Raw genomic sequence first — 72,089 nt, forward strand, 5'->3', positions numbered from 1 at the left:
CCTGACTGACGCACGCACACACACCCTGACTGACGCACGCACACACACCCTGACTGACGCACGCACACACACCCTGACTGACGCACGCACACAAACCCTGACAGGCGCAGGCACACAAACCCTGACAGGCGCACGCACACAAACCCTGACAGGCGCGTGCACACACACCCTGACTGACGCGCGCACACAACCCCTGACAGCCGCACGCACACAACCCCTGACAGCCGCATGCACACACACCCTGACTGACGCACACACACACACACACTGACTGACACGCACACACACACACACACAGACTAACTGACGCGCGCACACACACACACACTGACTGGCGCACACACACACACACTGGCTGGCACACACACACACACACACACTGACACACACACTGACACACACTGACACACACACTGACACACACTGACTGACACACACACACACACTGACTGACGCGCGCACACACCCACCCACACACACACACACACACACACACACACAGACTCACTGCCGCACACAAACACTGACTGACGCACACACGCACGCACACACTGACTGAGGCCCACACACACACTGACTGCCTGACACACACTGAATGGCGCCCGCGCACACACACTGACTGACGCGCATACACACACCCTGACTAACGCACACACCTGAGACACACATACTGACTGACGTGCACACACACACACACACACACACACACCGACTGCCTGCCACGCGCACGCACACACCCCATGACTGACGCACGCACACACCCCATGACTGACGCACGCACACACCCCATGACTGACGCACGCACACACCCCTGACTAACGCACGCACACACACCCTGACTGACGCACGCACACACACCCTGACTGATGCACGCACACACACCCTGACTGAAGCACGCACACACACCCTGACTGACGCACGCACACACACCCTGACTGACGCACGCACACACACCCTGACAGACGCACGCACACACACCCTGACTGACGCACGCACACACACCCTGACTGACGCACGCACACAAACCCTGACTGACGCACGCACACAAACCCCTTACTGACTCACACACACAAACCCTGACAGGCGCACGCACACAAACCCTGACAGGCGCACGCACACAAAACCTGACAGGCGCACGCACACAAACCCTGACTGACGCACACACACACACACCCTGACTGACGCACGCACACACACCCTGACTAACGCACGCACACACACCCTGACTGACGCACGCACACACACCCTGACTGACGCACGCACACACACTTTGACTGACGCACGCACACACACCCTGACTGACGCACGCACACACACACACACACACACACACTGACTGACACAAACACACTGACTGACCCACGCACACACACACACACACAGACTAACTGACGCGCACACACACACACCCTGACTGACGCACGCACACACACCCTGACTGATGCACACACACACACCCTGACTGAAGCACGCACACACACCCTGACTGACGCACGCACACACACCCTGACTGACGCACGCACACACACCCTGACTGACGCACGCACACACACCCTGACTGACGCACGCACACAAACCCTGACTGACGCACGCACACAAACCCCTTACTGACGCACGCACACAAACCCTGACAGGCGCACGCACACAAACCCTGACAGGCGCACGCACACAAACCCTGACTTACGCACGCACACACACCCTGACTGACGCACACACACCCTGACTAACGCACGCACACACACCCTGACTGACGCACGCACACACACCCTGACTGACGCACGCACACACACTTTGACTGACGCACGCACACACACCCTGACTGACGCACGCACACACACACACACACTGACTGACACAAACACACTGACTGACGCACGCACACACACACACACACACAGACTAACTGACGCGCACACACACACACTGACTGCCGCACACACACACACTGACTGCCGCACCCACACACACTGACTGGCGCACACACACACACACACACACTGACACACACACACTGACACACACACTGACACACACACTGACTGACGCGCACACGCACGCACACACTGACAGACTGCCGCACGCACGCACACACTGACTGACGCGCACGCACACACTGACTGAGGCGCACACGCACGCACACACTGACTGAGGCACACACGCACGCACACACTGACTGAGGCACACACAATGACTGACGCAGTCACACTGCATGAAGCTGTAAAGGGGGACAAACAGAGCTGTAAAGGAGGGAGGGGGGGACTGGATTGATGTGAATGGCGGACAAACAGATAGAGGGGGGAGGAGAGAGGAGACAGAGAGGAGCGGGAACATTACATCCCGGGCAACGCCGGGTCACTCAGCTAGTACTATCTATTTCATACTGTAGATTCATATCCATGTGCTAATATGGTATACTATAGCAGCCATCATGGGGATTTTAATGCACTGCAAATATTTTTCACTTACGTCGCTAATATATCAATAAAATATTTAACTATTTGTTCTAGTGGGAGACAACAAATACCATATATAATATAGAGGTGTGAGGCAGTCAGTGAGACATGTTTATGGCGGGAGAGGGCTTTAGATACTAAGGGGGTAGAGAGAAGACATACTTGAGAAGAACGCAAGAGTCGGGATGGTGCATAGCGAGAAATTAGGGCTGAGGTGTAAGGAGGGGCAGAAGAGTGTAAAGCTTTAAACGTGAGGAGGAGAATGGAGTGTGAGATGCGGGATTTGATAGGAAGCTAGGAGAGTGATTTCAGGAGGGGAGTCACTGAGACAGATATAGGAAAAAGTAGAGTGATTCTGGCAGCAGTGTTTAGGATAGATTGTAGGGGAGACAGGTGAGAGGCAGGAAGGCTGGACAGCAGGAGTTACAGTAATCAAGACGGGAGAGAATGAGGGCCCGAGTCAGAGGGCCACCACAAATCCCCGACCACGCCCCCTCCCGTCGCAAGCTCCCTCTTCTCCTGGAGACCGCAGATCGCGGTTAGCTCTGTGCACGCGCCGCCCCCCGCCATATATATATATATATATATATATATATATATATATATAGCTTGGTATTTATGTATGTATTCTTTATACACTTCGGAATGCCTCCTTAAAGTTGTGGGAATATTCATATTCTTGTGACTATGGCGTCAGGAAAACAGTTGGTTTAATATGAGGGTTCTTGTGTAGGATATCTTTCTTACACTAAATGTTGTTGGTTTTTGAACTTTAATTCTGTAAGGAACTATTTTCATATTTCGGGTTATGGTGGCATATTAGCCAACATGTGAAATCTCTGGAAGATGCAAATGAAATTAGGAGGGAATCCCTTCATCTTCCATTGACTTGCATTGATGCGCGGTCATTTTTATCAGTGGGGTAGTGAACATACTCTAAAGGAGTCTCCCTGATAAATAGGTAGCGATGGCAAGAAGGGTGGGCAGACGCTACACACAAGACCTTGCAAGGTGATGTGAACTGGGGAGCAATGCTATAGGTGACGGTCCCCTGTCCACCATGAAGATCCACAGTAATGATAATCACCCACCTTCCACACCCCTCTGCTTTTGTGCTCCTCCACTCAATTTATACTGTGTAAATTCTCAAGAGTTTACTTAAAAACATGACAAGACAAGTATTGATCCATTTCAAGTGAGTAAAAACGACAGTGGTAAATTCCAGGACCAATATACCTTGTAGGGCTTTTACCATTTTCTTTCAATTGAAAACTGTTATTCATAATCTGCAATAGAAAAAGACCAAGAGTTTAACCCTAACCCAAATGGATTTTTAAATTTTTTTTATTACATTTTGTTTGCTGAAGTTCTGTCTCATGCATCTGACTTGGTGGCTCCAGATATATGATCCACTCTCACCCCCCCCCCCCCAACCCCCATAATCCTTTGCTTCTTGCTGGAATGGAAACATGGCATATTGTTTTTCAATATATTTTGGGTGACCTTAAAAGTGAAGGGTTAAGAAATGCTGTGCAAAGTCGTGTTTAACCAGTTGAGCTGATAATCTTAAGAAAATATTGTACAATTGATCTCAGGGGAGCTATGTTCAGGTGTTGAATATATGATAAACTTACACAAGGACTTTTTCAGTGAGATATGGCCCTCTCGAGACAGCTAGGCATTTAAGTTTTTTCAAAAGTTTGCCATGGCCTGACCCTATTTTAAAAGCAGATTTCAAATTCCCTTCACGGTTCACTTAAAATACTATATTTTCTCATTCTTTCTTGTTCATCAGGTGTGTAATCCTCACCCGGTTGTTTTACCCACTGAGGATTTGTAGCTTTTACTTATTTTACCAATCATATCCTTATAAACCCCTACTATTTATAGACATGGGAGTTCTCATTAATTTTCACTGAGTCTGACTTATTTGGAGTCAGTCTCACTGATATTTAGCACACACAGTCTCATAGACTTCAATGCAATGTCACTTAAAAAAAACACGACTTTACCATTAAAATGAAAAAATTTTTTTGTCCAGATCCAAATCCAACTCATTTTATGTTCATGGAGGTTGACACCGTGTATAGTACTAAAATAGGGAATGAAATATAAGTCAAAATGTAATCTTGCCTGCCTTAAACATCTGTGACTTCTGAGTTGCAGGTTCAATAAAAAGTCTGAATATTCCACTGTCGGACAACGGAAAAAAAACACCTGAAATTATAATAATCTCTGGAACAAACAAAATAAACACGTTATTGTATAAATCGAATACACACATTTTAATCTGGTCTGTAACTGTTTCATACGCCTATAACATATTTGACCTTTAACTGTTCATGCAATGTCTTTATACAGAATGTATAACCCTGTTCACTTAATGTAACCATGTATTTCTAAGCATGTATTTGTCATAACTCTGTGCCCAGGGCATATGTGAAAACGAGAGGTAGCTCTCAATATATTACTTCCTGGTAAAACATTTAATAAATAAATAAAATGACGAGCCATTGTATAAACAGTTATAAACCACAGACAGGTCACCTCATACTGATTTTCTGTCCGTCTCACTGACTTGCGGTCATTATCTCTGATTTATGGCATCACGGGCCTCAAAGACAACAACAGAGTCTCACTGATATAAAAATGAGTAGTGTTCCGTGAAAATACAACTTTTTGTTCAGAACCCCCAAATCTCACTTATTTTGGTCCTTGGAAGTTGGCGTCTCTGAAGGCATGAAATGTGTGCTTGAACCATTTGAGTCTGACAAATCATTTGTCTATTTGCATTGCTTCACCACTCATGACTGATCTGAAATCAATAGGCATTTGTGAAGCTAAATAATTATGCACTACCATTACATATGGATGTGTTTTAGGTGTGTGTGCTGCGTGGCCTTTATGACAATTTTCTCTTTTAGCACACACATTTCCATTAAACGTTTGATTATTTTTTTTTTTTTCAACAGAAAAACCCTTGTTGAGATACTGTAAAAGCCTTTCAGGACTGTCAGCGATGCATTTACAACTCTGTTCTGTAAATGTTCTCCTAACTGGCTCATTTGAGGACTGCTGAATAACTTTAGCCGATTGCATTCAATGAAATCACCAGTGGTTTTCTAAGCAATGTTTCTCCCAACTACAAATGCTTTTTTGTTTAGCGCTGAGAGTGAAGGTTTGTCTGCCTTCAGTATGCTGGCAGCAGGGATGGGAATGCAGGCATTAGGCAGAGCACTCCTTCTCATGCAGGATACAAACAACAATTCATTCAGTAGTAGCAGCATCAGGCCAACGGACAGCTTTTGAAGGAATGTTGAGGGTGGGCAGGGGTGGTGGTGCTGAAGGAATGTTGAGTGGAGGGGTGTTGAAGGATTGTTGAGAAGGGTGTGGGGGGGGGGTGTGGGCTCTCAGTACCAGACAGAATGGGCCCGATTGTGGAGGAGAGCATGGCACCAGCGGTGGAGGAGGCCCCAGCTGGGCAGCTGATCACAGAATATGGGGCCAGTACATATATATATATATATATATATATGCAGGGTTTGACAAATTATAAAAAATGCTACTCGCCAGACAAAGCTAATTTATTTGTGCCACACAACGTTTTGACCTAGATATGTCTTTCTCAAGTGACTAGGCACTAGGCACTTGCATTGGGTGGTCCGAGGCTCCGCCGGATCGGGACAGTGGGGTAAATTGCGGTGGCTAGCTTGAGGCTGGCGCCGCAGGTACTAATGCAGGACTACAACTCCCAGAAGCCATGGGGTGGGGATAGGTCACATGGGCCATCCCAGCCAATGAGGAGCGCGCAGCCATTTCGAGGGTCGGTGAGGCCATTTTGAGGAACGGGATCTCCTTCGCAGGGCAGGGGGAATAAGTGAGTCCTGAGGGAGCCAGTAAGGAGGATGGACATGTCCAGGGAGCAAGAAAGCCCCTGGATTAGGCCAGAACTTTGCCCTAAGGCCCCAGTTAGGCCCTGATTCCTAATAAGAGTAGTATTGTAGGGAAAGCCCTAGATAGGGACACTCCCTCCTAGAGATCCACAACCCACACCACCGCGCCGTCGAACGGACGTCCACGCGGAGACCTGCGGCCTTCGGACCAGACCACACGGTACCACCACCTGTAAGGCGTGAGGGGAATTTTGCAGACCCCGCATCATGGTACCACAGATGCGGCTCTGCTAAAAGAGGATCCCCCTAATTCCCTGGTCTAGTCCATTAAGGTACCCACGTGCACCACCACACCTCAGGGACGGTAGCGCTAGCTTCATACACTTTGGGGTGGAAATTGTTCAGAAAACCTCACAAGAGGTCTAAGAACAGATCACACCCCTGAAGCATACAGTAGTTGAACAGGCATTTTTATTACTTCCATTAAATAAGGTAAATACAAATACCACTTGTGAGCACATTCACATGTCTCAAACAGGTCTGCAATGCTGTCTTTCCCCATTATCTCTTAGTATACAATGCTTCCGCTGCAGCCTTGGATTCTGGGTAATGACATGCAATTGACCACTCAAAGTGTGTAACTTTTTGCTTCTAATCCATTTGAACATGGATACTGTAACAGGGTCGTAACCCCTTTCTAAAAGGGCTTCAATAGAAAGGCTGTATTGGGCTAAGGAATCCATCAGGGAGCTGGTTAATTGCAGCTAGAGACAATTAACCAGTCTCCACCTGGCTCATCAGACAGGTAGAAAAGCCTCCTGCTTGATCTCTTGAGCACAGGGGGACTGTGTTGCCAGAGAGAGAGAGAGCGAGACATTGTCTTCAGCACAGAAGGACAGCGCTGTCCGCAAGACTTCAGGAACCAGACCTCAATTCCAGGGCACAGCGGAGCATGGGGCCCACCAACCTAGAGACTGCATTTAGGGGCCCCTGCTTAAAGGTACCTCTTTGGACTTTGGGGTTATAGGTTGGAAAGAGGCTTATCCTCCCAGCCCTACATATAGGGACTGGGAAAGGGAGTTAGTCCTTACACAGGGATTGGATGTTTATTTATTTTTGTGTTTCCTTAAACTGCATTATTTAAACTGATGGGCTGAATAAAAGCCATGGTTTAATTTCCCCAAATCTGTCTCCCTCGTTGTACCTCTGCACATGTCTAGTACAGATACCTATAAGTTTATGCCTGCCGCTTTACACAGCTTTTTCAGCACAGCCTGGGTTAAAGAAGTGCATTGCCAGTGACCCTACTCACAGACAGCTATTCTTTTCCTTGGAGAGCTGAGTGCAGTGGAGTGCTTTTCTTGTGCTTGTACCATGAAGTGCTCTTGGTTCGGGTGCTTGTACTTTGTAGGACCATTTTTTCGGAGTCAGGCTGGTCTTTTTCAGAAATCTTGGGCCCCAGGACAAATGCAAGGAGCAACTTTTACTTAAATGGCTGTATTGCGAGCCCCCCCCCATTTTACATCTTGCGAGCCCCCTCTATTTCCCTCCCTTTTCCAATGTATTTTTCTCCCCTCCGTATCACCTCTCACTCTCCCCCCTCCATCAATTACCCCCACTCTCCCTCAACCCTTGCCCCCCCACCTCACATGTATTTCTCTCCCCTACTCGCTCTTTTCCTCACTCCCTCTCCCCCCTCTCTCCTCTCCCCTTCAGTCAATTTCACCACTCTCACTCAATTCCCGACTGTAAGTGTATCTAAACAGTAAAATCAACTTGTTTTCAAGATTTAGATACTGTATACTGTATGTTAATGATATATATATATATATATATATTATATATATATATATATATATATATATATATATATATATATGACATTTGTACTTTATGTATAGTATAGTACAACTGTAAGTGTATCTAAACAGTAAAATCAACTTGTTTTCAAGATTTATATACTATATACTGTGTGCTAATGAGATATTTATATATACTGTATTTTAATTACATTTGTTCTTGATCTATAGTACGACCTGTAAGTGTATCTAAACAGTAAAAACATGAACACACCAAAAAGTATTTTTAAAGAATGACAAGTTTTATTTGTACTGGGTAATAAGGTAATATTGAATAATACAAAAATACAACATCGCCTCTTCTTCAAAATTTACAATCTTCTTGTCTTTTTCTTCTTTGCACTGGCCGGCTCTTCTTGGACATCTTGGTCTGTAAAGAAAGAGACAATATTAAATATTAGCAATCGCATCATACATTATGCACTCCTGAGTTTTTGGGGGTTTGGGGAAAAAGGACATGGCATGGGGTACAGTACTTTACTATACATTCTGACTACACGTGAAACAATTATTAAACCATGACTACAGTACATTACTGTACATTTTTAAATCCTCTGATTTTTGGGGTTGTGCTAGAAAAAACAAAAAGCAGAAAAAGCACTTTACATTAGGACTAGGGGCTTACATTAGGTTTTTAGAATAAAATAATACAGATCAGAGTTGAGTTATATGGAGGTGTGGAGGAATGTAGAGCCTTAAAGGAAAGGAGGATAATTTTGCAGTGTATACAGAGATAAATAGGAAGCCAGCAGGAACATTTGAGGAGGTCAGGAAGGCCAGATAAAAGAATGTTGCAATAATCAATATGGGAGAGAGCAAGAGCATGCATTAATGTTTTAATAGTCAATAAACAGAGGAAAGGACATATCTGTGTGTGACTGTTGGGCTCCCACAGGCCTTCTTTCTGTGTGAGAAGGCTTCCAGCCATCAGTGTAAAGTGTTTATTTACACCAGCATGTGTTTATATCAGGATGTACGGAACCCTCAGAGGCAGCATGGAAACCCACAAAAGACAGGAGTCAGAAATATATATAAAAACGGATGGAGTTTAATATAACCCAAAAATAACAAGACAGTGAAAACAATATGGAGTCTGCAATAACATGCAGAGCCGCACCAACCAGCTGTGGTACAGTATTTAAATAATAAACAGGAGACAATAGTACTAAGGGAAAACAAAACAAAAAAAGAAGAAAGTACCTGAATGTCAATAGAACTGGGAGCCAGAATGAAGCGGAACAGGGAAAGGCGCAGCGCTTGGAAAAAAAGAATAAAGTGACTCCTTACCTACAGTATAAAACAGAATGTTTGACAAGCAAAGACCAAACAGGATGGGTGGGGTTTTATAGCCAGCCTAGGATAGCAGCTGGACTCATTAACTATTCTAGTTATAACAGGCCAGTCAGAACCTTACTCCTCGGTGTGCCCCTACAGGTCGGCGAGGGCTACTCATGACAGTTTGACAGTTCTGCCCCTTGTATTTCCAGGCTTCCTCGAACTGTATCCGGTGGCCTATGTTGACTATCATATTTAGACAAATAGTGCAGGGAGGGGGGACAAATCTTGTCTAGAGAGGGTTAAAAGATGATTAAAATGAATTAAATGAGGTTCTTTACAAAATACAACGATAACTACATGTATTAACACACACACAATCAATATACACTAACAATCACACTACCAAACATTATCTCTCTCTCTGAATGCTTCACATGGTCACATGAATACTGATATACTTCTTTTTTTGCAACATTTCGCGTACTTCAGGCAGCGCCAACAGATTTTATTTGGGGCCTGGAAAAATATAAAGAAAGGGTCCCTGTAAGAGATGTGTGCAGAGGTACATTTAGTGGAGACCGATTAGGGTGAAATTATATCCCGGCTTTATTGCGCCTGTTCCTTTAACAAGGCAAAATATACAAGAAGAAACAAAATAAACAAACCCCTATCCCTTTGTAAGGGCTAACTTACTATCCCAGACCCTATCTGCAGTACTGGAGGGAAAATCCCATTACCAGCCTATCATCCCAAAGTCTCAGGTGGTACCTTAAGCAGGTGGCCCCCCATGACAGTCCCTGACAGGTTCCGGGGTCCTCTGTGTCCAGGAAATATTGGTCTCTGGTGTCTGGATGTCTTGATCTCAGCACAGCCTTTGTGCTCAAGACAGTCTGTGTGCAGGCTTCTCTGCTCTCTTTCTGTCAGCCCAAATGTGAGCTAACGAATCTCTCTCCTGTGTCTCACATGAGGCTTTTTACAGCGCTCTCTTTAGTCCAGATGGAGACTAGTTAATTGAGTGGCTGCAATTAACTATCTCTCTGCTGGATTCTCAGAGCTCTGTGGCTGCTTTATTTAAACAGGGATAAGTCCCTGTTACATTTTATTATTCTTTCACACTGTTCTCCCCTCATGTATTTCTCTGATTTCATGTCTCCCTTTTCCTCCCTCATCTCTCTTTTCTCTCATACACTTTCATTCTATTTTTAATAACCCCCATTCATTCCATTCTCTTCATTTTATCCCTCCATGTTCTCTCTCGCTCACCCCCGTGTCTTTTTCTTATTTTCTTATTTTTCTTATTTTCCCTTTCATGTTATCCTCTCTTTAACAATCATTATGCATCTTCTTCTCCTTTCTTACTTGTTCCCCCTCATGTCTCTCTTTTCTCCATCCTCATGCCTTTCTTTTCCCTCTTTTGTATCTCTTTTCTCCTTTAATTTCTCTTCTTGCTTTGTCTTTCTTCTCTTCTCCTTTCTATATGTCTTCTTCCCTTTCTTCCCTTTCATAAAGCATTTCTTCAAAGTGCAGGTCTCCTCTAAGACTGAGATACGAAGTAGAGGTCTACTCACAAGTTCATAATGACGTTCTCCATTTAATGTGAAAGCCAAGAACAGTGGAAAAACAATGTTTCCGGTCCCAAGTGATCCCATAAGGACCTAATGAAAGGTCCATATGGGAGATGAAACATTGTTTTTCCACTGTTCGTGGCTGTCACATTAAATGGAGAACTTCATTATGAACTTGTGAGTAGAGATGTACTTTGTACCTCTGTTCTAGAGGAGACCTGTACTTTGAAGAATGTGTTTGTCTGTGTTGTGGCTGCACAAGCCGGATTCTCCTCGCCTGCAACTGTTTCTCCGTACTTTGGAATTGTTCTTCCCTTTCACGTCTGTTTTACTCCCCCTGATTTAGCCCCTTCCCTCTCCCATTTTCAGCTTGTCTCTGCCGCAAGCTGCAGCTTCAGCACCATCCTGCTCTCCTTGAGGCTCCACCCGTTGACGGAGGCTCTGCAGAGAGGAAGGGATGTCCCCTATGTGTGTTGCCTGCATCTCAAAGGACCCACTGTGGATAACTGATGTGCAGACAGGGCCCCTAACCCCATCTAGCCAGGGACAGCAGTTTTGGCTCTCCCCACGCTGTCGGCGGCCCTGACTTCATCTTACGCGACATTCTGGTTCTGCAAAAGGTACATGCTTCTCATTGGCTGGCGATTATTTTGCGGGAAGCTTACTCGTTTTGCAAGGTAGCAAAACTGAAAGTGGAAACAAATGCTGAAAATCGAGCCTCTGCATGTTGGATACTTTCTCACATCTCTCTCCTAACTACAAATACTGTTACAATAAATATCACATAACGTACAATAAATATGTCTTTCATTGGGACCTTATCTAAACGTAACTAGCATAATAAAACACTTGTGTGGGTGTGTGTGTGTGTGTGTGTTTTATGTGAGTTTCAAGGCTAAATAGCAGTATTTGTTTCAAATAAAAATAATTTATATCTTAACTGCAATACATAATTCAGCCTTAAATAAAGAAATGTGGTTGAAAAACCATTAATCCCACTGCCAGTTTGTATTCCAGTCCCATTCCTAATAATTTTATATTCAGTATAAGGAGTTTTTTTTGATGATTCCTAAAAAAAAAGGTGCCAAGACTCATTTATGTATAACCGTGAAATATATATATAAAAAAAGATGACTGCTGCGCTAGCTAGGAAGACTGGATAAAAAAGCATGTACACATTATAAAATAAAATACCAAATGAAAAGCAGTGGACTCAATGTGGGGTATCAATATGCCACAACAGGACAATCAGAGACAAACAAAGACAACAAAAAACACAACGAAGAGAGAAAGGGAAAAAGGGGGAGGGAAAACATGGAAAAAAGCCCCAAAAAGAAAAAAAGATGAGTCTCTGTATCAGCTGCTGGGTGTCGCTGCCAGTCTTCAGGACCAACCACTTTCCTCTTTAATCTATAAAACAAAAAGAAGACAGCGCGGCTCCCATAGCATAATACTGTATAGGTGGTTTAATGATAATTGCTGCTAGATTACGGACACTTACAAATAATAAAAAGGTAATGAGCAGTTGTTAGAAAGATCTTTGCGCTTCACCCGTTAATCCATCCGTTTGCCGATCCACGTGCAGCTGGTCTGATAGACTCCCGTTGCGGACGCCAGGAACGTGCGCGCACTCAGTCTCTTCCTGGTAAGTCTCGCGATAGCTGGTGACCGGGTAGTATCACAGGATCCAGGCACAGTTCAATAGGCACACCGTGAGCTACTCAAATAAAGGAATGGAACGGAATGGCGCCAGAATGATAGCAAATGTACTTCTAATATTTATGATGTTTAAAGTCCAATATTGACTCTTTCCCTACGCGTTTCGTCGCTGCATGCGACTTCCTCAGGGGATAGCACTAAACTGCTAGAGAACCACATATATAGCCAAATACTTAATGAGATGTTTAAGGCACATGGATGTTAATTGAATAATTAGCTTCTTGGGGCTGGGTGAGTGGAAAAACACGGAAAAAACATGAGGTTAAGAATAAAGATACAAATACATGGAAAGACATTAAAAAAAAACATATATGAAAAATACATGAAATAAATGAAACAATATATAAAAATGTATATATAGATGAATGAAACAAACAAAATGTAAAAAATGTGAAACATACTGTGTAAATATACATATAAAAAAAATATTTAAAATTTACTTTAAAAATAATACAATATGCATGTATTCAAAAAATGATACATGCATGTTGTAGTATGACAAAAATATTGCTACAAAAATTACTCGAAGAATGAACAATGACATTTAAAAAAAAAATATATATATATTCCCCTTGATAAAGATCTCTCTCCGGGATCAAAACGTTGGACTTTTTGTGCAAGTATTTGTGTACTTTAATACATATTTTCATTACTGAACTGCTGAGTGCGTTTGTCTCTTTACCTTTCAGGTATTATATGATATATATATATATCAGTAAGGGGGCTTGCAGGGAAGGAGCAGAGGGGCCGCAAGATGGAGGATTGGAGAGTACTTACTCTCCAACAGCTGTCAGGTAAGGGGAGTTTTTTTTTGGTTTTTTTCAGCGCGAGCAGGGGAAATTTAAAAAAACAAACACGTGTGCTGATTGGGCCAATATTTACTCGCCCGGGGGTTAATCCACCCGCCCCGGGCGTGTAAATGTATAGGATTGTCGAACACTGTATATATATATATATATTGGCCCAATCAGCACACGTGTTTGTTTTTTTAAATTTCCCCTGCTCGCGCTGAAAAAAAACAAAAAAAAACTCCCCTTACCTGACAGCTGTTGGAGAGTAAGTACTCTCCAATCCTCCATCTTGCGGCCCCTCTGCTCCTTCCCTGCAAGCCCCCTTACTCCCCGCTTCCCGCGCAGGGCAGGAGATGGTAGTGGGGGTGTTCCCCCCTTCTCTCCCTGTCCCGGCTTCCCGCGCGGGGCAGGTGTTCCTCCTTTCTCTCCCTGGTCCCAGCTTGTAGTGGGGGTGTTCCCCCCTTCTCTCCCTGTCCCCGCTTACCCCGGCTTCCCACCGATCCCCGCGCGGGACTGGAGATGGTCACGCGGCCTTTCCTCTTCTTCCCCCTGTCATGTGTGCGTGTGTGTGTGTATGCATGGGTGTGTATGTGTGTGTGTATGCATGGGTGTGTGTGTGTGTGCATGGGTGTGTGTGCGTGTGTGCATGGGTGTGTGTGTGTGTGTGTGTATGCATGTGTGTGTATGCATGTGTGTGTGTGTGTGTGTGTGTGTGTGTGTGTGTGTGTGTGTGTGTGTGTGTGTGTGTGTGTATGCATGTGTACGCATGTGTGTGTGTATGCATGTGTATGCATGTGTGTGTGTGTATGCATGTGTGTGTGTATGCATGTGTGTGTGTGTATGCATGGGTGTGTGTGTGTATGCATGGGTGTGTGTGTGTATGCATGGGTGTGTGTGTATGCATTGGTGTGTGTGTGTATGCATGGGTGTGTATGCGTGTGTGTGTGTGCATGCATGTGTGTGTGTGTATGCATGGGTGTGTGGGTGTGTGTGTATGCATGGGTGTGTGGGTGTGTGTGCGCATGGGTGTGTATGCATGGGAGAGTGTGTTTGGTTGATAGTAACAATTTTTTATGCTTTCTACAGTTATTCCTAATGTATTTGTCCCATTCTACACCCAGTCAGTCACCCACCCCAGTCAGTCACCCACCCCAGTGAGTCACCCACCCCAGTCAGTCACACACCCCAGTCAGTCACCCACCCCAGTCAGTCACCCACCCCAGTCAGTCACCCACCCCAGTCAGTCACCCACCCCAGTCAGTCACCCCCCCCCCCAGTCAGTCACCCCCCCCCCCAGTCAAGTCAGCCACCCACCCGCCCAGTCAGCCACCCACCCGACCAGTCAGCCACCCACCCGCCCAGTCAGCCACCCACCCGCCCAGTCAAAAGTCAGCCACCCACCCGCCCAGTCAGCCAACCACCCAGTCAGCCACCCACCCAGTCAGCCACCCACCCAGTCAGCCACCCAGTCAGTCAGCCACCCAGTCAGTCAGCCACCCACCCAGTCAGGCACCCACCCAGTCAGCCACCCAGTCAGTCAGCCACCCAGTCAGTCACCCACCCCAGTCAGTCACCCACCCACCCCAGTCAGTCACCCACCCCAATCAGTCACCTGCCCAGTCAAGTCAGCCACCCACCCGCCCAGTCAGCCACCCACCCGCCCAGTCAGCCACCCACCCGCCCAGTCAGCCACCCAGTCAGTCAGTCACCCACCCACCCAGTCAGTCAGTCAGTCAGTCAGTTAGTCACCCAGTCAGTCACCCACCCAGTCAGTCAGTCACCCACCCAGTCAGTCAGTCAGTCAGTCAGTCACCCACCCAGTCAGTCAGTCACACACCCAGTCAGTCAGTCAGTCAGTCACCCACCCAGTCAGTCAGTCAGTCACCCACCCAGTCAGTCAGTCACCCACCCAGTCAGTCAGTCAGTCACCCACCCAGTCAGTCAGTCAGGCAGTCAGTCAGTCACCCAGTCAGTCAGTCACCCAGTCAGTCAGTCAGTCACCCACCCAGTCAGTCAGTCACCCACCCAGTCAGTCACCCACCCAGTCAGTCAGTCACTCACCCAGTCAGTCACCCACCCAGTAAGTCACCCAGTCAGTCAGTCAGTCACCCAGTCAGTCAGTCACCCAGTCAGTCAGTCACCCAGTCAGTCAGTCACCCAGTCAGTCAGTCAGTCACCCAGTCAGTCACCCACCCAGTCAGTCACCCAGTCAGTCACCCACCCAGTCAGTCACCCACCCAGTCAGTCACCCACCCAGTCAGTCAGTCAGTCAGTCACCCACCCAGTCAGTCAGTCACCCACCCACCCAGTCACCCAGTCAGCCACCCACGCAGTCAGCCACCCACCCAGTCAGCCACCCACCCAGTCAGCCACCCACCCACCCAGTCAGCCACCCACCCACCCAGTCAGTCAGCCACCCACCCAGTCAGCCACCCACCCACCCCAGTCAGTCACCCACCCACCCCAGTCAGTCACCCACCCAGTCAGTCAGTCAGTCACCCACCCAGTCAGTCAGTCACCCACCCAGTCAGTCACCCACCCAGTCAGTCAGTCAGTCACCCACCCAGTCAGTCAGTCAGTCACCCACCCAGTCAGTCAGTCAGTCACCCACCCAGTCAGTCAGTCAGTCACCCACCCAGTCAGTCAGGTAGTCACCCACCCAGTCAGTCAGTCAGTCACCCACCCAGTCAGTCAGTCATCCAGTCAGTCACCCACCCAGTCAGTCACCCACCCAGTCAGTCACCCACCCTCTCTGTGTATCACCCTCCGTCTCTCCCCTCTGCGTCTCTCCCCTCTGCGCCTCTCCCCTCTGCCTCTCTCCCACACACTCTCTCTCTCCCACACACTCTCTCTCTCCCACACACTCTCTCTCTCTCCCACACACTCTCTCTCTCCCACACACTCTCTCTCTCCCACACTCTCTCTCTCCCACACTCTCTCTCTCTCTCTCCCACACTCTCTCTCTCTCCCACACTCTCTCTCTCTCTCCCACACTCTCTCTCTCTCCCACACTCTCTCTCTCTCCCACTCTCTCTCTCTCTCCCAAACTCTCTCTCTCTCTCCCACACTCTCTCTCCCACACACTCTCTCTCTCTCCCACACTCTCTCTCCCACACTCTCTCTCTCTCTCTCTCTCTCTCCCACACTCTCTCTCTCCCACACTCACTCTCTCTCCCACACTCTCTCCCACACTTTCTCTCTCTCTCCCACACTTTCTCTCTCTCCCACACTCTCTCTCTCCCTCCCACACCCTCTCTCTCTCTCCCACCCTCTCTCCCACACTTTCTCTCTCTCTCTCTCCCACACTCTTTCCCATATACTCTCTCTCTCTCTCCCACACTCTTTCCCACACTCTCTCTCTCTCTCTCCCACACTCTCTCTCTCTCTCCCACACTCTTTCCCACACTCTCTCCCACACTCTCTCTCTCTCTCTCCCACACTCTTTCCCACACTTTCTCTCTCTCCCACACTCTCTCTCTCTCTCTCTCTCTCTCTCCCACACTCTTTCCCACACTCTCTCTCTCTCTCCCACACTCTTTCCCACTCTCTCTCTCTCTCTCCCACACTTTCTCTCTCTCTCCCACACTCTTTCCCACACTCTCTATCTCTCTCCCACACTCTTTCCCACACTCTCTCTCTCTCTCCCTCTCTCTCTCTCTCTCCCACACTCTTTCCCACACTCTCTCTCTCTCCCACACTCTTTCCCACACTCTCTCTCTTCCACACTCTTTCCCACACTCTCTCTCTCTCCCACACTTTCTCTCTCTCTCTCCCACACTCTTTCCCACACTCTCTCTCTCCCACACTCTTTCCCACACTCTTTCCCACACTCTCTCTCTCCCACACTCTTCCCACACTCTCTCTCTCTCTCCCACACTCTTTCCCACACTCTCTCTCTCCCACACTCTTTCCCATCCTCTCTCTCTCTCTCTCACACTCTTTCCCACACTCTCTCTCTCTCACACTCTTTCCCACACTCTCTCTCTCTCTCTCACACTCTTTCCCACACTCTCTCTCTCTCTCCCACACTCTTTCCCACACTCTCTCTCACACTCTTTCCCACACTCTCTCTCTCTCACACTCTTTCCCACACTCTCTCTCTCTCTCTCTCTCTCTCTCTCACACTCTTTCCCACACTCTCTCTCTCTCTCTCCCACACACACTCTCTCTCTCTCTCTCTCTCTCTCTCTCTCTCTCTCTCTCTCTCTCTCACACATACTCTTTCCCACACACTCACTCTCTCTCTCTCTCTCTCTCTCTCCCCCACACTCTCGATCTGGATATCTTATTTACCCTATATATCTTAACTGCCCTATACTACACCGGAATAACCTATACTACTTTCTTCCAGATCTGACTCAAGCTTCACACGGAAGACATCGGAATCCCCCCTAACCCAGAAGACAGGTAGGGAACACATCCCCTCCAATGTATAACATTGCGGGAATGAGGGTACCTGGACATTGAGGGACTGCGGATCAGGTAAGATCCCAGGCGGGATTGCTGCTTTAGATATTGTGAAGCGGGGACGTCCAGACACTGGTTAAGGGGTTCAGGAAACTAGTCATTCACACCTGGCTTTTATTTCTAGGTCCGACATTTACACACACACACGTAACAAGGACTAATTGTAGTATAATGTAATACAATAAATACATTTATGTCAAAAACGAATGTTCTGACTAGGAATTTATTAAATGTATTTTATTAATATATTTTATTTTAAAGCGGGGTTGGGGGCAGGACTAGGGTTGGGGGCGGGACTAGGGGCGGGACTAGGTGGCGAATAGATGTTTTGGTTGGGCGAGTAGATTTTTGGGTGATTTGTCGAACACTGTATATATATATAACCTTAATAATAGTGGTGATTACCTAGTCTAGTCTCAAACCTGCTTAGCCATTAAGACCAACCAATTAAGACCAACCTCACACTGATGATACTCATCAAGGTTGAAACATGTCTGTGAGTGGGTTTAATGGCTTTGCATCTCATCTCATCCCAGCCTCTGTCTAAAAGCTGTGTTTAAAACAGCATGCATTGGCTTGAGGATTTGCTTGTGTAATACGAGCTTGAGACAAAAGGTGGCACTGAGTGCTCATTAGCATGTCATTTCCCAGAATCCCTTGCTGCAGTGGAAGCGCTGTATGCTGGGCGATAATGGGGAAAGACAGGGTTGCAGACCTGTCTAAGACATGCAAATGAACATACAGTAATATTTACAGTTACTTTATGCTTTACTGTGGAGGGTTTTTGTCACTTTTTTTACCCACCATAACCCTTAATAATAATAATATATATATATATACGTTTTATGTTATGGTGGGTGAAAAAGGCAACAAGAAACCTCCACCGTATTTCCTTAAAAGATATTTTTATTTGCTATATGCAATATGGTGGAGGTTTCTTGTTGCCTTTTTCACCCACCATAACTTAAAGCGTGATGGTAAACCCTACAGTCTTGAAAATTGCAAAGCCAGCAGTACAACCAACTTCACACTGATGATACCCATTAAGGTTGAAACATGTCTGTGAATGGTTTCTCTGGCTTTGCATCCGATTCCCATGCTATGCTTTAAAGCTGTGTTAACAGCGAACATTAGCTTATATGGGCTCCATGTAACAATGGTTTTTCAGACAAAAGGTGACACATTGTGTGCTCATTTGCATGTCATTTCCCAGAATCCCTTGCTGCAGTTGAAGCACTGTATGCTAGGTGATAATGGCGAAAGGCAGGGTGGCAGACCTGTCTAAGACATGTGAATGTGCTCACAAGTGATGTTTTTATTTGATATATATATATATATATATATATATATATATATATATATATATATATATATATATATATATATATACAGTGGTTGACAAATCACCAAAAAATCTACTCGCCACACAAAAAAATCTACTCGCCACCTAGTACCAAACGTGTGCTGCTTGGGCCAATATTTACTCGCCCGGGGGTTAAATCCACTCGCCCGGGGCGAGCAAATGTATAGGTTTGTCGAACACTGTATATATATATATATATAACGGAAATAGTCGTGCTAGTCCAGTTGCGATAGTGCAGAAGAAATGAGTACTTCAGTATTAGGGGACACCTTTTTTTTATTTAGACTAACAATTGTTATCATAGAACAAGCTCTCTCGAAAGCTTGTCCTATGATAACAATTGTTAGTCCAAATAAAAAAAGGTATCCCCTAATACTGAAGTACTCATTTATTCTGCTCCTTCTATCCAGCTATTGTAATGGGAAGATATATACTGAAAAACTACTGTATATGACGAAGCCCACCGAGCCTCTAGTTACAAGGTTATGTGAATGTTACCTTTTGGAATATTTTTTTTACTAGGACTAATTTAAGGTTCATTGCGAGTTATTGTAAAACACAGTCCAGAGGAGATTTAAAAATAGCCCTTTTACATGATATACAGTCACACTTCATAACTAATAACATACAGTTTGGGCTGTTACTGTAACGCTATCAAAACATCATTAGTTAATGAACCGCAAACCAGACCCTTCTTGGGGCTTTTACTGAAGCCAGATGTTAAGGGGGAAAGCATTGATGTCCTAACCTATTCCTGTTTAGAGAGAGCAGAGATGTGGCAAATGTCTTCAAAAGTGCTTTGCACAATTTTTCATGCCTTTTTCTTAACCCTTTTAATTCTGGAAGACGTACAGGCAGACCCCCCCCACCCCCGTCCCCCCCATGAAATGTATGGAAGTAGTGGAGGTCGCTCAATGCGATCTCATCCATGAAAATTACCCTTTATAGCATAACATACCCCGTATTCCAATGGTTCCCAAGTCCAGTCCTCGACTACCCCCAACAGGTCAGGTTTTAAGGATCTCTCTGCTTCAGCGCAGGTGGCTTAATCTGTGGCTCAGTCATTTTGAGTGAGCCACCTGTGCTGATGCAGGGATAGCATTAAAACCTGATCTCTTGGGGGTAGTTGAGGACTTCAGTTGGAATCTCTGCTGTATAATCATAGGGTCCCTATAGCACATGTCCTCAAGACATTCAGGGTACGCCCTGAAGCACCCAAAGGGTTAAACTTCACGTTTTCGCAAAAATGAAATTGCATTTATTTTCGACACTTTTCACAAGAGTTTTGCAAAAATAAACAATATATAAACTTGCAAAGGTTCATGAGACCTGAGTTTAGGATCATGTGACTTTTACTGCTATTTTCATTGGCAAACTGGACCGTTTTGCAAATTTTTTTGTGTGCAAAAACAAACAGCAAATTTTGCCTGGTACGCGAACGCTGGCAAACATTCAGCAGATCTTTACCAGGGAGGGACCTCGCAGCACTGCAGTACTGAAGGGCAGGATTACAAGGGCAGTCTCACATTGGATAGGATTACATTGAACTAATGGTAGTGATAGGATTAATATGCTCACAATACGGCAGGTGATTGAAGTTTAGGGTGGAATTATCTCTGTCTTCTATCTCCCCTATTCTACTTTATCAATTGGTATCCCAAACAGCGAGGTAGTCTTCATAAATCAGATTACCTTATTACAGTGGTGGAGGAAACTAGATGGATAATGCCGTGCAAGGTCTCTCAAATATATGTTTCTCAAGGACAACTCTGATGTCAATAATAATGTGAAGGACACCGTGTTTACCTAAAGGACCATTTCCTTTTAAAAATATTTTTATATCCCCCCTAGATTGGAAGCAGGGGGTCTCCGGCACTGAGCCGTGTGGATTTCATCTCTGGTGACCCCCTGCTCCCTGAGATACTTACATCTGAAGGGGATGCTGGTATCTCACCGCTGTTTAAAACTCCTGCGTCACATGGGCCAATAGGAAACCATAAGGCAGGGGTGCGCAAAGTGGGGGCACTAGATTGTCGGGGGGGCGCGTCAGTTATAGAGGTCTTGCGCTCTCCCCCCAGGCATTTCAATTAAATGCCGGGGGACCACGCAAGCCATCTATAACACACTTACCTTCCCTCGATGCGTCGTCACGGTGACAAGGCATCAAATGATGCCGCGGGGTCACGTGACGCCACGATTCCATGGCAACGTGGTGTCACATGACCCCGCGCGTCACTTGAGGCCGAGAAGAGGGGGTGGGTCTGCTTGGTGCAGAGGAGAACAGGCAGGGGTACACACGGAGAAAAGTTTGCGCACCCCTGCCATAAGGTATGACGTTGCAGCTTCCTGTTGGCCCACATGACCTGTAAATAGACATTTCTGTGCCCAGCCACGGCTGCTTCTGGCTGCCCCTTCTGTAAGGTGCCCATACATACCGGTTTCACTGGGACAGTTCCGGTTTTTGGGGGCCTTGTCCTGGTGTCCCGAAGGGGTGAGTAAAACATCTAATTTGGACCGCTTCTGAAATTGCTGCTCCAAACCTCTTGGAGCGGTAATTTCAAAACCTGAACATATGAGACGTCTTACTCACCTGCTGCTGCAGTCTGGCTTCCACTACTACCTCCTCTGCTGTGAGCGTCGGACGTTGTGCCCACCCCTGGAAGGCGGCCCAACGTCGCCGTCTGCCCTGTCTTTTTGTGGGGGTGAGAGCTGTATCTCCCTGTGTGTGTGTGGGGGGGGGGAAGGGGGGGAAGAGCTGTCTGTGTCTCTCTATGGGCGGGTAGAGCTGTGTGTGTGGCATGTGTCTGGGTGGAGCTGTGTGTGTGTCTGGGGGGTAGCTGGGTGTATTGTATGTCTTTATTTATATAGCAAAAAGCAATGGTAATGCTGCACACCATAAACTGAATAAAGATACTTGCTGTTACCGGTGCTCCTGGATCAGGGCTTTCCCCGAAGATGACGTCACCTAGAAGCGACAGGATCCTGGATGTGCGCGCGCATGCGCAGGACAGCAAGCCATGAGTGGGAGAGACCGGATGTTTTTAAATGACTACACCTGGGGTATGGACTATAAGTAGTGGACTATTTTTGTTTAGTATCATATCTTCACTTGAGAAAGACCACGCTTGGTGGTTGAAACGTTGTGCCTGTTCAATAAATTCTTTTTGAAATCCGTAGTGCCCTGGAACCTTTTTTTTAATTTTTTTTATTTATATAGCGCCATAAATGTACATAGCGCTTCACAGTAGTAATACATATCATGTAAATAACAAATAATATAAATAACAGGTCATGGGAATAAGTGCTTCAGACATAAAAGTAACATTAAGGAAGAGGAGTCCCTGCTCCGAGGAGCTTACAATCTAATTGGTAGGTAGGGAGAATGTACAGAGACAGTAGGAGGGAATTCTAGTAAGTGCGTCTGCAGGGGGCCAAGCTTTATGTATCATGTGTCCAGGATTATCCAGTGCTATTCCTATGCTTCTTTAAGCAGATGTGTCTTAAGGTGGGTCTTAAAGGTGGATAGAAAGGGTGCTAGTCGGGTATTGAGGGGAAGGGCATTCCAGAGGTGCGGGGCAGAAAGTGAGAAAGGTTTAAGGCGGGAGAGAGCTTTACAGTAGATACAAAGGGGGTAGAAAGAAGACATCCTTGAGAAGAACGCAAGAGTCGGGATGGTGCATAGCGAGAAATTAGGGCTGAGATGTAAGGAGGGGCAGAAGAATGTAAAGCTTTAAAAGTGAGGAGGAGAATTGAGTGTGAGATACGGGATTTGATCGGAAGCCAGGAGAGGGATTTCAGGAGGGGAGATGCGGAGACAGATTTAGGAAAGAGTAGAGTGATTCTGGCAGCAGCGTTTAGGATAGATTGTAGGGTAGACAGGTGAGAGGCAGGAAGGCCGGGCAGCAGGAGGTTGCAGTAATCGAGACGTGAGAGAATGAGGGCCTGATTCAGAGTTTTAGCAGTCGAGTAACAGAGGAAAGGGCGTATCTTTGTGATATTGCGGAGGAAAAAGCGACAAGTTTTAAGAAACGTTTTGAATATGAGAGGAGAATTAGAGAGAGGAAGTGTCTCTTGAGGTTTAGCTGTGTGTGTGTGTGTGTGTTCAGAGGAGCTGTGTGTGCTTCTTGGGGAGGAGTTGTGTGTATGTGTGTGTGAGTGAGTGATTCATGAAGGAGTGGTGTGTGTAAGGAGGGAGGCATTGAGTGAGTGAAGTGGAGAAGTTAGAGGGGAATGTGAGAGTGGGAGAGTAGGGTAAGGGGGGAAGAGTTGGGGGTAAGTGATAGGGAGGGGGAAGAGAGAGAAGGGTGTAGTGAGTAAGAGATGATTAATAAATCATTTTGTATTTTGTCCCAATTTGTCACTTTAAAAATATAGTCACCTTACCCTTCAGATATAAGTATCTTGGAAAGCAGGGAGTCCCCAGAGGTAAAATCACATGGTTCAGATAAGAAAATCCACGTGGTTCAGCTTAAGGGTTTCCCACCTAAGCAAAATAAAAACAAACCAAGAGTTATAGCCACTTTAATTCTGATAATTAGTATATGAATATATACAATATGTATATCAAATTATATGGGCGCCTAAAAAGCAGCCTTTTCAGAAATCTCCTCTTGATGATGTGTTTTTACTCGAAATGTTGAGGGGGTCTCAGGGTGGGTCGGCCCTTTAAGAATTGTGTTACTTTCTGGGATATTTGCCTTACTTTTGTTTATTTTTTAATTTTCTATGGAAAATGCTTTTTTGTTTGAATATTGAATATGAGTGTGCAGACTCTTAGTGTAAGAGTTATGTTCCCAATGGCAACTTGGGAATCAGCCGGAGTTACATTCCAGGTTGCCAGGGAAGGCCGTGGGAATACAACCGTGGCATCCCCTGTCAGTTGAATGAAATGGTCTTCTTCTCCGATGGAGAAGAATGGACCCCTTCCTCCGTGGCTGCCAGTGGGTTAACTTTCATGTAGCCGTGGCATTTTGCTTTTTTTCTCTGCAGCTGTTGGGAAGGTAAGTCACATGTCTGTAAGAAGGGGAACCCCTTGCCACACCTCTTGGATATTGGTGACCACTGGTGCTCCATGAACCATAGTGAGAGAACCACTGATCTAGTGCATTCAGTATGACACGGAGAATAAGGTAGTATTCAGCAGTATTCATATGAAAAAGAGACAGTTTAAGAACTCAAACATTATCTAAAAGCATTTTTATCATACCATTTCTTAGAAATCATATAGTTAGAGGAGGGAGATGGAGTAGGTGGTATGATAACTTTTATTGGACCAACATGTTTGAACCTTTCAGGTTCCTTCATCAGGTATCCATACTCGGTGAAGGACTCTGAGAGGTTTTAAAGCTTGTAACATATCAACTACTTGTTGGTCCAATAAAAGGCTTCATACAACCTATGTCGTCTCCCTCCTTTTGTTACTATGCAGAAGAAATGACCAACACAGCGACCCAGCCTTCTTTGCTTAGAAATCATATAAAATGCAGATAAGCAAAACAGTGAAACATTTAGGCCCATATTTACTTAGCGGTGCTGTTCTATATTCCTATTCAAGTAGATGGGCTCTGAGGTGTTTTATGAAATCGCTACAGTATGCTTAGTAAAAATGGGCCTATTTCCGCTAAAGGTAAACATCAGCAATTTTATGACCCTACACATCCTAATCTATATGAGTACTACGAGAAAAAATGAAGAGAATCCCAGTTAAAGGCATAAAAGGGATTGTTGTAAAAATACCATAATAAAGCAAATGGGGATTAAAATAATAGTAAAGGCTGTCCCTAGTCCTACTCTTAACTTACGATATAAACGGATGAAGAGGGAACGTGTATTATTTTGGATTCATTAAAAAGAATACAGTACATGCATAATTGCATCCATGGCCTCTGAAGGTCCTTAAACTCTGAGTATCCCTGCTATGATCACTTGAAGTTTATTCTAGTAACAGGTCAATCGTAGCTTTGTCACCAACTGTAGTAAAGTATGTGTGGATACCGTAAATTCTATTGCTCTGTTGTATGTCAAATCTTATTTGTATTGAAAATGATGGGATACATCCTTTATTGTATTATACAGGGAGTACTGTACAGTATGTGGATATTTTCATGATATAAAAATCGAATTGGAGAGAATATATATATATTCCACTTCCTTAAAATGAGGTGTAAATAAAAAAGGTTGAAATTCTAAGTAGCATTTAAAAATAAAGTTTTTGAAAATTTTGTATGACTATTGAGATCAACCTTCTATTTAATAGTATACTTAGTATACTGTGTACCGTAAGAGACTTATACAATATTTGTTTAACAGCATCATTCTTAATGGATATGTACAGAAAATAAGAGGCACCTCTCCTCATAGACGGGCAGAGTATAGAATACCCAGAAAATTACACTCGCTTGACTGGTATGACAATGTTGCTTTATTAATAGAGATGTACACAGCTCTAGCAATTCACTTTGCGAAACATTTAGCAACAATGTCAAGATGTTCACGAAACGTTCCACTTGTGTGGAGTTTTCCTGCTTGGTAACACAGTAAGTGTATATAGTAACATTCGATTAGGTTGAAAAAACATTTGTCTATCGAGTTCACCTTTGTGAAATTCTAATTAGGCAAGATACTCATCCTGTATTTGTAGTTTAGTATTTTAGTATGTTTGTGTCTTTCTGTGAGAGAGAGAGAAGTGAGAGACCATGAAATACACTGGAATTTTTTTGGCGAGCAGTGACAGCCCAATACTTACCAGTTTGGCACCAGTTCCCACATCTCTACCTTCAACCACTAAGAGAAGAAGTTCTTGCTCTATTTTCCAATAAATACTTGGCTTTCCAAAAAGATTGTGCCTCTTGAGTTCTCGAGAGGCTTTTCCCTCTTGTAAAGTAGCATCCAGAAATAGAGTGGCCTTTTTTTGAATCAAGTGGAACCCATTCAGGCCGCATATACTTTTACCCTTGCTAAGCAGTAAATGCCTGTCTGTGTTTTACCAGCAGTTCCCACCAGCACCTGCTCACTGAGGACTCACACACTTCAGAATATTCTCAGCCAATGCCAGAAGCTTCTCACTCTCTGGTGTAAAGTGACACAGGGCTTGAACTGTTTAAACTCTGCAGCTTGACCCTCTGTGGATCATGGTGCAATTTTCCTCTAGAGCAGAGGTACAGAAATGGAGTTCATGGGAGCTCACCTTGCCTTTAGGTCTCGCTGGCACAAGACGGATGAAGAGTTATGCAGACACAGTATGTCTTTCATTCTTCACAAGGCCATACGCACTGATTTCTTTGAGAGCTACCTCTACCTGCTTGAAAGACAGCCTCTTGGTGAGTACAAAGCCTTGCTACATACTAAGATCTGGGAACTCTTCCAGCTTCCCCATGCATGAGGGAAGGTCTGTTTTGGGAGACAAGGTGGCATTTTCGAAGTATGAAGGTAACTGGGAAGACAAGATAGATCCTGCAGAGGTCAGATGGGACAGGTAGAGAGGTGCTGAAACAAAAAAATGAAGGGGATGTTTAAAAATATGAGATAATATTGCGAGAAGGGGATGAGGTAATGTACACATTAAAAAATCTTTGGGAGCTCAAGTTGCAGAGGTCTCCAGATATATATATACACTATACTTAGCGTGTACGTTCTGTGTGTTTACATATACTGTATGTCAATGACAGATTCTCCTGCATTACATTGTAATCCAACTCAAATAATAAACAATGACAAAAATGGCAACCTTAATAGTAAAGTTATAAATATAACAGCTCCCATACATGGGATAGTGGTTGATAACACCATAAACTTTAAAGGGGAATAAGTGGGTTCAAAACCTGCACTTGTGAACTTTGAGCAAGTAGCTTTATGTCTCATTTCTCCGGGGATTCGAGCGCACTTTAAAAAAGTTTCCAAAACCCGCAAATATTTTCCTAGAACTTTAGCAGCCAAAGTTCTAGTGACACGGCCCAAAGTGTTCAAAGTGTTCAAACGTGCTATGTTGCTTGTTTAAAGTGGTGAAATGGCTGCCCAGTGACTTTTGTAAAGGTTTTTTTTAATTTAAGTTTGAGCAAATTTCGAAAGCGAAATAAATGCAGTGCCCGTTGATTTTTTTTAGCATTAAGCAAATTTTTTGCAAACTAAGATGGAATATATATTGCCATGCTCAGTAGCACTCCTCTGTGACACTCATATGCTTATATATATGTTGTGGTTAATTTGGGGGTTCAATAGGAGCTTGTTAGGTGTCCAGTATATTAAACTAAGAAGGAAGCAAACGTTTTGGGGAACTAAAAAGGGTGACATGTGCCAAGTTGTCTCAGGCCTGCAAATAATTCGATCATCTCGACTCAGGAACTAAAAAGTTCAGATGGGAATTTAATTGACTTTTAAAAGCTGAATATCTCCTCAACTATACAGTGTATAAAATAAATGACTATTGCAATTTCTAGTGTTTCCAACACCCCCTAAGATCATCAGAAAATTACTTATTGGAATGAGATCATAAGCACAAATTAATTGTTAATGATAAAAAAATGTAACATTGTAAACTGTAACAGTGATTTCATTATAGCTCATGGTAATATTTACAAACAATGGAAATGCCGGGTGATCTGCTCACTCACAGGATGACTCTCCTTTTACACGGTAATGTGAGGGCACTCTTTTCTGGAGTTTACCTCCGTGCTGGTCTGTGCGAGGGTTCCTGCATTCGCTCACACATCATCATGAAAAGTGTGTGTGTGTTTTTGCCACATAGTTTGCTCAGCCCGGACATAATATGCAAATGAGAAAGGTAATTTGTGACATCATGCACACATTGACTATATAGGTGTGTCAAAGAGGATACACTAAAGAATCCCTTTTGGTAGGCGCACCGCAGACCTTTATGTAATAAACGGTCAGGGGTGAAATAAGTAAAAGTGTTCTTTAACAAATGGTGTAATGCTTTATTTAATTAGATTCAGTGAAAGTGTAGTTAAAACAATGTACGCTCTCGTAGTCAGTTGAGTGTACTTTATTAAAAAATAGACACTAACGGCTCTATGTGATCTACCTAACGCCCACTATAGCTTATGAATAGAGAGTAGTTTTACTGCTTTGATAGCCTATATGCTATTGCTGCATCCGCGCCTGTAGTTGCGTCTTATATTGGGGCAGATACTAATGTAGATTGTCCTTAGCTCAGTGGCTTATGGTGTGATTACCTGGCTTGCTGTGGTATTTTACAAACAATAGCCGAGTGATAACAGGGTATAGCTGAATATACAGATGTTTATTTATTTATTTATTTATCCCCCATTTGGACAAGGAAGCCTGGTGGAGTTGCTGTATGGGGGCTTCACGTTCCGTTCATATGTAATCTGTTGATGTCCTTATACTCATTGTGTATATACAATGTTGAGGCTAATCATCATGCCCCTCGTGCAAGTATGTATGGCTATTCCCTGTTATGCGGGATATTGTCATAGGATATCCCTGTGTGGACGGGATAAGTTAGATGTGGAAACTCTGAATTCCAAAAGAGTTTATGGCAGTGTGTATGCCAGGTACGTTTTGTGCTCAAATGCAGTCTCTGCCTGCGCATGCGTGAGAACGAGATGATGTCACTGCTTATCCCGTGCTGTCCGTATATACAGGGTTGTATACTTTGCCCTACATACAAATGAGTGTGGCTAAGCGCTGTAATGTCAGGGATAGTCACAGGATCGCCTGTGTGGGTGAGCTGGATTCGATAATATGGATACTATGCGCCCCTGAGAGCAATAACCCAAAGTAGTATCCAAGGTATATACAGTGTAAGGCTACGCTTATAGTGACAGCGACGTCAGGCTACAGTCGCTGGAAAAATCAAATTGAGATGACTTCCAGCGATCGCGCCCAAGCCATCGCTCCGTCGCGCCGCGCTTGCAATAAGCGCACGCGATGACGGCAATGCATTTGTTCTGACGCGACGTCGCATCGCCGGCACTATAACCGCTGCCTAAGTGAAGCCACAGGTGCAAAATTATATACAAGCAATGGAAATATCCACATATTGTTATGTACACATTCTTGCAATATATCAAAGTTTCATCAATAAGACTTCTTTAGCAAATAAATAGCATATAAACAATTGTAATCCTAGAGGCTGGCGTTCCTCACTATGGCAACAATACAAACATCAAAGTATCTATAGCTGCTCTACATGTCGGCTGCAAGCTTCAACGGGCGACACTACAAATATAAGAAGAGAATGGGACATGTAGCCTACTTACCTGAGGGAAACAGCTATAATTTCCTTCCTCATTGATCCCTTTTGGCTACAATGTATTCAATTGTACTACCCAGAATAATTAATTCAATGTTTTCCCTCCTCTCTCTGGTAAATTAATCTGTTCAACAATGTGCCACTGTAATTGGGAAATATGGCCACTATTCAATTTGACCATGCTTAGTTGACACTTAAAAGATACTGTTTGTGTGGGTTTGTTGGGCTTATCCCTATAGGCAGCAGTGGTTGCACATAATGTTTTTTAATTTTAGGAGGCGTTCAGGGTGAGGGAAGTACCAGTGACCCCCCAGATAATTGGGAACGGGCTTGAAGAAGGGATTCAGCCCCGAACATTGCCCCCCTCTCTTCTCTTGATTTCATTGCCTTTGTTCTCTTCCCCCGCCCCCTCCCCTTCCCCCATGTCCTACGATCTTATGTTTTAGGTGTCACTTATCACCTGTGGATATTGCTTAGTGTTTGCGAGTATTCCACATCAGTGGCTGTGTGCGCATGTCTATTATGTGTTTCCAAATTCAATTCATTTTTGCTTATCTCTAGACCATAGTGTTCTTCTTGAGTGCTGGGAACTCTTCCGTTTGTTATAGTCATTGTAGAGCATTTAGGGCCCCTCTCTGTTCCCGCTACACCTACATTTGACTTTATTAGAAGCTCATTATCCTTAGTGAGTGCTGTCTAAAATGATATATCGGTTGAGAAATATGATGTTTTGCAAAATTCAAAAAGTTTCCCCCACTGGCGTTTCTTTCTTTTTATTGCTCGGGTCATAGGTTCTAATATTGCTCTTGTGCTCATTGATACCAAATTTCATTGGTTGGGATGTGTGCCCCACATAACATAATCCGCATGGGCATTTAAAGAGGCAATCCAAACATCTATCTATCTATCTATCTATCTATCTATCTATCTATCTATCTATCTATCTATCTATCTATCTATCTATCTATCTATCCTTTGATTACCATTAGTGTAAAACTAATTACCTAACCTGCAGATTGATTCGTTTTCTCGTGATCGTCCAGCAGCGATCCTGCTTCCAGGGTTCACTAAATGGCTGCCTTTCAGTTTCAAATCAATCTTTCAGTCAGTGCAACTCAGCATCTATACTGTATCCTGATATTACATCATCTATTGTTACAGTTTACAGCTCAAACCTATGGGAATATTGGCAACAAATGATCATAAACAGAAAAGTGTTACAAAGAACTTGCACTGCTGGGAAAGTGAGCTAAAACCTGCTATAGAAATCAAAGGATTGTCAGTATATAAAACTTATAAGAAATGGCATTAAGAGTTGAATAAAAAAAATGTACTAAGTATTATCGAATACTGCAGAACTAATTTATTTAAAAAAAAACCCATACATGTAGAATATTGCTTGGATTGCACCTTTAAGCAAATACACCACTATCAAAAAACCCTTTAATTGGGAATCTATTCCCTTTCAGTGGATGGATTGCTGAGTGTCTGTGGTTATTTCTTTTGCAGTTATTACAATGTGAGAAGGGGAAGTTCCCCCGTCTTTTAGTAAAAAGTGACCCCATCACAGGTTTCGTGGTTTCACAACCTGCCTTTACTACTGTAGGTGACTACCTATATTCTTCCCCCACGTATGTGAGAGCAACGAGAATGATTCTCCAGAAGGTTTAGAAAGGGCAGCAGGGCGGTTATCTTAAAAAAAATAAGTGAGTTAGGCGGCACTCCACCACAATATGTGTAAATAAATGGAACAACTTATGATGTGGTGATCGGGAACAGAGAGGGACCCCAAGCCCCCTCAAAACAATAACCAATATATATAGCGGTTCCCAGCACTCAGTGAGAAAAACAGACAAAAGCATCAATTTTGAAACAGCAACGATATATTAAAAAATATGATACAGATCCAGAGCCAACCCTAATAGGGACTTGAAGGGTACTTTACTTTCCTTATTAGGAAACCTAATAAGTAAACAATAAGTGAACAATAGAGAGGGAGAGGGGGGGGGGGGCGGGAATACAAATGGAACAATACAGGGTGTAAAAACGAGGAGGGGAGAGGGAATAAGGACAACGTATAGCACACGCTTAGGTCAAGGTAATAAAATATAGGGGGGCAACGTTTCGGGGACTATAGTGCCCCTTCTTCAGGCCCATTCCCATGGACAGGGATAGTCTGTGGTACTTCTCTAAATAATATACCTCCACCCAAAAGCACATCTCAAAGTACAAGTAAATGACAAAGACTATTAAACAAGCCTATACCAGCTACACCCTTGTCTCTGGTTCAACTTCTCTCCTCCTGCATCAGTGCTGGGTCTGGGGAGTGGTTATAGGAGAAGCCGTTCTGGGGAATTACTTAATGCTATATTGGGATCTATCAATGTTTGTGTCTGTGTCTGTCTCTGTGACATCAGTGTCAGGTATAATAAATGCATATACAGGCATACCCCGCATTAACATACGCAATGGGACCGGAGCATATATGTAAAGCGAAAATGTACTTAAAGTGAAGCACTACCTTTTTCCCACTTATCGATGCATGTACTGTACGGCAATCGTCATATACGTGCATAACTGTTGTAAAGAACGCATGTGTAACAGGCTCTATAGTCTCCCGCTTGCGCACAGCTTCGGTACAGGCAGGGAGCCGGTAATGCTGTTCAGGACGTGCCGACAGGCGCATGCGTGAGATGCCGTTATTTGAGCGTTGAGCGAGATGTACTTACTCGCGAGTGTACTTAAAGTGAGTGTCCTTAAACCGGGGTATGCCTGTAATACACTTCCTATGGTCGAGGACAACACACATTAGAACTATTTTGTTTCAGCTGAATCTAAGACTAAATTGTGTTATGTTCATAAACATTTTTTCCCAGTCTCTAATGCATATTTATGTGGCTCATAGAAATCTTTAACCAGGGCAAGAATTAATTGCATCTCTGCAAACTTAACCTCCCAAATAGAGTTTTCTCCCATTGCCTTTAGCAGTGGCACTAATGTTAATAAAGCACTTCTGCACTTCATTAATTTTTCTTAAAGAAGGCATTTCGAATTGCAAAATGAAAATACAGTGCTCTTCCAGTCAAACTCATTCATCAGAAATCAGTCAGCAAGTACTGAGAAATTACTTTTATAAGGTGGTTCAGAGCAGATGCTAGAGAAAATATCTTCATCCACACGATGGAAATAAGATCATCATAAAAGCTTCAGAACACATGTACGTTTGGGGTTTTCAATGGGATGTGTTGACCTTATTTAGTAAAGTTAAAATATGGCAGGTGATGTTTATCCTAGACTTAAAATGATGTTCTCCCTTTAAGAAGCAACATCAATGGCCCTTATTCATTAGGCGGTGACAGGGGTGGAACTACTGTTGGTGAACCTGGTGGAAGGTACCGGAGCCCCACGTGCTACAGAGGATAAGTGGAAATATTTTTCAGTGCTGCAGAGGATGAGAGAGCAGCATTTTTCCATGCTGCAGAGGATGAGAGAGCAGCATTTTTCCATGCTGCAGAGGATGAGAGAGCAGCATTTTTCCATGCTGCAGAGGATGAGAGAGCAGCATTTTCCCGTGCTGCAGAGGATGAGAGAGCAGCATTTTTCCATGCTGCAGAGGATGAGAGAGCAGCATTTTTCCATGCTGCAGAGGATGAGAGAGCAGCATTTTTCCATGCTGCAGAGGATGAGAGAGCAGCATTTTTCCATGCTGCAGAGGATGAGAGAGCAGCATTTTTCAGTGCTGCCTTTCTTCCTGGTGATCCGTGTGTCTTGCCGCACTAAGAATTCTGGGGCGTGATTTCTCCATGTGCCGCGGCTCTCAGCACTAAAAAGTTGCGCCTCAGAATTCTTACTGCACATCCAATGACAAATGATTTAGTTAATTTCTATATGTTTTTTCTTCTCATAAGTATGCGTCAAGTTCCATCTTTAGGCAAAAACATATCAAGCCTGCAACCACATCAAGGTAGACCCTTTCAGCAGGTCGTACACTACCAATTTTATACTGTGTCATTTTGTATTTTTTTCACTGTATAGAGAAAAGAGAGCCAATAGCATGGCCTGCGTGGCATGTACGCGGTGCCTAAGGGGTTAAAAGTTTAGGAGCACTATATGTGCGCTACAATTTACTGTTGCGTATTTAAGGTCATTTTCCCAGTAGCATTCTAATTGGCACAATTAAACATATAAATATAGAATACTATGAGTTTGGTTTCTAAGCTTGCGTTGTGTATGTTTAATTGCCTCAGAATTCTTAGAGCGTCCCGATGTTTGGTGAATGGTGGTCACATGTGGAGGAGCGCAAGATTATTTTTGCACTGGGGCTCATCCCCCCATACACTAGTTCCGCCACAGAGATGTCATACTGCCGGTTGCAGCACGGTCACTGGTACGCTGGAATTGCGTTGATCGGCAGTATCTCAGTTGAATTAATATGGTCCACTCCATTGAGCTGCCGTCAAACCGGAATCAAGATATAACTTATCGTTCTGCTTAAAAAAAAAAAAATGTTTCTATCAAAAATCAAAGGATGTCACAATAAAACAGTTATTGTATCAGTAGATGACAAAGGATACAAGAAAGACCAAATAAAGAGAAAACGTCCCCAAAAAATGACAAAGAAAGAAAAGGGAAATAGTGTAGCAAAAGTGCTTAAAAATATATAAACAGTACAATATTATAGTAAACGGAGGCCAATGAGAACAGACTAACTAATTTTTTCCGATATGTAGAGAAGGGAAGTTAGACTGTCCAAAATGGATCAAACCAAAATTAAAAGCAATCCAGGAGGTATCCAGACAAGGCGGTGTTGAAATGAATGTGTTCATCTGTACATAACAATATGAAGGTCTATGTATCAGTGTAAAGATTAGTATGGTTTGTAGCACTGAATTCTTTATTGTTTTGCTTGTAGTTGCATTACAAAATGTGCTGTATAGGAAGATAACTCTTGAAGGCATCATTACTTAGAAGAGACTCTTTTTTCCCCTTGATCACATGGCTCCTCAAACCTAATTCTGATATTTACATATTATTTTATTGGGGATAAAGTATGATTTAGCCCCTAAAGTGAAGGATACGAGAAGATTGTTTAACTTGATTATATTCTTCATGTACTGTACTGTTGGTCAATACTTATTATAGTAGTTGCCAAACTAAAAACTGACAAACTAAAACCTCAGATCTAATTTTCAGGAATAAAAGCGTCTAAATTTAAATATTTCTTTAATCAAAGTATATCAGTTTATTGCTTCTTGAATCAAAAGGGTGCTGATATTTTATTATGACACTAAGGATACTAATACAAAATAAGCTGCTGACTAGATAACATTGTAGCAGGAGGTTCTTGCTGGCACGTTATCACAGGATTGGACGTTCAAACATGGCACCAGTTTTGCTGAGGATTAACTCGTAATAAGATAACACATTGGACTTCCATTTTTAGCAGCTAACCCCTGTGTCCTTAATCTGAAACGTACAAACGCCAGACCACTTCACATTACATGTCACTACATTTTCAGCCTTTAACGAACATACAGCCATGTGAGTAAAGGACATGTATCCTTTATTTTAAGAAATACCACACAGAAAAATGGCTAAGAATTTTTAAAGGAAGTAGAAGGGTAGTGGTACTGTAGAAACTAGAAAGGGTTTGTAGAATAAAGTACAGATGCAGCCACCAGTATTAGAACACTTGTACCTAGAAAATTCTGGGATATTCTGGGGCAGTCTCACAGTAAATGCCTCAACATTTCTGTGAGATTCTTAATGGCTCATCGGATTAACACAGCAGGGGTCCCTGCAGTCCCCATTAAAACTGAATGGGACTGCAGGGACCCCCTGCTGTGTTAATCTGATGGGCCATTAAGAATCTCACAGAAATGTCCAGGCATTTACTGTGAGACTGCCCCAGAATTTCTCAGGCAAGACTTCTAATACTGGTGGCTGCATCTGTATTTCATGCAAACGTTCTGTTTTGACACAAGTTCTGTACAGTATTTGAATTATATCTGCATTCCGGTGTTTTGATGCAACTTTCCAAAAAGTTTGAAAAAAACCTGAAAAACTTTCTATCGTACATTTTAGCGCCAAATGTTCTAACAAAATGGGCCAAAATATTAAAAATGAACTATTTTGCTTTTTGAAAGTGACAAAATAGAGGCCTCACATTCCCCCCCCCCCCCAAAAAAAAATTAAATGAAGAAAGTGAAAGTCATTGATTTGTAATGGAAACATGCAATGCCTACTGACTTTTAGCATTCAGCAAATTTGTTGCAAACTTCTGGATCAAAGCAAATGTTTTAGACGAACCAAAAAGGATTAGATTTGCAAAGTTCGGACATTTATAGCATCGATTGTTTGGGAAGAACGGTTAACTCTCCCTGTCATATACAGCAGGAAACATGTAACATGTTGCAGTATATGCTGAAGCCGAGTACCTTACAGTACATACTTCCATACTCCCAAAGCTACTTTTCCTAAAAGGTACTGTCTAGTACCCAATTGGTTAAATGTTGCCGTGTGTAAAATGCTGCTTTTGATGCTACAGTACCTTTCCCTCTCTGATTTCTTAGCCACAGCAATAGTAAGCAGGAAAATCCCTAGTAGGAATTCCTGAGTTTGTGTTTAGGGGAGGAGAGTCAAAGGCTTTTGGGTTAAACAGATTGGGTCAACAGCCATCATTTTCTCAATATTTTCTGGGTCACTATTGTTTAAAGCCCCCTTTTTTACATGTATCAGAAGCAGGGGGTCTCTGGAACTGAATCAATTGACTTTAGCTCTGGGTGCCTCCTGCTTCCTGAGATACTTACTGGAATAAGAACCGCCGGTACTTCATGGAGGTTTAAACCCGAGTCACGTGGGCCAATAGGAAGCTGCGATGGGTGACATAGCGGCCTCGTTATGGATGCGGGACATTTAAACCTCAATTTTGGTTCCCCTGGAGGGGACCAGTGGCACATTCCCCGCTAAACATATCGGGACACAGGTTGTCCCTAGCACTGAGATTAATGTGGTTCAGCTCCAAAGACCCCCTGATACCTCTACATGTAAAAAAAAGAAGGAGGTGACGAGGATTAAACAAACACCCACATTAGGGGAATGGCACCATTAAGTTGAACAATTTTAAATCAAACAAACATATCCCTGAGATATAACAACATGTTAAACTCTATTAGTAGAGTTGTAGAATAATTTGTGCAAAATGTCACATTGCTCGGGAATGCATGAAAATAGCAGTATAGGTCAGGTCATGTTCCCCCAATTGTGCAAATGTTTTGAAATGTGCTTTGTGACATTTTTTTTGCCAAAAAAATATGGCAAATTTTCACTGATTCGAGATCTTTAGCACCAAAAGATGCCCACACTGTATGTATATCAATATTAGTGAACCAATGTTTAATGTTCTGTGCTGTAGAACAGCATGAGCAGCCTATTTTGTTAAATACATTGGCTATTATTTCTTTCTTGTGCCACTAGCAAAGAATTACATAGAATGAAGTGTGAGTTGCTTTCAACAACTACAATTTCAGGATCTTCAGGGCAAGCTAGGGTCAGGTAGGAGACATTCACACTGGCTAGATCAGGAGGCCCGATACAGTATAAAAATTAAACTCAACCATTTTTAGAAATAAACTATGACAACTGGCTTAGTAGTTAATATAATTAGGTCCATTAAAAAAACTTGCGTACCAAAATTGCCCTTGCCAGGGTATGCCTAAACACTTGTGCTAAGTATGTGGTATGCATAACAAGAATACGCGTTGGATTAAACATTTAATAGTATCCTCTGAGGAACTGACTTCTAAACAGGTGATGACAAGAATAGCTGGTAAAGTGGTCTTTACTGGATTTGGTATAATCCCACCAATTTTCATAACTTAGCTATATTACTCTGTTCATTGCCAACTAGGTTTGGCTGCATGTATTATTATTGTGGATTTTGCCCAGTTGTGTTTTAGGATTTATGCATCATTCCTTACTGGTCATGATTTTTTATGGACTTGTTTTATCTTGTTCATTCTCATGAATGTAATACCCACAAGGTTAACTTATTTCAATGTTTTTATAATTTTCTTATGTTTATATACCGTAGTGGTGAACAAAACACATCAATTAATTTCTGATCTTAAAGTCATGTCCCAACTCAGCTTCTGGTTTTCCCTGGCTGCCCATGTTGCTCGGGAGTAATGCCTCTGACCCATTCCGGTTTTCCAGGCTTTGCATATGTTGCTCTGCAAAACCATTTTCTGGTTTGGGACTATAAAGGCCCAGGAAGTACTACCCTGCTTGCTGTTGCAACAGGTTATGTTGTTTTCTGTTGTTGCCTGCTTGCCTGGCTCTGTTGTTCTCTGCAGGACTTGTTCCCATGCTATTTGGACAAAGAGATCTGTTCCGCAATGGTAGACCTTGTGTGCCAGATCGACTTACAACTACATGAAAGCCACGTCAAAGAAGTATTGAGCTGCCTACAACGTTTTCAATTGTGTGCCAAGCTTGGAAAATACTTCTTTGATCAACCACAAATTGAATTTCTGGTGTATGTGATCTTGACCTCCAGAATTGCTACAGTATGGATGAAAGAAATATCCAGGATATATGGGAGTGGCCATCCCCCACAGATGTGAAATCTTTAGGATTTGATAACTTTTATCGCTGCTTTAGTCAGGACTTTTCACTTATGGTACTTCCACTGACAACTCTTCTTGGGAAACATGTCCCATTTTCTTGAGGAACTCTATCTGAAAATGCTTCTCTAGAATTAAAGAGGAAATTCTCCACGGTACCCATATTAATGCACCTTGATCCTCGCCTTTCTGTCATGAAAGTTGTTGAATGCTGAAATTAACTAAACAATCATGGAGAGAGAACTGTTGGCTATCCCAGAAGTATTCCTTGAATGGAGACATCTTTTGGACAGGGCAGAACATGAGGTTGAAGTATCACCAGCATTTAGCAATTCAATTGCGTCAAGCAAAGATCAGATACAAGAAGTTTGCGATTGTCTTTGGACGCATGCTCCTGTGTTTCAAGTTTAAATAAAACTACAAAGAAGTTCTCTTAAGTTTATAAGGCTTTTCTCAGTCATTCAGAAGAGCAAGCAACATCCCTCTAGTAGTTTTCTAGGGGTCCTCACTCTACGGTGTTGGCGTCCTTCCGCGCTGTTCTAGATCAGATCGGAAACTGCGCCTCGTGACGTCACTACAGATGTCCGTTGCTTGGGACTCAATTTCTCCTGAACACATTCAATTTCTGTAGTTCTCACTCTAACAGCGTCTCAGCATGTCTTACGTTGCTCTGCTTAGTTTCTTCTATGCGTTTTGCAGACTCGGTCTGCTTCGTCGGGTGTTTAGTCCATGATAGTTGGTGATAGTTGGAGCTCAATGAATTGGATGGAAAATTAAATTGGGAAGAAAAAGGAATCAAATTCAGCGTGTAACACTTGAGTCACTTACGATTTGCACGTGACATTGTTATTTTTGACACAAGTAGAGACCTCCAGCAGCAAATCTGAGAACTCGCCAAAGTAAGTAAGAAGGTGGGTTTCCATATGAATCTCAGTAAGACCAAAGTGATATTCAACAAATGCGTCAACTCTGGAAAGAGCTAAATAAATGGAATGGAACTAGAAGACGTCAAAAACAATGTCTTACTTGGCCATCAAGTATTAATGGATGGGAACCTTTCCAATGAAATACACAGGAGAATGAAAATTGGATGTACAGTAGTGCATTTGGAATCAATAAGACAATCTTTCAAGAGAATCTTCCATTGTTCCTCAATATGAAAGTGTTTGACCATTTTATTTTGCCTGCACTAACATATGGATGTGGAACTTGGACCCTAAATGCAAAGATCATTCAGAAGCATTAAACAACTCAAAGAAGGTGGATAGATTTATGCTTGATATTACCAGAAGAGACAGGCAAAATAATGATTTGGGTTTAAAGTAAACAAAAGTGTGTCCCATTATCACAAGGCTGAATAAATTAAAATGGCAAATTACAGAACATATTTTAAGAAGAAATTACCATTGTTAGACTAAGATGGTTTTTCGACTTTGATTCCAAGTGATATCAAAAGACCAAGACTACGACCAAAAGTAAAATGACATGCTGAACTCAGAAAATGTGTTGGAGCAACAAGAAGAATAGATGCTTTGAACCACAGTACTGGTAAATCCTTGGAGGGACCTTCACTCATTAGTGAATAACAAGAAGATGATGAAGAGATGTTATATATGATTTAGATACTGTATAAGCATAGATGATGTTTACTCAATAAGAGTTAGTGTTATGATAAGTTATGTTCTGTTAATATGGTGGTATGAAAAGAAATACAGTTGGGAAACACAGTTATAAGAGTAAGAATAACCATACGGAATAGGAAAGCAGAGCCACAGTTTAAAAAACAGAAACACTTACCAGGTTTTCTAATGGGTGTTAAGCAATAAGGCACCTTACAGTCCATCCAATGGGCTTAGGACCGGTTTGTAAATATGTACTATATGCTTGACCTTACTGTTTAAATTGATCAACCCCATAATTTTTGGAATATTCTAAAAGCTAGTTTTGTAATAGCCTAAGTAAATTAGCATGCTCTGTTTATCAAATTCTATGCATAAGATAGCTGTGGTAACATGATAACAGGGATTGCAACTGTTGTATTTATAATTTCTTATATTACCAGGAGGTAATTAGTTCATTATAATGCATGAATTATAACACCAAAAAGATACTGAACTAGATAAGGGAAATTAGGCTTGATAACCTAATTGGGTATATATATGAGTTTGCAAGATGACTTCATGTACTTACAGTATGAAAAAGAATACTTGTGCCACATAATTCCCAGTGGAACTGAAATTTGCTGGACTTGATACATTAATCCAGACAGTATTATTTTCCAGATCAAGAGCCAAGACACTGCCAAAAGAAGTCAACTATGTTAGCAGATAGTGTAGCCCCATAAAACCTGGTATCTGAAGTCTGCTGTGCACACCATTCATAAATGGGCAAGGATAGGGACCTTGTCCTGATGTAGGGTCTGGGCCAAGTTTAAGATGATGACATTAATTTAAAGCAGCAGTTCATGTTTAATAGGAATATCCCACTCACCAAAACAAGCATCATTTAGTGTAATGCTGGGCTACATGTACACACATAGCAGCAAATGTGTTGCAACTTTGGGACAGAGATTCTGTACTATATATATAAATATATATCAAAAACCCTCCTATATTGTTTCACCTGTGCTCTGTCCCAGGCTAAACAAAGCTACTCTACTTTACAAATCAATACTCACAAGTCTAACCCATATCACCTCTTGTCTTTGACTCTGTAACGTTGACTTGACAGGATACGAACCCGCAGGGCAGAGGTAGGGAGTAGTACACCGACCGTAGCCTGGGACCAGAGGCCTGGGATGCAGGGTAGTCAAGTCCAATTCCAGGGTCGAGGCAGGCAGCAGGAAGGTAATCACAGAGGCAAAGACAGAGCTCAAGCAGAACATGATACATAGTACTTTGCCCAAGCACTGACAGGGAGCAACTGCCTGCTATTTAAAGGCCAGAAGCAGCTGCTGGCAATGAGGGCCAGAGAGAGGTTGACTTCCTGTCAGGAAGTGAGGAGCAGGAATTACCAGGAAGCAGGAAGGCCATGGTAACTTCAGTGAAGGTGAGAGGTCACTTCCTGTCGGCAGCCATCTTAAGGTATCCAGACAGATCCCTTATAGACTCTCTCCGCAGACCTCCATCTGTAAGGCGTTTTTCTTCCGCTATTTCACCTCAAGTCTTTGCTAACTATTTCAAGGCTAAGGTGGATTCCATTGATCAAGACTACAGATGTGCAAACTATTTCTCGACATTCAGTTTTGATGCCAATATGGCATTTATGCACATGCACAAATATTCGTCACTTGGTTTAAAAAAAGGGATGTTCAAATGTATGCACTGCCGCTGGCAACCAATATTCACACATTCAGTCTAACATTCGATTTGTTCTGACATTTGATTTGTCCAGAAGATCCAGGCTCTGAAATATGGAGGAAGAGGAGAGAAAGAGAGAGAGAGAGAGAGAGTTAGGGGCCCAAGTGCTATATATAAAATCCAAATCTCAAACAACACATGGAGACACCTGTGCATAAAAAAGAACACGCCTGAGATACCTGGGATATATGCTAAATATACTTTGCATATCCCTCACTTTCCCTTCTACTCTCCTTTCCCCTGAAACCCCTATTTTAGGGTCTGTAACTTGTGGATGAATCGAATTTCAGATCTAATTAAATTGCATGACTCAAATGTCATTGAATGTGCAGATGGGGGGCGCCAACAGAATGACATACTGTACACTCACTAGAATGTTTGTTACACCATCTTTTGTCTAAAACTCCACAAATCTTGACACATTCGTCCTTCTAGAGTTAAGACATAACCTCTGTATCCTCCTCATACCCTAAACCTCCAGGAGGTACTGCCCCCCCCTTTTTTTAATCTCATCCTCTCCCTCTAGCACTTGATTGCATTCCCTACCATCTCCTCAAAACTCTTGCTTCCACTCTAACACCTACACTCATCCACATTTTCAATCCTCCCCCTGCTCTGCTACCTTTCCCACTTACTTCAAGCATGCAATAGTTACACCTATTCTCAAAAATAACACCCTGGTCCCTACCTGTCTCTCTAACTATTGCCCTATCTCTCTACTGCCTTTTGCTTGCAAACTACTTCAATGCCATGTATTCTCTTGCTCCATTTTGTTTAGCTCCTAGACCCTCTACAGTCTGTTTTCTGCATTTCTCATTCCACTGAAACCACCCTAACCAAAATAACTAATGGCCTTCATATACTGCCAAAATCCAAGGTCATTACACACTGCTTATTTGACTCAACCTCTCTGCTTCTTGATACTGTGGACCACCCTCTTCTGCTTCACATTACATACTCTTGGTATCCATAAAGCTCTATCCTGGATTTCCTCTTACCTTTTTCATTGTACTTCCAGTGTCTCTTTTGCTAACACCCCCTTTTAGTTTAGATCTCTCTGTGGATGTACCATGGGGGTCTGTCCTAGGGCCTCTTCTCTTTTCTCTCTACACATTCTCTCTAGGTGAGTTTATCACTTCTTTTGGGTTCAAATATCAACTCTATGCTGAGGACACTCAGATTTACATTTCAACCCCAAACCTTCCACCTGCTGTTCAGACTTAAGCCACAGCATCTCTTCTCAATATACTCCTTGATGGCTCACAACTCCAACTCCAACTCAAAAATAACATGGCAAAGACTGAACTCTTCATACTTCCTCCCAAGTCTGGCCCTATTGTTCAGAATGGGACATCTTGCTGCCAGCATCTCGCCACTGCCATTTAGCTTCCACTGGACATCTCGCCGCTGTCATCTCGCTGCAGCCAATTGGGTTCCGCCACCACCGCTAAGGTAAGTGCATTAGCGTTTATTAGTATTAGGGGTTAACTTTAGGAGTTTTAGGAGTTCACATAGTTACACAGTAGATGAGATTGAAAAAGACATGCATCCATCAAGTTCACCCTATGCTAAATTTAGACAACCGATACTTTATCATGTATCCATACTTACAGTACATTGATCCAGAGGAAGATAAACAAAAACCCCAGTGTAATATCATCCAATGATATCTCATTATGGGGAAAAATAAATTCCTTCCTGACTCAGGCTGTGGCCATGGTCGGGGAGACGGCGCAGAGGCGTGCGTGCGCGGTACGATCACAATGCCTTAAGGCAATGATCACAGCCATGGACCGTGTGCGCGACAGCGCGAGGAGGAGCGAGAAATCAGAAATTTTATTCCACGGCGTGAGACCAGGTCACGTGAGCTGTTAGCCCAATGAGGGCGAACCAGACCCGTAATGTCATGCCCATGCCCCCTGAAACACCTCCCCATCGCATCTACCCTGGCCTCAAATAGCTGGCAGAAAAAAGTGGGTGACGTCCCTCACACACGCACAGATGTGAGCTCACGGTCACCATGGCCGTAGCCTTAGTATTGGCAATCAGATCACAAAATTAATTCCTTCCTAACTCCAAGAATTGGCAATCGGATTAATCCCTGGAACAACATCCTTCCCATGTATACTTATTTGGTATATCCCTGTATACCTTTCCTTTCTAAAAAGATGTCCAACCTTTTTTTTGAACATATATGTTGTATCTGCCATCACAGTCTCCATGGGTAATGAATTCCACATTGTAACTGCCCTTACTGTAAAGAACCCTTTCCTTTGTTGTTGGTGAAATCTCCTTTCCTCCAACCTTAAGGGATGACTCTGAGTCCTTTGTACTGTCCTTCGGATGAATAATTATTTTAAAAGCCTTCTGTACTGTCCCTGAATATATTTGTATATAGTTATAATATCCCCTCTTAGACACCTCTTTTCTAATGTAAACAAATCTAATGTAGCTAGCCTCTCCTCATAAATCAGATTATCCAGTTAAGGTTAGCATTTTTATGGTAAGGAGTCTGATTAGGGGTTTTAGGGTAATGGGTAAGGTTATGGGGCTTACCTTCACAGCGAAATAGCTGACTGCTAAATATCCCTCCTGCTGATCGGCGGCAGCAGAATGGCTACAGCAAGATGCCGGCGGCTAAACGGCTATTGCCCCCTTCTCCATTAGAGTCGGCAGCACTATCATTCATACAGTAACACAAGCACTCTGCATAGGTGTCACATTTGTCTCCTCCTTCAAATTATCCTCTCACATTCTGTGACTAAAACCTGTCAATGATTCCTCTGTTGCTCTACTGTTATTGTACATCTTGAACGCATGCCCTCATTCTCGCTCGCCTTGTCTATTGTAACCTTCTATAGTCTGGCCTTTCTGCCTCTCACCTTTATCCCGTACAATCTATCCTAAATGCTGCTGCTAGAATCCCTTCATTCTATCCTATATCTGTTTCTGCTTCTTTCCTGGCTTCCCAGTAAGTCCCTATTACTTATTCAATTCTTCTTTTCTCTTGTAAGGCTACTGTATATAGTCCTCTGACCCTCATTATATCTCAGCTCTAATTTCTCGCTGTGTCCATGTTCACCTCTTGTATTCTGCTAATACTGTATGTCTTTTATCTACCCCTTATGTATCTAAAGCCCTGTCCTGCCGAAAAACCATTTCACTTACTGACCTCACCTCTGGAATGCCCTTTCCCTCAATATTAGCCAAGTACATTCTCTATCCAGCTTCAAGGCCACCTCTAAACTCACCTCTTTAGCAAACCAATGCATACACACTTATATAGCACGTCCTACAGTCTCTAAGTTATCCCTATGTAGCCCTGGTAAGAAAATAGGGCTATATGCGTATCCTCCTACTGGTATAAGTCCTTCTAAGGGCAGGCTGCCAGTAGTTATCATGGGTTTCCCCCACATCAAGCCCTGCTTTGAGTGGTGAAGGTAGACCACCTGACCCTGTGTGGAAGGCAAGAGACACAGGGGAGGGGTCTGCTGACATTATGATGAGCAGGGCTGTCTCTATTTAGTTGCCAGTTCCAGTTAGTGTGCAGTTCAGTGTCAGATCTGAGTGAGAGAGTGCCTGTTAGTGTGACACAGTTGGAGGAGATCAGGTAGGCCCTGACTAGAGCTGCGGTGGACCAATGCCTCTCAGCCTGCCTAGGGGGTGAGGGAAGAGCTACCCCCACCATGAGCGCCCACGGCTTGGGGTGGTGGCAGGGACACAGAGATCCAGAGCCCATCCTGAAGGGGTGCAGTCTGGAGGAGGAGAAGACCCTGTACCTGCTATAAAGCGTGCTGCTGCTGCTGCTGCGCTGTGTGTACAATAAAGAGAGCTGCTGCTTTTAACCAAGAGACTGACTGAGACTGGAATCTCTCATCCCTGCGTGGGAATTCTCTGTAAGGGTTCCACACCATATCCCTGGGGCTTCACAGAGATGGAGGCGTTGCACCACTGAGATCAGATGAAGGCATGTACCCCAGAAACCTGGTCCTGTCCTCCCCCACACCATCGCGGGAGACTCAAGCCCTCCTGTTGCCAGCAGGTATGCACCACCTAGACACATGTAGCCAGACCTTAGTACACCCTAGGGTGTTCGATCTGCGACCGGGGGGGGGGGGGAAGGGGTCTGAGGGCTACACCTACATAACCACTTAAATTGTAAGATCTTTGGCTCAGGACATCCTTTTCCTAATGTTGACTTGTATGTGTAGCCAGGTACCCCCTGGGCTACTAATTTCCCTGCCTAATACATAAGTTCTGGTACTAGCGCAGGCAGTGTTAGAGTTAATCTATGCCCTTGCTGCAGTAAAGCGCTCCCTAGAGTGACAGGGGGTGGGTGGGGGCAAGATCTATGTACTGCCCACTGCCAGGGCTAAGACCTGGGACCGTCCCCTGGTAACAAAAAGGGTCTGCAGCCTCAAATGTAGTGGTTGTGTGTCTCTCACTCAGGGGAGTGGAAGCAACTACCCCATACTCCAGCAGGGAGTGTGGGAGACAAGGAGAGACTCTTAGGGCCTCACGCTCCTGGGGTTGGCTCCAGGGACCACAGAAGAAGAGATTGTGTTGTATTAGGTCAGTGTGCTGTGATGTATGCTGTGCGACAAGAATAAAGACCCCAAGTTATTTGTTTTACTCCTGCCTGAGGCTGCAGTCTTTCAGGGGGAGAGAAAGAGGTTTTCCCGCAGGGACTGCACCTATCTCTGATAGGCCCTGTTGGAATGGAGATGCTGCACCGAAGAAGTAAGAGCTACAGATCCGAGAACATGTCCAGTTATCCCCCACTAACACCGGCAGACACCCAAAATCCTGTAAGCCTAGCAGATGAGCAGCACTACACCCAGTAACCAGAACCATATCTCCCTTAGGGGGGACAGGGGTTACATATGATTGAAGCATTTAATGCCATAATGTCTCATAATATTTAGTTTCTCATACAATCCAGGAGGAGCATATATGGGAAACACAAAGAAAATAGTGCAAAATATAAGTGTAGATGTATTGACAATAGGATGAAAAAATGCGTTGAAATCTTGGCTCTTTAGGTGTGCCTACTCACAAGATGTACGAGATAAAAAGGCGTTTGGCAGATAGGGCTGCTACCCATATAGTACTCGTGGTGTGTGGATCTCCCTCCAGGCTCATCTCATCAATGGGATGGTGTATATAAGAAAGGGAAAAGCACTACATAGCTCAATCAAGGGGAATAACAACTTTATAAAAAACGGATATAAAATGTGCACTTACAATGTGCTAGATAAAATCAAGCGTTTTACACAATATATGTGTGTAGTGGGTTCGTCGCAGCTCTCATCGCCTTCCCCTGGATATTCCAAGTGTCCTTCGCCTGCAGTTTGAAATCGCAGCTTCACTCTCAGCTTTGCGTCCTTGTGTGCGTCTGACGTCACGGCTCTGAGGTGCGGCAAAGAACTACGGGTCGCCCACTAGTCCAAGATACTCCACTCTACGCGTTTCGCCCAGTCCAAAAGTGACTGCTTCCGGCTTCGTCAGGAGTGCTACACCAATAAACATACATATACATCAAAGACAAATCCTTCTAGTAAAAATCTAAAGGATTTTTTCTTTCATACATGGGACAGTTTGTTTTGCCCCTGAATTGTAGCTCCCACAGTATATACACAAGAGGCAAACACAGGCAAGAGGTATACACACATGGCAAACTAGCCAAGTCTATATTTCAAATATATTTCTAAGGATTGTTTTAACCCTTTCACTGCTGGAAGTCTGGCAGCACCCAAGTTCCATCCAGACTTCCAGGATCATAACCATGTGGTTATTTGGGGGAGCCATCCCATTTTTGCAGGTGGGGGGGATCTCTGATGACTCAAACAGGAGTGGAACCCCCTCCACTTCTGCTCCGATCACATCAATGGCTTTCACCCAAAAAACAGGGGTGGGGAGAAATCACATGATGTGCCACGTACGCCATGTGGGCCACACGCGTGACGGCCCTTGTGACGTTCAGGGTACATCATACAGGCAGCAAAAGGGTTAATGTCTGCTCCACATCCAGTCAAGTAATTCATTCCTGTTATCCAGTACACAATTATGTAACACTGTTTATAATCAATCACAAATAAAGAGATTGCACACATGCTTCGTGTTTGGGAATATCATCTGGGCACTTTGTCAAGTTCTTAGCTGGTGCCCTCTGGGAACGTGCAGAGCTGCACAGCATCATCATACAATGCACTGTGTTATTTTTCTGGTTCAATATTTTCGCCCTCGAACAAGAAACCCCTCTGTCATTCTCCCTGGTAAGCATTTCATCTTGTTTTCACAGTGAAACTCTACGCTCTCACCAGCGAAGTGGTCGACGGTGAAATGCAATTTTACGCCAGAGCTAGAACTTTCTACAGGGATGTGCCAGCGACAGAAGAGGGCATGATGGGAGATTTCATGGAGCTCTCAGATACAGATATAGAATCGTCCAGAGAATTTCTGAGGAAGTTTGTAGGGGTAAGTCATCTGTATAAACCCAGCCACTCACTGGGGGAATATTGCTCTATGTAGCTTCAGACTCCGCAGAATGAAATGGAACATGTTGTAATATTCCCATGAACCAGTAGAATGCGTGTCCATTTTATTGCAACAATCAACTCTGAGTGCACCAAGAATCTCGCACCTGCCATGGTCCAATTACTTCCTTGGCCAAAATAATACTTTTTAGAGGAAAATTTGCTGAAAGCTGTGGCATCACTAAAGCAAGAGAGAGACCCACTTTAAATGAGACTTTACAGTCCTGCATTATGTCATTATTAAATAGCATCAGACTGAGGTGACATTTCACCAATGCACCTTATAGAGAAGGTATTAACCGACAGTCATATTAACTGGTATAGTACATTGTAAATGCACTTTGTACCTGTGACGGTATGCAGCCAATGGGGCAGGTTTGGTAGCAGTTTATCAAATTAGATAGCTTTGGACTTTCTCTATCCTACCACAGTATATGTAAGGTTGCGTATATGATGGTCCATATTACAGAGAGCAGAATGCTGGAGAACGATGCAGGGATGTTTAGTTGGGTGAAATTCAAGTTAGCACCCAGGCTGAGAAATACCTGGGCATTTATTTGGACATCCTCAAGTTATTAGGAGCAAAGTAGGTTTCATCAATTTCTCAGCTTCTCTAATTACTAAAGCTGAAAACAACAAACCGCAAGAAAAAGAAGCAGGTACAGTGCAGGAAATTGAGTTTTCATCCCACATAATTCGTTTAAAAAAAAAAAAGAGAGAATAATTGTTTACTGATTTACTGGGAAGCGCTACGTACATTAATGGCGCTATATAAATAAAGGCATGCAATACAATACAATAATGAAACTACAAGAAATTCAGGAAAAATCCATGGAAATAATAGAAAGCACCATGAGGAATTTATCAAGTGCTTTGTTGTACTGAAAATGGATAAGAATTAAACAAAATATTAACCATGTAAAGTGAATCCAACCAATATGTGGGTAAAGTTTTATGTTTCACACAGTACTGCATAGTAATACTTTTTATTCACAAATCTATGAATTGTACTTGAGTATTGAAGTATTGTAGAAGTAATGTATTAAAAAGACTATCTGTTTCCTCCTGATTACAATGTTAAGTTTTTCTGCATTCAATACGACTTATTTTTAATCGAAGCAGTCCCTTCTAGCACGAGAGTGAACTCGCACAGTGGCTTGATGAATAGGTTAATTAGAGCTGATTGACATTAAAAACAAAACCGGAAAGAAATAAGTACTTTAAAATCATGTATTACACTTAACATTTCCACGGTTAACAAAAGCATTTTTTTTAAATACAATCTTTATCTTTTGTCTTTGATGATAAGACTGCTTGTCAATTTTTACTAGAAGTATATTGTACATAATCAAACAAATAAACATAAGTAGCTGGTACTTTATGCTACAATTTAGCAGCCACGGAAAAATATTCCTTTTTAACAGGAGGAAAATCAGCAAAACAGTTAATGTAAAGGCGATTGAATCTTTCTAGAGATGGTTTAATTTAATGCTGATTTGAAGACGTTACAACCAGGTGACATCATGAAATCTATAATATAGATAAATGAAGCAAAATAGGTAAAACAAGGTTTCTGAATATTTTCTGAGGCTCTGAGGCAAAGGTGGAGTACGGGCACCTCCAGCCCCAGGCGATCCTCTGCCTAATAACATCTCAAGCCCTTTCGGCACTAACAGGGTTAATTAGGTATCTCTTATTACCTTGTATCTGCGGTGTAAGATGCAAATACAAGGCGTCACTCTACTAGTACACATCATGCATCAGTGTGTGATTCGCAGATCATTCTGCAGATGAAGCAGCAGCAGCGAAGGGTTCTCCCAAAATAAAACCATTGTGAAAAATCGCCCAGAATATAGAGTATAAAGATATACATTTCCCATGTGTGTACGGTATGTATGACTGCGTGTTTGAATACGCACTAACTATAGGTTATGTTATGGTATAGTTATAGTAGTTCTCTGGGTACATCTATTTATAACTATGTGCAGAAGGTGTTTTACTTACGCTGACATTACCATTAAAGATCAAATGTTAAAGCAACCCTCCTAATCATCAAAACAGGATACGATCAGTGGCCCAGGCCAGAGCTCATCTATTTTTAACAGGGAAGAGGTGGAAGGCTTTAATAACACCCATCTAAGTCAGATAGTGGAGATGGTGTTTATCTTTCTCCACTCTATTAATGTGCGTAGTACAGTACTTTGACTAATATGTGCTACTGAAAACGCACAGGTCCATTTCCCATTCTCTGCAGCTGACCTTGCATATAGTGTGTATAGCGTTGGCATGGCAAGGCATGACAACTTGTCTAGTTAGATGTATTTCCAGGAATATGCGTGGAGGAATAAGTACTGCAAGGGATTTTGTGCGGATGTGTAATCCGTCCCAAACATTTTTTTTTTAGAAAAACACGGGAAATCAAGGCACTTAAAATGACTCAGGGAGTATTGAGACATTTACTCAAAAGGAAACAAAAACACCACTTCCTAATGCAGAAAACAGCAGTCATCTAAACACGCTGAAAATCCCATCAATAGTCTGCTCTGTTCTTCTGGAGCATAAAAAATAAAGGAAATAGACATGAAAAATCTAAAAAGGCCTGTTGGGGGCTACTATGACAGTGTGTGTTTTTGACTGAGTACGTGGATTCAAATCAGTTAGATCAGGGGTGGCCAAAGCCAGTCCTCAAGGGCCACAAACTGGTCAGGTGTTAGGGATATCCCTGCTTCAGCACAGGTGGCTCAATCAGTGCCTGTCATTCTGTGCTGAAGCAGGGATATCCTTTAAACCTAACCTTTTGGTACTCCTTAAGGATGGGAGTTTGCCACCCGAGTTAGGTAAGTTCAGGTTATTCTAAATTTGAAGAAGCGACCCCATGATCTTGCCCCCCCACCCTTTTTTGTTTACAGGATGGGAACGAGGGTCAAAGCTGGCTGGGAGTATGGCCCGCTTCCGTAGATGGTATCTCCTCCTGCTACCGTACGACGAGGCGTCACTTTGACAATGCGTTGATGTCACATGACGTGCGAGGCCTCCTGCCTGCCTTCCCGTCATGTGATGTTGCATTGTAAAGGTGACGTGTCATTGCAGGAGGTTTTGCCGGCACGAATAGAGGCCCCACGGTCTCCCCAGGCCCAACTTCGATAATCACAGTTTAAATGTTGAAGTGGTAATTTAACCACTACAACATTTAAACTCAGCTTATGGAAGTTTGTCCGGGATAATGCGCACTGCCTCTATAAGCACAGGCCTTGTGCACCGATGGCACCGCCAACACGCCTGGCCTGGGTCCCCAGTGCTGAATCACGCTATTTTTGGCTTGAGGGACACCCCCCTGCGGGGCCTTCAACAGCTTTCCTGGGGCCCAGGACTAGAGTTTCCACCAGCCGCCCCATATTCATGGCTTTGCAGGCCCACCTCCTCGCTTTCACCACCTTCTATTCCCTCCCATCTCCCCATCTACTTCTCTCCACCCTGTCTTTCACTCTTCCCCCCTCTCTTACTCACACCCTCTCTCCTCTCACACTCTCCCTCCTTCCGCTATCCCACAATGACCCCACTCTCACTCAATCCCGCTCCCTCAAGCCCCCCTTCCTCACACATTACCCCCCAACCCCCGGCCACACATACAATTCCCACCCTCACAGATGTACGCACACAATTCCTCACAATCTCCCCACAATAATTACCCCCTCACAATACACACAATAATTACCCCCTCACAATAAACACAATAATTAACCCCTCACAATACACACAATAATTACCCCACACAATAATACCCCCACAACACACACAATAATACCCCACACAATACACACACACACGATAATACCTCCCACAATACACACACAATAATTCCCCACCCCACAATACAGATAATAATACCCCCCACAATACACACAATAATATCCACCCACAAAATACACACAATAATATCCCCCACATACATAAAATAGACACAATAATACCCCCACACCCATAAAATACACTCAATAATACATTGCCCAAATACAATACACAAAATAATACACCCCGCCACAGAACATACACAATGAGACCCCCCCACCCCCACACACTTACCTTATGGGTAGCCCCAGGCCCCTGGTGCCGGGTGGGCCCAGCTTCCAGCGGGCATTGTTGGGTGAGAGGCAGGCCCAGCAGACGAGAGACAGGCTCGGCGGGGGAGAGGCAGGCCCGGCAGGTGAGAAGCAGGACTGGTGGGGAGAGGCTGGCCCGGCTGGGGAGAGGCAGGCCCGGCAGGAGAGAAGCAGGACTGGTGAGGAGAGGCTGGCCCGGCTGGGGAGAGGCAGGCCCGGCAGGAGAGAAGCAGGCCCGCAGGAGAGAGGCACGCCCAGCAGGGGAGAGGCAGGCCTGGCAGGCGAGAGGCACTCCCGGCGGGGGAGAGGCAGGCCTGGCTGGCGAGAGCCAAGCTCGGTAGGAGAGAGGCCGGCCCAGTGTAGGAGAGGCAGGCACAGCAGTGGAGAAGCAGGCCCGGTGGGGGAGAGAGGCAGGCCTGGTGGGGGAAGAGACTGGCGGGGGAGAGGCAGGCCCGGCAGTGGAGAGGCAGGCCCGGTGAGGGAGAGGCTGACCCAGTGGGGGAAAGGCATGCCCGATGGTGAAGAATCTGACCCAGCAGAGGAAAGAGGCTAGCAACAGCTGGGGAGAGCTGGGGCTTGGAGGGAATCAAAGGCCGGTAGCCGGATGCAGAAGTTAAGCCTGACCAACTGGCAGCAGTTACGCCAGGCCCAACTTCCAGCGCTGGCTGGCCGGGTCCCCTACAGCCACCGGGCCCGGGATCATCGTCCCGGCTCTTCCACCCTGTAGGCGGCCCTGTCCCCCTATTCCCAAGACTTTCTGTATTCAAGTGTAAAATAATGAAAATGTATCAACACATGTTATTTGTGACTACAGTATATGTTTATTTGTGATCTTTTTACAAGGGCTGACACAAATTCACCTTCTCCTTTCATGAGGTCAGAGATAATTAACATCTTCGAGGGGAAAACACATAGAAGAGAAAAAGAAAAACGTGAAGAGAGTGTATTGTTCTAGAAAGACACAATAAAGTTTAGTGCTATTTGACATACTGTATGACAATGCAGTGAAGACAGTTTTAGGGAACTGTAGAAGAGAAATATATGTACTGACGTAGTCAGATTAACTGTCCCTGAAACCGCAACATAAAAAACAAAGCTGTGTCCTCTGTGAAAGTGACAGCCACGGATTCCACAGGCGGCGCTGTGTGTGGCCCATTACTTGTGAGTGTGACCACCCACAGGGAGGATTTCTGGCAAACAAAATCAACAGGAAATAAAAACAGAGAACAAAGAAAAGAATCTGAGGATGGGCTTCTCTCTGGTTTCGGTTCTAATTTTTGTTTTGGATTCGAAAATGTATTCTGAAGAACTTCCGAACTCACTTTGAAGTTCACGGAGTTCGGATTTTGAAAGCGTGAACCTGCCCGTCCTTAAGTAACAACAAGGCTCTCTGCTTTTATTTACCATCAATGTTGGGAATCAAGCATTAGCCAAAGAAGGCTAAACTTCTGAAAAGAGAACATTTGACTTGTTTTACCAGTGTGCCTGTAAATGGTCCTCAATGTGTTACAAATTTAATTAACCAACATGAAAGCATTTATGGAATTTAAAAAAAGCATATAAGTCCAGATTTAGCCAGTCTCGGTGTTCCTAGTGACAACACAACATATCCCAAATATCACACTGTTTCCATTAATGGAATTAATGGCGGTGTTGGTGCAGATGCAGAATATCACAATCCATCTGACCATATTCCATCAAGAGGGAATAACAAAGCCTGCTACAGCCGTAGATTACGTTCTGAACACCGGTTTATAAATTAATGAAAAGAAAACACAAATATGTAAACCCTGCGTAAAGTGAGTGGTTGGTCACACGGTACTTCTAATACTGCACACAAAATTAACTAACACCTTTGTATTTCAATTAAAGTGCTTGATATATTGTTCAGTGAAGGAAACCGCTGCTTTGAAAAGCCACAATGTAGCCGCAATGAGTGTATATTTGATGTCGGCTAGTTTAGACATACAGATGTAGCAAAGCTTATTGTCTTCGGTGCCGCTTCCACACGCGATCACGACACCGAAGGATTAACGCCGTGGGAGTGCCATGCAGAAGCATTAACCTTCATCGCGGCAGACGCTGTCCTGGGCACCATATACTTTTGCTTGTCCATCCACGACGCCGTGGACAGTACGTCTTGCAACATGCGTTGCCACATGACCAGATAATTTAGACTTCCCGTCCTTACATCTGAGGTTTAAATTACAGAACGATTCCTTTCATGACTTGGAAATGGTTATGGTATAGATCTCATACTGCACCAATTATTTTGCATCAGTGCATTAGAGATAACATGAATTTTTGCTATCTTGCAGGCTCCTGGGAAAGCTGGTACTCATTTCGCTCTGGACTGCGGTTCTGGAATCGGAAGAGTGAGTAAGCATGTTCTCTTGCCAGTTTTCAGCAACATTGAACTGGTGGACATGACGGAGCCCTTCTTAGAAGAGGCCCAGAACTATCTACTGGAAGAAGGGGATAGGGTGGAAACTCTTTACTGCTACAGCTTGCAAGACTTCGTCCCTGCCATAAGGAAGTATGATGTGATCTGGATGCAATGGGTGTCAGGTTGGTGCAGATAAACTTGTTAGCAGTGTATAAAATGTCAGACTAAAATAATTTTCACCTAGAAAAGTATTAGTATGGAGTAATAGACTACCTACCAAAAATGGTTGAAAATGATAAATATATGCTAAATCAGAAGATTCATATTCATTTGTGGTTTCATTGGTCATGTTTGGTTGTAGTAACAATCTGTAAACCACTTGACAGATTTATGCATCCTATCACTTTTTGGAAGATAGATTTATAAAATAAGTTTTCAAATTCAAGTGCCCTAAAAATATTTTTCACAATATTATACATTGGTCAGGTAGGATAAACAGAAACTCAGTTGTCCTCTTTATAAATTCATTTTAGCTTGTTGAAAAATGTAAGACGTGAAAGTTAATCCATGGGACAGCGTACCAATGATAATTTACCGGAAGGCATGGTTCCTCTGTAAACGCAATGCTCAGTGCGCAGGCACCGATGGCACTGCCATCAATCCTGTGAGGCTTTATTATCAGCTCTGTTCACACTATTATGTCTCAGAAGAACTCTGTATGTGATCCATAAAAAGGTCAAATATAAAACCTCTCCACAAAAAAAAACATTAATATATTATGGAACTTTATAGAAAAAATGTTAATAAATATTAGCCAAAACTGGTGAATAGAGCAAAAAAAATGTGAAAAGTATATCTTTTTTTTTTTACCCTGTGAATCGACAAATTGCCTTTTCTCGAACGGTTCTCTGATTCTTAAACTTATAAGCAAACCAGGACAGGTTCACAGATCTCTAGGACTCGACTGCTAAATTCTACTAACCAGTTTGTATCAGATGATGTGCTTATCTGTCTCTATTTCTTTCTGTTTTCCTTGAACCAAAAAATTCACCAGGTCTTCCGGTGGCATGAGTGCCTCTGATTAACAATCTGCTCCAGATTTGACAAGGTCGACTAACAAGCTTCATATAGTACCTATGACAAAAAATGGAGTATCATGCCAAAGCGCACTTTTCTTTGCACTGATACATAGCCCTCCAGGAAACTGGAGTTATTTGTATGGAACTTGATAAGTAAATTACTTACGTTTGATACACATACTAACGTACAGTCCAGAAAAGCATTTCACTTACTGCATAGCGCGGAACAGATCTTGTTTGTTAAATAGACACCATCATGTATATATTTTTTAATAACAGCACTTAATCCTCTTGTTTTATAGGTTACCTGACGGACAGAGATCTTCTAGAGTTTCTTCTCCGCTGTAAAAATGGGTTAAAGGACAATGGAGTAATTATCTTGAAAGATAATGTAGCTAGGCAAGGCTGTATTCTTGATCCTACTGACAGCAGTGTGATTAGGGACATCCTTATCCTGAGGAACATCATAGAGAGGTGTGGGATGACCATCCTTGCAGAAGAGCGACAACAAGGCTTCCCAGAGCTTTGCATTCCTATATGGATGATTGCAATGCAATAGTACCTCTGAACACCATGAGTATGACCTAGTCCATTAATAGAAAGCTCAATTTACTCCTCCAAGAAGGTTCAAAGATTAATTCTATTAGTACCAGATTTACTGGCATTATACATGTCAATTACTAGGTATGATGTAGACGTTTACTGACTTTCTTAGTGCTAATGGCAAAGCACGTTTCTGAAAAGGTGAGCTTAAGTCTTCAAGATATAAATGGATTCTGCATCCATGCTCGGCTGATTCAAAACAACTAAAGAACAAAAAGGAAATAAAAAGAAAATAGTGCCGAGACGTGTCCAGAGGGGGTCTAGAATCTCTTGTAGCCGTGCATAGCAGCCGGGGCCCCAGCTCTATTATTATAAACCTGGTATCTCCTTACTGCAAATTTCCTGACAGTGTTAACATCAAGTGACTTTACCGCAAACAATGGATCCCATCTGGAGCCAACACCAGAGCAAGGGCTCTTCATGGAGCTGTCAGAAACATTTGCTTCAATAACTTCATTCCCTTTCAATTGCACTATACCCTTATCACAATTGTCCTCTCGAGGGTGGTTTAACATGGAGCTTATAGGTGCGGTTCCACTTATACAATTCTAACATTATTTTTTTTTGCAAAAATTGTTTTAATTTTTCATCTTCTAATTATTATTAATATTGTGTTTTCACCTAAAATAACCGCCATTGTGGGAACTACACCAAAGAAAAATTCTTCAGTGATGTATCGAGATCTGAGATTACTTGCTACTACTTTTAGATACTTTATAATACAGTACAAATAGAAGTTGTAGGCAATTTATGTGAGATGCAATATTTGTCCACACGCTCCTACTGTATACTGCTTTTGGCAGCACTGAAGTATTTTTTCTATACTCACCTGGCACTGGGATTATTGTCATTTCACTAGTTTATCACATTATTTAGCCTTCATTTCTTTCCACCCCCCCCCCTCCATTTTTTAAATTGCATTCTTAATTTATCATATAAAATGTTATGTTTTAATCACCATGTGAAAGGGAGCCAAGCACACCAAACGATTGGAGAATTCATAATGTAGCAAAAAAAGGTCCTATTTTAATGACTGAAGAGTCAGAGTTGCATCCAACATTTCGGTGCACATGCATCTTCATCACCCCCGATGAGACGCTGGATGCAACTCTGACTCTTTAGTAATTAAATTACCTTTTTTGCTACATTGTGAATTCTCCAATCGTTTGGTGTGCTTGGCTCACATATTCGGTGGTTTGGTGTGCTTTTTACATATTGCTATTCTTTGACCAGGATTTTTTGCTTTTAGAACCCAGTTTTTCATTTTCCCTTACCCTAGTCCCGTTTTTAGGGGCATCCCAAGTTGCTTTACCTGACTCTCCCCTCTTTTTATCTTTTAATCACCTACATTTATCTAGCCAGTTAGAAGTAGAATTACAACCTGGTGTGCACACTATTAGAGATATACTTATTATTTGGGTCTATTCCCTATTTGTGTATTTATATTTGGCTTGTATCCCAAATGTGTCACCCTTACCTATTGTTTACGTACTGTATGTCTCAGTCCTGGGCAGTCTGTTTTTTGAATGGTCTTCAATATAGACTAAAGCCTTTAGTGACAAGGCGGGGAGGAGGACAAGGGTAACAACTAAACTGATAGGCTGAGGCTAAGGATCAGAAGGAGACTATAAATTCAGGGGAAGGGGAGGAGTCTCCACAATCCAAGGCTTTAGCCCTATAATTGCGGGTCTAGTCACACTTTTCTGAGGTTTATACATAGATCACAAAGTTCTTAAACAAGTTCATCCTGTAAATGTCAGTGTTTTATTTACAATGATGCTTTACCTGCCGTGGTCGCCAGACTAGTTTGGCCAGTAAAGACCCAGGATCTAGTTCTCTGAAGGTCATAGAAGAGGGCCTAGTTCAGGCCAATAAAGGAACTGTAAGTGACTGACATCATTCTGACTCTAACCTGTGTAGTACAGCGATTTTGTGCCTAGAGCTGTGTACAACCTGTTAATAAACATTGCTTGATTCATTCATACTGTATCTGGACTGGAAGTTGATTTTCTTGTCTCAAATTACTTTTACAAACTTATCTAAAGTTGCCCTTCCATGGCCATACCATTTTATCAATCTAATTATTCTCCTTAATGACATTTAAGTACATCTAGTCATCACTTACTATGGAATTCAGCCCATTCCCTGTTTATTCTACTCAGCATTTATCTTTATCCATCTCCTGGATTGTGAGGTGGGCAACATTCTGACATTCTGACACACCTATACTGTTTCCAACAATTGTTAGTGGTTAATCTGGTACCCACTATGTCCGGTGATTGTATCATTCACCGAAACTACAGTCAACACCTTGGTACACACTGAGGGACTGTGAACACATCATGTGGATTATATGTTTATTTTCCCCTATGCACTCAATACTGAGGGGTTCTGTTTATGCCCTTAAGTCACTATTCATTATAATATCAGAGGTAGTTGATCAATAACACTTATGGAAGGACAGCACCAGTGTTTTATTATATATGCAGGAAGATATGCATCAGGCAATCTGGTTACATAGTTACCAATATCCCAATGGTTACATAATTGTCATTATCATAGTGTGAATCTGAGTGCTCATAGAGGTACCACATAGCAACAGACTGGTAAAACGCACAACATAGGCTGTCATACTTTTGTATCACTGCGCATGCGTGTGGTAAGCCAAGGGTTAACATAGGCAAATATACTTAATTGACGCCGCTATTCAAACTTTCCTGCAGCTATGGGATGCCCCCCTTCTACTTGTGGCCTTGACAAAACGTTTTCTCACGAAACGCATCGGCACGTGTGCATGTGCAGGTCGGATCATTCAGACTGCACACACTGGCTCTCACAGAGAGTAGCTGCGTTGCCATTTTTACAGTTCTTATAAATATGACCCGACGGTCTTACTGAGCCACTTAAAGAGGGGGGGGGGGTGTTATATTTTGGAGGCACCTACATTTCTGGCACCTTCTTTGGGCAGATCATATACGCCCGATTTTTCCACCTGCGGGACCCCGCTCACTGTGTTCTGCACAATTTGGGAAAATTCAGTCTAGTCTGGTATTAGCCTATTTTAGTTGGGCACGGTCAGTACTGTATCATCTACAATAATTTATATCACCTGCTATCAGTATCAGCTATACCTAGTCATTTAGGGGTACCATTAGTAACACAGGACTCATATTGTTGTGTCTTAACATTTTGGGGGTTTACTATACTTACCCCCTGTGGTGCTCTGTACTTACCATAACAAAGTGAATAGATTCAATTTTGGTTACAGGCTTCTTTAATTCTCTAAGAGGCTGACAATATCACTGAGCCATATACACAGTGAATCATTCAGTTGCGGTCTCCTTTGTTTCACATAGGAGATCCAATAGTGCCAATTAACAGTTCACACTAATTAGGAGCATGAGTGTTTGCTCCGATCTGTATCACAAGATCTCTGCATACACGTACTTGATTATGCATTATACTATACTTCCTTAATGTGCTATATCTAGCCTACATTTGTACTACTTAGTTGCAGTCTCCTCTTATTGTCCATATGAGTCTTGCTTCAACCAGCCACTTAGTACTCAATTAGATTATTATGTGTGTGTGGTGATCCCTACCATAGATCTCTGCTCACACGCTTGATTGTATTACCAGTTAGCACAATATATCTTAAGGGTTAACAATTTGGTTGTTTGCAATATCAAGAGAGCTCACCCATTATCTACTGATTCCAATTAGTTGTGGCACTTCACTTATTGTGTTCTATCATTACCCACCCCCCTCTTGAGATATTTCCTTTATATATAAGGTCTTATCTTAGAATAATCAGTATACACCTGTATACTCTATCCGGCACAGTCTATTACCCAGAGTTTACTCACTCCTATTGGATCTACAGTGCGTCATTTAATTGTTTTTTTTAATGCCCATTATTTTATCCATGTTTCAACAGATTATTTTTAATCTTGTCATATTATTATCTTGCATGGTGACAGAGTGCTACTAATTGGGTTCCTTTTTCTCTCCTAGTTTGGATACATCAGAAGTGCAGGAATAATTTAGCGGGTGTGTTATTCGTCCAAAATCCTATTTCAATTATAAGCTTCTGTAATATCTATTATTACAGAATCCTGTGATAGAAATAACATTATCCCGTTGGATCGGTGGTTCCAAGGAAAACCACCGGCACTAACGGTTTTAATACCAAAAACAATAAACTACCTAACCCCGTTGCCCACCTTAGTGGGTAGTAAAGCATTGTCATGCCCTTTGGAAATGCCCAGTAGCACTGCTTTTTGACACAAGAATATATATGCTGTATATATGATGTGAGGGTGGGTTTGGGGTTCTGGAGCTTGATGGGTTATTCCAACTGTTGTTATTTGGAGGTGTGGCCCCTCGTCCCCAAAGTTTAAAGCTCGCCCCGCCCCACTTTCCAATTAGCAGTTTTTATCACGGTCCTGTGATCCACAGACCCAGTATGGTCTTTCTCCCTCCAGCAAAAAAGTGAGATACATGAGAATTATACAAGGTAGTGTTAGGACCTGCAAATTGGTCATGCCTTGATATTGGTTGCAGGTTTATAACGCTTTGGCTAAAGGATCTACCTACTCATGAGCAGATTAGCACTGAAGCACTGAAGTATTGTATTATTTGTTGTGTCCCTTTGTAGGTTGCACTGGCCGTTCAGTTTATTTTTTATTTTTAGTTCTTTTTATATGTTCTGCTATATTAGACAACCAATGTCAAGTATTTTGTAGCCAAACATATATCTGAATTATTTGAGATGAGTTCCTTAAAATTTTGCTGGACTAGAGATTATCTTTGACCAGTAAAGATTTTTGGGGCTGAGCTAATTAAATTCAAGTTGATGTCCCTAATTGTTTGCTGAATTGTTAGCTTTGGCAACATATGTTTCCCATAATTGTCAACCACAATTGGCTCTATTAGTCACACGAAGCAATGATATCATGGGGTAATGAAAGATAAGGCAAAATTGCTAGGAGTAGGTCATAAATTGTCCACTTAAAAGCAACATTTTTACCACGAGCCATATGGTCTGTCCTTATTATACTCTGCCAAACATAGGAAAGGCAGCTTATATAAAACATATTGGGGGTTATGAATCAATCAGATTGTTTCTAAACTGTATTATTGCAGGTACAGAAGATATTTAATTCATTATATCTTACATGTGTCTTAAGTTAAATTATTTTTGTGTGCATTTCTTAGGCAAAATAGATGAACGGCTGCAGTAACCTGACATGTCACTTTTTCTCTATTCCCTTTCTCTCTTAATGATGTACCGTTTATTAAGTGGTGCAATTTCAGGACACCTTGCAGCTACATAAGACATCAAAAGGACCATTCCCTTTGTTGGGCTGTAAGGTGTCTTCTTTAGGCACCAGAAGCCGTCTTATGGAAAAGTGTCTCTGTTAGATTTACTGGCACACTCGGTGTATCTGTATATTCTGCCACCCGTTACTGCTTCAGGTGCAGGTTGTCATTTGAGTCCTGGTAGCAAACTCCTACGTACGGAAGGACCAATCCAGCAAGAGACAGCAAACGCACACTGGGATTGTAGTGCTAAAGAGGTTTAGATGGCTTCTTTTATTAAGTAGTTAGTGCAGATGAATTACACTTATGGAATAGCCCAGTTGGTAAATTTGTCCTGATTCGAACCTTGGGACAATACTTTCTTGTACTTTAATTTTATGATTAATAATAATAACACATATTATAATTTTATGATTAATAATACTAATACATATTAATAGCATGATCTTATATAATGCTTCTAGTTGTACGCAGCGCTTTACAGAGACATTTTGCAGACACCGGTCCCTGCCCTGTGGAGCTTACAATCTGTTTTTGATGCCTGAGGCACAGGGAGATAAAGTGACTTGCCCAAGATCACAAGGAGCCAACACCGGGAATTGAACCAGGTTCCCCTGCTTCACACTCAGTGCCAGTTAGTGTCTTTACTCACTGAGCCACTCCCTCTCCCACTCAATCTGATTGAAAGCAGATTTTAAAATGCTCTTTTTGACAACAAATGTAAGAAATTCTTTAAGTGCCAGCGTATTAAGGTAAAGTTTGTTGACTCACACTCTTACCATATTTGTTTCCCTGTTTCTTACCATAGCAAACTGTGCTAAGTCTGACTTGATATATAGGGCCAAATTTACTAAGCAATGGACTGCCATAAGACACACTTTCTAGCGTCAAACACCACTTACAGCCCATTCAAGTGAGTGGCCTAAAAATGTCTTCTGGCAATGAAGGTGTCTTATGCAGTATCACAGCTTAGTAAATATGGCGCAATGCCCTCTAGATGCACTTTTAGAGAACTGAATACACATAGATTCCTCTTCTTGCGATGGTGTCATATACACACTTGCCCTCCTCCTTTCTCAATGCTGCACTGGCAGTGAAGGGAGGAAGATACAGAAGTGCAGAAGAGATACAGAAGAGATAGCACCCAGTGACCTGTGAGAAACACCTGGATTTAACCATTACATTCGAGTAAAATGGGTGGCTAATTAAAAGTAGAGAAATGCCAGTAACAGTATATTCAGTCACTCTACTACTTCTGCCCATATAAACTACAGAAACCCAAGAGAAGAGCAGAGGAAAGCCGATAAGGGGAGGGAGGCAAATAAAGATTAGTGGAGGCACACAGACACCTATATCCCCACAATTAATGCCATTGCATTAAAAGGCAGTGAACGCTAGATTGCAGGGATTAGAAATTGCACTTGAATGAATCTCTGCCTAGGAGTATATTCTCTAAAGCAAACCGAGGCAGGATGGGAAACTAGCAGCATCCCACGTGGTACCCTCAGTAGGAGGAGATGCTACATCATCTTGGGTGTGGTCTTATGTTAGATTGCCACCCCAGGGAACTGTGTAGGGTTTAGCAGCAATCAACTGTAATTTCTGTAGTGTCACTTCTTAGGGGGAAGAAATTAGACCATCTTGGTACCACCTCTCTGAACAGCCACCTGCGCTTATATCACAGGGAGACCTGGTTATGCCACTGCCAGCTGTCTTCAGCTAGGCTGACCTGTGCCATTGAGAATGGAATGGTAGACAGGTCAGGGCATCACCACCAACAACGCCCCCATCACCTAGTAGTGGGAGGGAAACCACCAGAGCTAACAGCCATAGGGCTAGTGATACAACAATGGGGAAAGGGGAAGGGGGAGAAACCCTCGCATCAGCCTCTACTGAAGTAAAATCGACAACGGTGCAATAAGGGGAGAGAACAGAATTGTAACTAAAAAACAAAAGACACCCTGTGGGCAGCACTCGTTGTATACCCATTTTGTATTGCATATTGCCATATACTTTTGCATGGTTAGTCCACCGTCACCTGTATCTATTTTACAGGCTTTTTAACCTTGTCATTGCTGAACTAGGGGGTTAACTATTTTGTCTTTGATTGTTCATCTCTGCTAATTAGCAGTTAGGTGGGATTTCCACCTCCCCCCCTGGATCTCAGTTGTAGTATTGTATATATTTTTGTCTGTTTTTTGTGTTGTGTTACCACTGTCAGTTGTCCATTTATTTCAACGATTTTGACACTTATTTAAAAAAAATATAATGAAAGTATTTTAATTTTAAGTTTATCACCATTTCATCTTTGCATACAACGAGTGCTGCCCACAGGGTGTCTTTTGTTTTTTAGTTACAAGCCATAGGGCTAGGTTAGGAGCTGGTGCCAATGCTAGTGCCAGTTGTGCCACTCAGACAGGCAGTTCTCCTCCTCAAGCTGTGCTGCCATCCATGTATAGATATTTCTGATCCAGTACGGTTTTTGGATAGGCAATCAAAAAGTAAATCAAAGAAAATGAAAGACTTACTTTTTCCTGTTGATCTCACCGATATATCAAAAAAGCAGCAATTTAATATCAGCCTGACGAAGGGGCTAGGAGGATTTGAAACATTGCTCTATTGTGCACATATATCAGTGCGTGTCGGCTAACTTTTCCTTTTTTCTGTGTGTGCTGATTTCTTCTTTATTGCTGCTCTGGGAGGGTTCTTACACATCTGACCTAATTTTTCTTCCGTTTGTAGTACTTTCCAATAGCTGTTGATAATTTGTTTCACAAATTTCCTAGCTGCATTAAACTTAGTAACAAAAGTAATTTTGTCTTCATCTTTGACTGGTCTCAAGTCAATGGGATCTTTAGCAATAGCCTTGTCCACTACAGATTCTTTATGTCCTCTTGCTAGGAAACGTGTCTTGATTTCTGTTAAAGTCTTTGTAAGTTGTAATGGCCTGTCCACAATGTGGGTCACTCACTTTTTGGGAAAAGGGCAACATTTCTTTCAGTGAATCTGGATGGAAGCTGGTTGCATACATGTCGAGTTCCTATCAGTGTGTTTACGATAAAGATCACTGTGTAATATACCATCTTGTAAGATAAATAACACATCTACCTGTCGGAAAGTGATACTGTATATTGTTTACACTAGTTTTTGGTAAATCGTACAGGAGTGGTGTGCATCCAAAAATGTGAAAAATTCATCCGACATTCCCTCCCAGATGAAGAACATGTAATCTATGTATCTATAGTAAAAAATAAATCATTTTTGAATAATAAATTGTATCAAAAACAGTGGGCATATAGATTTGTTACATCTATCATTACTAAGAAAATATCTTTCCCTTGTAATGCTATTGCTCTCACTTCTGTAAAAATAAACAAATAAACATATCTTTGATGTATGATTTGGTTTTGTTCACTAGAAATGTATCTACATAAATAGCCAAAGGCTGATTAATGGACTTTGTTGCCAAATTTGTTGGTCTCCCTGGTGGATTATGGGACTATGATTAATTTTCCGCAACAAATAGAATACAGGAACGACGTGGATTCTTCATAATTAAGAAGTCAACCTCTGTTTCATTGATCCATAGATTATTCAACCCCAACAGTAAAGTACCTTTAACTTCTTGTTGGTATACAAGTGTAGGATCATGATTCCGTTTTATGTAACAGTCCATGTTATTCAGCTGTCTGACTGCTTCTTCTTTATATTGTACATCATTTTGAAGTACTGTACCAGTGCTCCTCTATTGTCTGCCTTAAGAATAATATTTTTTATTATTAACCACCTTGGTTAATAACTTTTTTCTGCAAGTGTCAAATTAAAATGCATGTTATGTTTTTGCTTAATAAATATTTTAACATAATTTTTCACTATTATCATAAATACACAGCAGGATTTTTAAATGGGGCTTTAATTAACATACCTTTGGTGTAATAGGTTGTTCCTGTACCTGCTGATGCTCCTGTTGATGATCCTTTATGTCTGGAGACCTGTTGTTGATCCTGCATGTCTGGAGACCTGTTGTTGATCCTGCATGCCTAGAGGCCTGATGTTGATCCTGCATGTCTGGAGACCTGTTGTTGATCCTGCATGTCTGGAGACCTGTTGTTGATCCTGCATGCCTAGAGGCCTGATGTTGATCCTGCATGTCTGGAGACCTGTTGTTGATCCTGCATGCCTAGAGGCCTGTTGTTGATCCTGCATGCCCGGAGACCTGTTGTTGATCCTGCATGCCCGGAGACCTGTTGTTGATCCTTTATGTCTGGAGACCTGTTGTTGATCCTGCTTGTCTGGAGACCTGTTTTGATCCTGCATGCCTGGAGACCTGTTGTTGATCCTGCATGCCCGGAGACCTGCTGTTGATCCTGCATGTCTGGTGACCTGTTGTTGATCCTGCATGTCTGGAGACCTGTTGTTGATCCTGCATGTCTGGAGACCTGTTGTTGATCCTGCATGCCTGGAGACCTGTTGTTGATCCTGCATGTCTGGAGACCTGTTGTTGATCCTGCATGTCTGGAGACCTTCTGTTGATCCTGCTTGTCTGGAGACCTGCTGTTGATCCAGCATGTCTGGAGACCTGTTGTTGATCCTGCATGCCCGGAGACCCGTTGTTGATCCTGCATGCCCGGAGACCTGTTGTTGATCCTGCATGCCCGGAGACCTGTTGGAAAAAAAGATTTAAGATTAAGGTATTTTTCTAGCTTAAGTAGTTCTACTTCCAGTTCAAAATTATTAGGTCTGGTAGTGGCGATAAAGGAGGCACCTTTTGCCAAGACGTATATTTCCGTTTCTGACAATTGATAATCAGATAAATTAATCACTTAATTATGCATACTCATGGATTGTGTGAGCGCCATACTGGAGGTGTTCTTGAGTTTCCATTTAATCCTCCGGGTCTTCTGTCTTTCTTTTTTGTAACAGCCATTTTTCCTCTTCCTAAAAAAGAAGAGCCCGGTGTTTAAAGATTAGAGCCCTCTGCTGATGAGCTTGCATCTGAGTCACTTGTAAGGGGCTTCCGGCCCCTTGTATGTTCCTGTTGCACGTGTTTGGTATTTAAAAAGTCTGTCTCGTTTGGTCCATTGGTAAACAGAATTATCCATATACAGTAGTCATTCACCACTTTAAACTTCTGCTTCTTAAAATGAATTAAGTCCTTACATTTTTGTAGACGGATTTTCTAATCCTCCAAGGATTGAACCGTCAGATTATTCTGGTGTGTTTGTTCAATTACAATTTCAGTTTTGAGGATATCATGCCTTACTCTACTTAATTGGGTGCCCAATTCCTCAATTACAAGTAGTATTAAATCCAATGGTGCTTTATTTAAACGTTTGCACCAATTCTCACAAAACTCAGTGTTGTCATTGCCAATCGTGGGGCGATTACGGATTAGCAGTGACACAAAACAGAGTTCTCTGTATGTATGAGTTATACAAATAAGAGGTGTAATATGTCCTTGGGCCTTCCTTCCAACGTTGGGTAACCCTCCCTGCCTGGCTCTTAGGGAGTTTACATCAGTGCCTGTATTATTGGCTACTCAGGAGGTATTACCTTATTCAGGGTGCAGGCTTCATGCAGTCTGGGCGCTGGTAAGCAATGATGGCGCCTGGAACTTTATTAATTCAAACAGCAGATTTATTATCTTTTAGACACAGTCTCATATTTATTATATACAGTGCATCTTGTATATCCAATTAAGTGTCCTTTTGTCTATACTGTTTATATCACTTCCCTAGCTGCCCCTATCTCGAACCGCTAGGATGGTGCTGAGACTTTATGGTTCTTCGTTACCTATAGAGTTCCTCTCTTATATAGCACAGGTAGTGTTCCATGTCCACTTGGCCCCTGGCGATCCTGGTACTACATCCTCTGTGATCAGCTTCCTCATCTTGGGGTGGCCTTCCACCACGTGACCTTCTGGGTGACAGTCAGCTATGGGCCCTCTGATGGGGTTGATCCATCTATGCTTAGGGGCTATAGCTTTGGGAGCCCCCCTTTGGGCATAGGCTGTCTCACTGTGAAACTTAAGAGTGGTAGTAGATAATCTCTATGGGAAGCACTAACAGGGCACTCGCCCTAACTAGAAAGCAATAAAAGTGGATCCTTACCCTATCCTAAACATTGGGATTTATATACATATTCACAGTAAGATCCCTTTTCTTCAACTCCTCCTGGGATCTGCGTTTCAGGAGCTTCCCCCTTACTATTTATATCCCAGCATAATGTCCCTGTCCCCAGGCAGAAGGGGGCGTCTGCTGAGCAACACCAGCACCATGTGATGGCTTTACTCTGTGAGGGCCCACACAGTTAACCCCTTAAGGCCCTAGTAATCCCAAAGGGTGGTTACACTTGCGTCAGAGATCGAAAAGTTAGGACGTACATTTAACAAGCACTGTACCAACACGGATGTTACATTTGTTGCTGACAATGTTGTATGAGTGCTGGCTTGTTTCGAAAACAGAATGGTAAAAAAAAAAGAACTAAAGCATGAAATTATGACACTGGCAAATTGGAAACTGGTGGTGGTGATGATGGCAGCAGTGGAGGTGGTGGACTAGTGTAGGTGCACACTGGTATGGCACTGGTGGCAGCTCAGCCAGTTAGCTCATCACAGCCATCCAGTCAGTAAATGATCATTTCATTTGGAACCAACTTTCTAAAAAACTACAATTCTACATAATCTGTTATGGTTTGGCATGTTCAGAAGTCGCGGAATGAAATGTGAGAAAAAAACATATTCTTTATTGCCAATCACATTTTTTAAACCTCATCTTAAACAAAATGCCAATCCGTGCTGTTTAACAGTCAATCCTTGCGGGTTGTTTTTTGTTTGCTTTTGAAGCAGAGTGAACATAATCTCACGAGACAACGCATTAAATATATATATATTAAGCAGCCATTTTAAACAGCATGTGTCAGGAGTCAGGGAAAGACAGACTGTGGGGAGTGGAGGTGTGGGAAGTGGAGGTGTGGGGAGTGGAGGTGTGAGGGTGGTCAGGAGACCTAGAGGGACACACGTAAGGGCAGAGGTAGGGGGGTCCAGCAGGGGCTACAGGGATTAGGGCAGTAAGAGGGCTCTGGGATGAGTGCTGAAGAAGAGAGAGAAAGCGATAAGCACACCTCTTAAGTCTCTGAGGTTGAGGCTCCGGTAGCTGATGCACCTCCTGCAGGACACAGGCGCCATGTGGAATTGGTACTGGAATGTCAGCTTTTCCGCTCAGGAGAATGAGGTACTGGTGGAGCAGGTAGTCTGGGACTTATGATCGCTTAGCAGGTAAGAACACCAATATTAGAAGTACAGTGTCCCAATTAAGAATGCCAAGTACTGTGTTACGGGAGACCAGGATAATTTACATGGGATCGCAAGCACCTGCCAGAACGAAGGAGTTAAATAACACGTCTATTTCAGCGGGAGCACACAGGAGGAACACAGTACAAGGTTTCAGGCGTACATTCACCAAACATGGGTTTACGGGGGTGGGGGGAGGGGAATTCCAGCTTGCTAGGTGCTGGGCGCCACTTTGGTATGGTAGGCTTACCCAGGAGGTCTTCCACACACCGGGAGTCTCTGGGTACCACAAGGATGGTAGGTGCATCCTAGCAAGTTAAAAGTCCCGTTCATTAGGGATGGGCGAGTCACTCCAAATCCGTTTCCCTGAATTTCCCTGTCTCTCCCTTCACAATCCGATCAGTGTGGTAATATCCACAGACGGATTGTTTCAACTTCACTCTGTGCGGACTAGTTAAAATCCTGCTCTGTGGCTCTGTTATGCTGCTTTAAAGTAACCAACCTGACGGGTTTAACATAAATCCATTCTGCGGATTGTGTTTATTTCTAATCCGTCGTCATATTGTTAGAAACAAGTACGACGGATAAACCCGCAGTAGGACATTTTGAGAACCCGTCTGCGGAGTAATCCGCCATTAACATTAACCAATGGAGGGAGAGGAAAGGGGTATATTCACAGGACAGGAGCAAGAGGGTGAGAGGCAGAGCAACCCACATTCACACACCATTTTTTTTTCTTTTTATATATATTTTTTCTTTTTTTAAATATTCTTGTCTATTAATATTATTTTCTTATTTTTTTTAATGTGATATATATTTTTTAATAAAATGTTATGCCTTTTCACTTGGCCGTAAATAGAAAGCAATATATTCAACTTGCAGTATTAGTAATGTATAAAGTGAAGACTAGGAATCTTGATCTGTCTACTGATATATTTACCCAGGTATAATGCTACTATTTCAGCTGTGTTCACTCAAGCACTAGCCATCATGCCACTGTGCACCTCCTCTGCAACAATCAATTAGCAAAAGAGATTCATTGCTTTACAACACACACTGTGGGATTCTCCCATTTTGCCCTTCATCCTAGTTTAGCTCTAACTATATATAGTGTACACTCCTCCCTCCCCTCTTCACGTTATAATTAATTACTTTACTTCACCAATCAGCAATCATTATTTTAATTTATGTGGTTTATTTTATTAGATTAGTAAAGTTTCAGTTTTTACCAGTTTGGATAGTCAGGGACAGAATGCTCTTAAATCATCCTCTCCAATTTGGGATTAGTCTCTTTACTAGCATCCAAATACTTTGTATATGTTATTATGTTGTTGTATAGGTCCTCATGATGCAGTCTGCCATGTTGTACTTACATTTTGATTCCCTCTATTGAAAGTGATGATCTTTTCCTTTGTTGTATAAAGCTGCAGAACAAATCAATCACAAAATGAATTAAAAAAATATGTGGGTAACCATTGTGTATAATATCCCAAATGAGTAGCATTACAAATAAGCAACATATTTAATATAAAAATATTTCAAAGATAAATAGGAAGGTGTTTTCCACTTATGTACAGTATAAACACAGCATGCACAATTTTTTGTATTGTGTTGATTGATGTGGTGTGAAAAATCTTCTAACATAATATGCAAACTGCGGTATAGCACACGTCACTATACTGTACAGGTACGCACTGATTGTTACCAATAAGATATTTCTACTTGGTTGGGGGTTAAAGGACACCAACAGAAGTTCAATGATGTATGCCTATTGCTCTATTAAATAGATGTATTCAATATGCAATTCTGAACATGTGTGTTCCATGTTGGCACACACATGCAAACTTTGAACACCTCTAACATTTGTTGGGACAGGCCATTCTTGCACAGATTTAACTTTGCTAGAATCCATTTATAAACCATCTGGTGAAACTACGAATCTCAGGAACTGGACAATGTTGCATTCAAACTTGCATTTCTCTAGTTTTTATAGAGTTTATGCTGTTGGCTCCATTTCAATACAGTCTGGAAACGTTGTCTATATTTCTCCATGTTCTTTCAAAAGACGGGGATATCATCAGAGTAGATGAATACAAACTGATCCATCAGGTCTCGGAACAAATTGTTCACAAAATGTTGAAACGTGGCTGGCACAGTGCATAACCCAAATGGCATAATTAGGTATTTTAAATTACCATACCTGGTTCAGAAGACCACCTTCCACTCATCCCCCAGACGTATACACACTATGTTGTACATCACTCTGAGATCAAATTTTTGAGAATGCCTTGGCTGAAGGAAATCATATCAAGAGCTTCGAAATTACTGGCAACGGGTTTGTATTTCTCATTCTAATTCAATTCAGTGCTCGGTAGTCCACACAAGGGTGAAACGATCCATCCTTCTTTCCAACAAAGAAGAGGGGTGCCCTGACTGGTTGTATGATGGATGAATCCTGTTTACAGATTTTCTGTAATGTATTGTTACAATACGTTAAGTTCAGGTTCAGACAAAGAATGCGGCTGAATGGAATTTGAGCTCCTGGCAAGAATACTGTAGGACAATCATATGATCTATGAAGGGGGAAGTCTTCTGTCTATTTCTTATCAAACACGTCCCACTATCATTGTGGGATAGAGGTCATGGCTGGAACCCATCCCTATTCTATCCATTGCCTTCTGATGTGAGCATTGTCACAGCTGACTAGAGCGGTGGTCGTTCAAATGGCCTCAGTAGCACACATGGCTCTCCCATCAGATGCCACTGGTTGGGCACAAAGTTGCCCCTTCTAGAAGCTTAGAGTTCTCCATGTAATCATTCACTGTTTTGAGCTTCTTATAGTGCTGCTCTAGCATGTACTGTATAGGGTTGAGTTCTACTTCTGTTCTCAACTTGTGACATGGCACGTTGTTATAGTCATAGAGGCCATTACAAGATTTGTAGCAGATAAAGTGGACATAGACAAATCTAGAGGCTGATAACAGACTATTTCCTGCATATTCACACAGTGCTACCATGTTGGGTACATGGGCAAAGCAAGGAACATTAACCAGGTTGTCCTAATGTAATTCTGCCACCAGGTTGGATTCATTATCTCCTGCTGCTATCCCAACCTCCAGGCCACTGGAAGAAAGCCCCCGTTTAATAACCCCCCTGTAATTTATGGG

The 72,089-nt window shown here is 42.9% G+C and overlaps 1 protein-coding gene and 1 long non-coding RNA gene across 2 annotated transcripts; one reads left to right on the top strand and one right to left on the bottom strand.

Moving 5' to 3' along the window:
- Nucleotides 1-8,426: 8,426 nt before the first annotated feature.
- Nucleotides 8,427-26,693, bottom strand: LOC142503913 (uncharacterized). The gene is made up of 3 exons (XR_012804121.1): nt 26,134-26,693; nt 23,772-23,871; nt 8,427-8,575 (listed from the first exon to the last, which is right to left on the bottom strand). It is a non-coding gene; the product is annotated as an uncharacterized LOC142503913 (long non-coding RNA).
- NTMT2 (N-terminal Xaa-Pro-Lys N-methyltransferase 2) lies at nt 26,432-58,298 on the top strand. The gene is made up of 4 exons (XM_075616833.1): nt 26,432-26,707; nt 47,907-48,082; nt 54,560-54,809; nt 56,009-58,298. The coding sequence occupies exons 1-4, from the start codon at nt 26,554-26,556 to the stop codon at nt 56,263-56,265; spliced, it is 837 nt and encodes a 278-aa protein (XP_075472948.1). The 5' UTR covers nt 26,432-26,553; the 3' UTR covers nt 56,266-58,298.
- The last annotated feature ends 13,791 nt before the right edge of the window (nt 58,299-72,089 follow it).

Source organism: Ascaphus truei, chromosome 10, assembly GCF_040206685.1.
Source record: "Ascaphus truei isolate aAscTru1 chromosome 10, aAscTru1.hap1, whole genome shotgun sequence".
NCBI classification, from domain to species: domain Eukaryota; kingdom Metazoa; phylum Chordata; class Amphibia; order Anura; family Ascaphidae; genus Ascaphus; species Ascaphus truei.

Bases quoted from the DNA above. Each gene is read 5' to 3' on its own strand.
- NTMT2 (XM_075616833.1), top strand. From the start codon at position 26,554: ATGGAGTTCATGGGAGCTCACCTTGCCTTTAGGTCTCGCTGGCACAAG. The intron at 48,083-54,559 runs GTAAGTCATCTG...GCTATCTTGCAG, and splicing joins TTCTGAGGAAGTTTGTAGGG to GCTCCTGGGAAAGCTGGTAC. The intron at 54,810-56,008 runs GTTGGTGCAGAT...CTTGTTTTATAG, and splicing joins CTGGATGCAATGGGTGTCAG to GTTACCTGACGGACAGAGAT.